This window comes from Humulus lupulus, chromosome 7 (assembly GCF_963169125.1).
Source record: "Humulus lupulus chromosome 7, drHumLupu1.1, whole genome shotgun sequence".
NCBI lineage: Eukaryota > Viridiplantae > Streptophyta > Magnoliopsida > Rosales > Cannabaceae > Humulus > Humulus lupulus.
The window spans coordinates 169,651,068-169,723,156 of NC_084799.1; the positions used below are offsets into that span (position 1 = coordinate 169,651,068).

Genomic DNA, 72,089 nt, shown 5'->3' on the forward strand with positions numbered 1-72,089 from the left:
ATCACTTGTCCTAGCGTTAAATTTACTCTCGAGGACCGCGATCCCATAGAGCAACACTAAACACATAAAAATTGTCTAAGTACTAAGAGAAGTCGATAAAGACTTGAGCTTTCGAGACTCGAACGCGAGACCTAGGTCAACGTCTAAGGACCCTCGTGATTTACGATTACACTAAGTGAATAAAAAAATTTAAAAGAAAGCTCATTGTATCGTTTGTACAAAATAAAAGTACACAAATTAATTGTTTATGGCACGTAGGCCTAAATAAGTTACGACAAATGATCGGGGGCTTGGGCTTTAATTGCCCTCTGGTACCTCTTCCACCAGGTCAATGATTGGGTCTAACCCTGAAGCACTCCCAACCTAATGAGCCACAGCTTGGGTCGCCTCCACAACTTGTGTAACACCCTACTGCCTTAGAGTCGTCACTAAGTGAGTTTAAAATGTGCAATTAACTCGCTAAGCGAGGTTTTAGGACAAAAGTGTAATTAAACCATAATCAGAGTCATAAACTTCAAAATAAACCTTTCATTGAAAATTATAAAGCGTTTAGCATTTGGGATCCCAAAAATATTGTTTAGAAATATTTGCAATTCAAAAATATATCCAGAGTCGGCTAAAAGATAAAATTTAAGTTTAGTACAATCATCTCCCAAAAGTATCCCCGGCCGTGGCAGCCAGGCAAACCCGACATGTACGCGCCGCTCATCACGCTCACCATACTCAAGGTTGGTCGACTTTTCCCTTGCCTTTAATTGCACCATAGAGCACTCGTGAACCAAAGCCCAACAAGAAAACCCTCACAAGCAGATAATATATGCATATTAAACACTTAACATATAAAAAAGCCATCAGCAGGCTATACACATACGGCCATGCCGTCCCAGACGCTTTACCAGGCCTTGGGTTCGCGGTCCACACTGTGAGGATATCCCAGGTATCCTCTGGGGTCTTGCCCTGGCAACTCACACTCTGCGTGCTAAACGCTGCTCCAGGCCCCTTGCCGTTCTTGGCCTTCGCCGTTCTCGACCATCGCCGTTCATTCATTTATATGTACACATAATACAACTAAACAGATACTTAAACACATATATGTTCAATCAAAGGGTCATGCCCTACAACACAGTCATATAGGGCCAAGCCCTGCAACTCAATCATATAGGGACAAGCCCTACTACTCAAGCTCTATGGGAACAGTAGTTTTCTTACCTGTGTCCCGAGCTTTCCAGGCACCGATGTCCCAAGCACAGTCCCCTAGTCCGAGCCTTGCTGAAACCCTAGTCACAACGCACCAACAATATCCATCCATGAAGTTCTAAGCCATTAAATAACTTTGGGTCATAATTCTAGTCTCCGAGACCTTGGATTTTATCAATCCGGGTGTTAAAATCCATCCCGAGCCCTAACAGTTAGGTTCCTAAGTCAAATCCTACTAGAAACCTTGCATCTTGAACTAGGGCTGCGGCCCAACCCCTTAAGGGTTGCGGCTTGCCTCCAAAACAGAGGCTAAATGCCTCCTGGAAACGCACACGGGCCGCGGCATGTTTGGCCAAGCGCCGTAGCGCGCCTCATGGTCAGTGGCCTCCCCAAGCCTTACGTACACATAGGCCGCGGCATGCCCCTACTAGGGCCACGACCCTCATCTCCAAACCCAGAAAACCTCCATTTTTCCCTGTATTTCCTTCGAGCCAATCCTTCTAAAATCATCCCAACTTAATACCTAAACCCAAAATTAAGCTTGAGCCTCCCTACCACATTATCTAAGCTCCACAACAAATCCAACACAGTCTTATAAACAAAACCCACAACAAAACTTAACTCATGATTCTGGTTCACATGCAACTTACAACTCTAGCTATAATTCAACTGAAACTCAAGGGATTTCAGAGTTAGACCCCTTACCTCAGCTGATGAATTCAAGCTTTCAGTAGATCCTCAACCTCCAAAGCTCACCTCTTCCAAGCTCCAAGCCTCAAGCTCCCAAAATCCCAGCTCCAATTCCTTAGTTTTTGACTAGTTTCCTCCAAGGTGTCATTAAGCCTCCAAGTATAGAAGAGAAACCGAGTAAGGGAGAGAGAGTGGGTCAGTTTAGAGAGTTCCAAATGATTCTATGTTTTCTTTTATTTAACTTAAGTCTATAAGGTTACCTCAAGGCTGGGGGAACCAAAAACGTCCCCGAGGGAAAAATGGTAAATTTCCCCAATATCCCCCCCTAGGCATACTAACCTCAAATATATCTCCAAATATTTATTTCCATAACCCGATAACCCCATAAGATGTCTAATACCCAAAATACCCCTCGACTCGTCCCGAGTCGGATTTTCGACCCCGTTGTGACTTTCTAGCTAACCGCTCCCTAGGACTATCTTGGATCGTGCAACACAAATATATCACAATTTATTCACAATTATCACATTTATGCTCTCCGCGAGCTAAAATTACAATCATGCCCCTACTAACCAAACAGGGCCCACATACATATATAATTCACCTAAACATGCATCTCTAATCACATATTCACACAAATTCACTTATTATAACAATAATTCACTTATTGCCATCCAGGCATGATAATCAAGGCCCTAAGCCTTATTAGCAATTTGGGTCATTACAACTTGGGTCGCCTCGGTAGTTTGGGTCGCCTCCGCATCTTGGGTTTCCTGGAGGCATTCTTTGAAGAGGAGTTTTTACTTCTCGGGCTCTCCAGTGAAGTCTAAACTCATATGTTGGTTATGGAACTAGGCCATGTAAAAGGAATCCTCAGCGATGGTCTCGACCTCCTTCTTGAGTTTGTCCACTTAACGCTGAGAATATGTTTTCTTCTCCATGTCTTGGATGGCTTTTCTCTCACCAAGCTCGGCCCGGTCGGTGACCTCCCTAAGCTGCTCCTGAAGTTGGGAATTTTCAACGATCCCTCGGGTGACCTTGGCCGTTGCTTTCTTTGCCTCCTCCCGGGCTCGCTGTAGGTCCTCGGCGGTCTTTTGGGCAGCCTCCTCAAGCTCTTGAGAGCGTTTTTGTTCAGATTCCGGAGCAGCATGAATGCGAGCAAGCTCTTCCCGAGGGCCTCGAAGCTTCTCCTTAAGGGTGGATACTTTGTCTTGGGCCCGCTGAAGTTTGTAAGACTTCTCCATCATGATGTCGCCCAAGTGATGACAAGCCAAGGCGGACTGCGTAAAAAGAGGAAATTAGCTCACGCATTGTGCAAGTAAAATAAGACCCCAAGAATTGATGACTTACTCAGACAGTTGCTGTAACACCCCAAGTTGCTAATAAGGTTTAGGACCTTGATTAGCGTGCCTAGAGGGCAATAAGTGAATTAACATGATAATATATGAATTTGAATGAATATATGATTTGCACCACGTGAGTGCGGTGATATTAATGCGATGCACGTGCCGAGATGGTCCTAGAGAGCTAGTTAGCTTAAAAGTCACAACGGGATTTTATACCCGGCTCGGGAGGAGCCTAGGGGTATTTTGGGAATTTTGCAAATTTGAGAGTTAGAGGTTATTGTTGTTTGAGTAACCTAGGTAACCATTAGTAACTGCTGAGAGTAACAAGTTTAGATGAAAGAAGTGGTAGAATTGTAAGAAAGTAGGAATGACAAAAAGGGCCTTGAGGTTTAGTTAGAAGGGGAAATAGATGGAAGAGTAAAGTGGTCATTAGGCAAGGGTTAGATAAGGTTCAGCTGGGGGAAAAAGGATTCACGTTTTATACTTAGTCACAATTGGGTTTATGCTGAAATTTGAGGAAAAAGCCAGAAGAAAAGGGAAGAAGAGGAAGGCTGAAGTTGGGAGACCTAGGAGGAGAATCAAGGTGGTTTAAGGCAACTAAGTTGAACATAAGCCAAGATTATTCAGAGGTAAGGATTTGTCTCTGTTTTGATAAGTTTCAAGTCTGATTTTTTAGAGAATAAGCATGAAATTGAAAGAGAGTTGTGGCTAGTTTTGTATGGAATTCAGAGTTGGGATAATCAAAAGGAAGGTGACTTGAAGCTAGGATTGAGGAGAATTCAAGCTGGGTTCTTGACTGAGGTAAGAGTTTTATCATGTTTGAATTTCGTATCTGGTATGGTTTGAGATGTTAGAGGCATGGTTTATATTTTTCAAGCTTTGGTTTAGGTCTTAGAAGTCATGGTTTGAATTTCTAAAATCTGAAACTCAAGTGTGGATTTTGGGTGTGATTGTGTAATTAAGCTTGTTTATGATGTTTATAGGTTGTTAAAGGGTTCATTTGGGGTTTTAAATTGATTTTGGGGCTTAGGTACTTGTTTGGGTTGAATTGGAGTTGTTTTGGCTCGGGAAAAATGCAGGGGAAAACCCAGAAATCTGGGATCACGTAGGGGCACCGCGGCCCTATTCTTTGGTGCTGCAGCACAGGCTTGCATCAGGATTAGGGAAAAGCTTCTGGGCGGCGCGGCCCTTGATGGGAGTGCTGCGGCCCTAGGCTATTTTTGGCAGCCAAATATTGCATTTTTAGGGCTTTTGCCCGGGGGCTCGGGGGATGGTTCCAATACATTGTTTTACGGAATTAGAGGTCCCGAGAGTACGGGATTGGTCCCGAGAAGTGGTTTTGGGATTGGTTAGTATTAAAAGTGTTTTATATGTGTTGTGACTAGGATTTTGGAGAGGCTCGTGATAGAGGACTGTGCTTGTGACTTTGGTGCATTGTGAAGCTCGGGATACAGGCAAGAAAACTGTAACACCCGTAGAGCAGGGCATAGGCCCATAGTGTTGTTGCAGGGCGCGGCCCTAGATTGTATTATTGCTAGGATGTAGCTTTAAATGAATTATTATATGTTTGATTGTTGTTTGAGAATGCTATATGTGGTTATAGCAGAATGAACGGCAAAGGAGCCGGGAATGGCGAAGGGTCGAGAACGGCAGTGGGGCAGGGAATATCACTTAGCACATGGAGTGCTTGTGGTTAGGGTGAGACCCCAATGAATACATGGGATATCCTTTCGGTGTGGACCGAGAACCCAGGCTTTGGTAGCACTTCTGGGATGGCATGGCCGTGTATGTGTTTAAATCTCATGGATTGTCTGATTAACTATGAGTTATCTGCTATAGTGATTGTGTGATATGCATATGTTATGTGCTGTATGAGTTTTCTTGCTGGGCTTCGGCTCACGGGTGCTCTGTGTTGCAAGTAAGGGCAAAGAGAAAGTCAACCAGCCATGAGTACAGAGAGCGTGGGGGCGGCGCGTACATGTTTGGCCTGCCGGACTGCTTTGGTTGGGGGCATTTTGAGAAGTGGCTGTATTAAACTATGTTTTTGATAATTAGTCATCTGTAAATCTATTTTGAATTGTAAATATTTTGCAAACCTCATTTTGGGATCCCATATGTTAAACTCTTGAACTTTTAATGAAATAGAGTACTTTTAAAGATTGCAGCCTTGACTTTTTGTTTAATCACACTTTTGTTCTAAAAACCTCGTTTAGCGAGTTAATTGCACATTTTAAACTCACTTAGTAACGGCTCTGAGGTAGTAGGGCGTTACAGTTGCATACCGACATGAAGCCACAAGGGAGGCCTCATTGTTGTCACCCAGTTGGGCAAAGCTACAGGCAGTCAACTCACACATGGTGGAGCTAACCCTCTGGAGAAGCTCGACAGGAAGAGGAGCAACAACTTCCCCTCTTGGCGGCTTTGGTTGACGTAGGACCTCCGCGGTTTCATGAAGGAGCTTATTGCCTTCCTCCATCCTTGCCTCAAAATGCTGGAGCATCCTTTGATATTTCTCCAGCAGTGCCCCTCATATCTCTTGGGGTATACCAGAAGCTGAGCTTGAGGTGCCGACCCTGATTGTTCTGAGCTCGAGCCACTTCACCAGCATGGGGGAAAGAAGGAACCTATAAGGTCGGGGGCGGGACTGCCGTAGGAACTTTTGATAAAGGAGTAGGAACCCTTTGCCTCTTGGCTAGTGGAGAGGGTTTGGGATCCTCTCAATGGTGCGATGACTTCCCAATAGCGAAAGAGCTTGGAGGCGCTCCTAGTCTTAAGGCCGACCGAGCAATGTCAACTACCCCCATGTGATCTGCAAGAACAAAGACATGATTAGTGAAAATTCCAAAATGAAATAAAGTAGCATTGTAGGCTCCTCAAAAGCCCACCATGAGTTGTGTCTTGGTGCAGACATTGAGGGTGTCTAATCCTATCTCCCATCTCACAACCCAAGTTGGTGCCATATTGGCAAAACCAATTGGAGTTGAGAGAGGTCACTCAATCTATGGGTACAAAGCTCTGAGGAGGTAGTTGTCTCCTCGGGCGGTGAAGGTAGACATCTATCAGGTCTAGGTAGTCCTGAAACTCTTAGTCTAGCTCCGACGCGTGATCTGGCCATAGTGAAGAAGGGCAGGAGAGGCCCAAACATGCTCGAGACTTATCCTATCCCCTACATGTGAGGCATGGTATAGAGTAACAAGCGATTTACCTGGGGTAAGATGAAAAACCTCCATCCCCGCCTGAAGCTCTTCCTCAAGCTCCTGATCTTCTTGGACTACCTCTAGGGCCCGGATAGTCTCCAGCCACTCCTCTGTAAGTTGTTGGTTCAAAATCTCTCGAGCGCGCCCATCCATGTAATTGATGTGTCGGGATGCCAACTCCCGAGACTTCTTGGACTAGTGGTACCTAGTCAGCTCGAGATTGCTGATCTTTTGCCCTACGCTGAGAAGTCCCAACTCAATGAGGTTGCCCTCCGTCACCAAGAAGCTGAGATCCAAAACTTTCTCGGGGAGGGATTTCATCTCCTGTAGATGGTCCTCGAAGAGTTGGACATAGGGAGTCCAGTGGAAGGGGCCTATTTAGAAAAATGACTAAGTATAGAGCACGAAGTGATCAAGAAAACAAAGGAAAAAGAAAATGATCGGAAAGATACTTACCAACCCTAAAGAAGTCAAGGATCAGGGTCAAGTTGTTACGGATCGAAAACCCGTTCGTGAAGAAAAAGGCGTCCTGGTAATCCGGAGAATGGTACTCGTTATGATGAGGAGCCTTATAGTCGAGGGATGAGGCGGCATATTTTATCAATGCGTAGTACCCATCCCGGTTGGACTTCTTCCTTGGGGTGTTGCGGAAGCTATAGAAGTACAGGATTTCCACTGGGGAAGCTGTGGGCCATTTCCGCTTCTAGTACATGACATACATCCCCACAAGCACCCCGCAAGTGTTGGGGGAGTGTTGGAAGGGAGTTATCCTAACATACTTTAGAAAATCCACAAAGTACTGATGCAAGGGCAAGGTGGCCTTAGCCATCAGGTAGGCTTAGCTCCAGGCACCGAGGCCATTGACACTGCGGTGCGCCCTCTCGGATTCCCAAAAAAGGCGCACGAGGCACCTATCCCTGATCGCGTAGTGCCTCATAATGGCTTCTAGGGCCTCAGGGTGTTGGAGCAGGGTGTGGTACTCCTCCGCTTCAAACCCATCAGCCTCGTACATCTGAGTGGGGTGTGGAACAGGAGCTCGGTTGACTTCCTCCACGGTCAATCCCCTTAGGTTCGATAGCCCTGGCCTTTCCGCCACCAAGCCATCAACACAAACAACCAGCTCCCTAATTAGTTCTCGAGCTTCCGCCCTCAAGCCGTCCTCAAACGCGCCTTGTTCCCGGGCCATGTCAGAGATTTCTTGGTCGTAGAGATAGAAACCTTGCTCATGTAAATGTCATAGTTCTTCAGAAATTTGAGACAAAAACCAAGCAATTAGTATCTTGACCGAAGGAAAGATGGCCAAAACACGAAAGACTCTAAGACTACTGCTCAGAGAGAAGAGGAGAGTTTTTCTAAGAATTTGGGGTGTCCTCAGAGCCTAGGATCAGGCTGGAAAACACTACCAGAGATAATGAACCTATCGGAATCTGGGAATTTTTCAGATTCCAGTCGAAGGCCCAAAAATGCGAAAGTGGCGTAAGATGTATTAGGGTTATTTTGACCATTTCTAATGTCAAAATGTGCCTAAAAAGACTTATGAAAACCAAAAATAACTTCTCAAATGCCACAAAAATTACGCTCCTAAGCATGTGCCTGAACCCACAAATGAAGCCCGATGCAAATGCAAACTAAATACAGATAAGTAAGCACTTACTCTAGATAAAGCACATATAGGTGCTGAGGCGAGTCCTAACTCTGAAATATTGTCTGGTGTTTGCCCAAAAGTAAGACGATTCACGCCAGTCGTCCAAAATTGCTGAGAACTCAAAAATGGTTGGAGGTATGGGGAGAGCGAGAGAGAAGAGAGGGTTCTGGAATAACCGTCAGATTACCTACCACACTGGTACCCGAGGGTGATGCAACGATCAGGGTCCAAATGGCATGGATCGTGATCACTAGTCTTGGGAAAAGATGCCTCGGGCATAGGGTGAAAGGACACCTTGGGTACGAAGTGGACGTTTGGGACCATGGAGTTGACCCCCCATTAATTGCACGGATTAATGGGACCAGCCAAGGAGTCGACACGTGGTGTTACTTTTCAGAGTGACGTCAGGGGAAGTCCGAACATCTCCCCCCAAATTTTTCAATTCACTCATCCCAATCTAAGTCTCCACTGCCCAAGGGCGAGTGAAGACTTGGGGGGCAAATGTTGTTTGTATTTTCACCTACTGACACGTGGAAATTAAGAGTGATTAGTGACGAGGTAAGTCATGAAGTTCTCAGAGTGCAACCCCTCAAGGAAGCCCAGTTCGGACGAGTCGTGGATGTCTCTGAGGGAGACCACGCCCCGAGGCCTGTCCTGCGAGGGTACCTCTAGGTGAAGCTACCTCCTAGGCCAGTAGATAAGTTGTGGATGTCTTCATGTGAGGTCACACCCCAAGGTTCGTCCTCAGAGCAAGGGTCTCTCTAGGTGAGGCCACACCCGGAGGAACTCTCTTCATTCACTCGTCCCCCGGGTCTATGATTATGGTCCTCAGATCTGGGATAGCCACCAGATGTCAGTCACTGCAATTGTGGGCCACCAGGCGGTCGTCTGATAGCTTTTGGTGAGCCTCGATTGATGGTTTCAAGATCGTACACTCAACAATCGACATTTCCCACAACGCCTCCTGACATGGGCAAACATGCGTCGCACCCTGAAAAATTAGAGATATGTTCCACATAAAGTTTGTATGCGACTTTTGGAAATGGGCCACATGCTATCCGCTTGGGTCATAGTCTCTATTTATTACAGGCCTTTACGTATTGATTCGGCATCAACACCCCAAGGTGGGGGGATTTTTTATTAATGATAGATGATTAACATTAATGATCCCAGCCCCTATAGATAGGGATGGGGTATCTACTTGTAAGGGGTTCGATTTTTTAGAGAGAGAAACTTTGTAACTCAGTGTAATATACATGCTGCCTGAGAACCACCATTGAAGCTTGCTATAACAAGTGTCAAACTCACTAAATAATAGAGACTCGTGGACTAGGGCTCTTTTATAGCCTGTACCACATAAAATCCTGGTGTTCTTCCCTAGTATTTCCTTTAACCTTTCGGATTAAGTTCATAGTGAAAAAGACAGCCAACAATAATATTATAACCCTATTCATAACAAGGAACACTGTCCTGACCTGTTTGTCTAAACGGTGCCCGAAAAGCGGGGCATTACATACTGAACCCAACAAGTAGTGGGTATTTGTAACACATTTATGTAGTCAAATAGATGAAGTTGATGATGGTGTTCATAGTGAAGAATAGTTAGCAAGTCTTTACAGTGAAGATGATGATAAGTTTGTTTCAAATAAGGCCAGCAAAGAATACAATTCTGAAGTCTAAATGGGAAGAATTTAAGTTTAGTTTGGGTATGCAATTTGGCACCATAGGCCTATTGAGAACAACTATTAAGAAATATTACATACAAAATGATAGGGAGTTCAAGTATATTAACAATGAATCAAATAGGAGGGTTGTATGCTGAGCTGATGGTTGTCCTTGGCTTTTATATACACACATTCTGCCTAATGGGAATACTTTTAGAGTTAACACTCTGAAAGATACTCACAACTAGCCTTTGTTATTAAACAACACACATGTTGACACCACTTGATTAGCCAATCACTTCTTGGAGCAATTTAGAGAAAATCTTAATATGGATTAGCAAGGATTTAGAAAGATGACCCCAAACTCCAAGTTCTCTATGGTAAGCAAGTGGAGGTTCTATAGAGCCAAAAATAGAGCAATAACAACATTGGAAGGGTTAGTCACAGAGTAGTATGCACTCTTAGATGACTACTATAGATAACTAATTGCTACCAATCCAGGTAGTACAGTCATTTTGAAAACAAGAATTGAGAAGGAAAATAGGATTTTTGAAAAAGTATGTATGTAACACTCTGAATAGTCAGAACCATTACACCATGTGTTAAAAATAGTACTTAACTCATTAAGCGAGTCATTTGGACTTAAAAGTGTAATTAGGGCTAAACAACAGTTCAAGTATCAAAAGTTTGGTCAAAAGTTGGACTTTTCATTTAAAAGATTAAGTAATTACAAGGGATACCAACAGCTTCAAATAAATACAAGTTCATCCAAAAATAAATACAGATTTAGCCGACCAAAGCGACAAATTTTCAATTAAAGACTCTTGTCCCCCAAAATATCTCGACCATGGCGGTTGAGCAGGACGAGTATGTACACGTCGCCCCTACGACTCTCCAACTCATGGCTGGTCTAGTTTCCCTTGCCCTTACCTGCACCATGAAGCACCCATGAGCCGAGGCCCAGCAAGAAAACCCAAACAAATCATACTGATATCTAGATAAACAATAACATATATTGCATACTCTATAATCACAATTGGTTCACATAGATTTTCCAAACAACATACAACTCATGCCGAGTAGATGGACATTCCATCTTCATAATGGCCCTGCCACTATGGTGGATACCGTATCTGCGTTATGGCCCCGCCACTGTGGCATACATTACTCATGTAATGTCGTTAACAGTCTCCCGACCAAGAAATCAGTACCAACAAGCATATTAGCATAAATTAAAACACACCAAACATTCAACTATAAATGGTTTCATGACATGGTCATTCCCGTGCCCTATCATTGGGGCACATGCCCTACACTTGCTGTAAGAAACAATTTTCTTACCTCAAGTCCTGAGCAATGAAATGAGGCGACCCCAAGTATGATCCCTTTCTCCCGAGCCTTGCGGTAACCTAGTCACAACCATAAACAGTACTCCCGTTAAGAACTAAATCCAAGTACTAACTCCAGGACCAACCCCATGCTGTCGGGACCTCCAATTCCACCAAACGGGGTGGTGGAAACATCCCTCGAGCCTCCAAGCTCTTCCCAAGCCCTAAAAAAAACATAAGCTGAAATGGTTATAGAGCAGGGGCGCCCAGAATCCCCTACATAGCGCAGGGGCACCCAACAAGTCAAAGGCTCCCCCAAAACTGCCATGCATAGCGTAGGGGCGCCCAAACTCAGCGCAGGGGTGCTATGTCGTGAGCCCAGAATTCTGGGTTGCGTTCTCTGCAATTTCTCCGACCCAATTTCACCCACAATTGACCTAAGACTTCCAAAAATCATCCAACCAAGTTTCCTAACCCAATTTCAAAGTAATTTGAACCCAATATGGTAACCCAAGTGTCAAAGAACACAAAGACAACTGCAAAACGTTCAGAGACACAAAAATTCAAAAATCTTCACTTTGAGTTTTTCAAACTCAAACTCTTCCCCAATCCGAAAATTCAACATTAAACCACCATTCCCAGCTGCAACTAAAGCTTCCCAACAGTTATAAACAAAGTTCTAACACTAGAACATCTAGTCCAACAACCTAGAACCCAAGAAACTCAAAACTCAAGCCAAGCCCCAAAATTTCCTCAAGAACAATGAAGAGCACAAGAAAAGCTTGAGTGGTCTTACCTCAATGATGAATTTAAAACCCTAGGTTGAAAATGGAGTACTCAGCTGCAATTCTTCATTTCATAAGCCTTTAGTTTTCCTCTCAAATCCTCAAACTCAGATGCAAAAACTCCAAACTTGGTTGTATCTCCAAAACCTCTTCAAAAAGGTAAGCTAAAAGAGATGTGAGTGTGTGTACATGAATGACCCAGAAGCTCCCAACTTTGGTCAGCCTAACTTAGTCAAATTGGTCAAAAGACCATTTCGCCCCTTGCTCAACTCAACATCCAAACCAAACCCAAGGACATTTTAGTCATTTTGCCTAAATCACCACTAACCTCAAATTGTACCACTGATTCCCTATTAAATAATTAATCCCAACTATTCTCTCAATTATTTCCATTTTCCAATAAATCTCGGTAGTTTCCAAATTACCAAAATACCCCTAGGCTCACCCCGAGCCGGATATTTATTCCCGTTGTGACTTTTCCGCTAAATTGCTCACTAGGACTGCCTCATGCCGAATAGCTCAGATATATCCACATAATAATATGGTCTCAATTACATATCATATAAAATTACAATTATCCTCTCAACGAGCCAAAGTTACGAAAACGCTCTTTCTAACGAAGATGGGCCCACAAGCATATTTAATACACTTAAACATGTATACACAGTCATATCATAATACAACTCATATAATTCCACATAATCACATATGTATATTCATTAAAATTCACATATTAAACCATTTATGCCCTCCCAACACGCTAATCAAGGCACTAAGCCTTATTAGCAAATTTGAGACGTTACAATATATTTGCTTGAAAGCATGCAGAGATGGCTTTTTGAAGGGTTCCAGACCCTTAATTTGACTTGATGGATGCTTTTTAAAGGGCTATTGCAAAGGAATGCTACTTGCTACTATTGGTATTGATGGAACTAATAGCATGTTTCCAATAGCCTATTTGGTGTGTGAGAGAGAATACATACACTTGGACTTAGTTTTGTGAGCTACTGAAGGCATACCTAAATGTTGATGATTTTACCCACTTTACAATGATCAGTGATAAGCAAAAGGGGCTTGAGAAGGCTGTCGGGTCAGTTTGGGAAAGATGTGCAGCAAGGAATTGTGTAAGGCATCTTCATAGCAACTATAAGAAGGAGTTTTCAGGCTTGCTCATGAAGTAGTTGTTATGGGCAGTAGCAAGAGCAACCACTCCTGAAGAATTCAAAAGAAAGAAGCAAGATATTAAGAATGTCAGCCAACGTGTTCATGATTGGTTAGCTGGTAAGTTACCAAGTGTTGACGCCGTTTTTCGTCAACAGATAAAAGAAGAGAGCACGTAAACAATTAAAGACAATGGCCAAAAGAAACAAACGAATCAAACACACGGTTTTTACGTGGTTCAGCAGTTAAATCTGCCTAGTCCACGAGTCTCTGTTATTAACCTCAAGATTATCTCTGAACAATTCTTTAGCATGAATTCTACAGAGTTTTCTCTCAAGGATCAGAACTTCGGTCCTTTACAATGGTGCATGGCTTCTCTATTTATAGAGAAGGATGCAGAATACTATCCCACATATTTTGGGTAGTTACTCTTTTGTGAATAAAAATAAATGGCTTTACATGCCTTTAATCAGATAAAAAAGGAAACGTCCCTGATGACCAGGGAACGCATAACTGACTAAATAATATCCCACGATTCTTGGGGATTTACATCAATAAATGAGGATTACATCTCATGTTTACAATACTTGTAGATATTCAAGGTGGTTATAGCGTATCTCCAAGACTTTAGCATTTCAGGTTTCATGTCATTATGCGAGCCACTGACATCTCCCGAGCTAACGTTGCTTTCGAGATGGGATATCGAGCTCAAGACCCATGCTCCGAAGTTCCTGAAGATGAAGGTATTCTCGGAACTACCTTTCGAGATCGAGATCATTTCGAGATCACCGTATTCGAGATCATATATCATACTTTGCAGGCTCGACTTACAATCCTAGATCACTCTAATCCTCACGAGACCATTTGTTGCGAACTCAGCTTTCGAGGTCATATTTACTATGGCTCGAAATCTGGGTATAACATCTTGCCCCCTCAAAAGTATTTGTTCGAATCCTAAGGGAAGGAAACTTTTGAACTACTCTTTCTGGGAACCATACCGTCACACTCTTGAAAATGGACACGTGCCAGATGGGTATTGCTCACTTTAGGTACTTGAGTACCTTGGGAACACGCCCACGATCGTTCGTCTGACAACTTTTCGGCGCCATCTTGTCACCGATCCCCATCCATTCGATCTGTTGAGGATTTTAATCAACGCTCCTGATTAACTTAGTTTTTCCACCTATATATACAAGACCCCCCTCTTCGTCTTCTTCTTCACATTTGTTCATCATAAACAAGAAAAGAAAAACAACCAGAAAACCTGACTCTCTTAAGAAGCTTCTGTCCTGCGCATGTTTTCTCGACCCAAGAAACAAAGAAATCCTGGTCTGTTCGAGTCAGTGAGTTCTTTCTTGCAACCTCTTCTCCAATCGACGATTTCGCTGCAATCACCATCACTGTGTAAGTACGCCATTTTTGTTGTTCTTTTTATACTATATTTGCTGTGTATGCTAGTTTACGTTCTTAGCATGATACGATAGGAGGTTTTGAACCGATAGGTTTTTATGCTTTCTGGATTTTCACTCTGGATGTTCGTCTCTGGTTTATACCCAGTTTCGACGTTTGAATGTGGTTCCTATTTTCTGGGTTTTGAAATTCTTAGGCAGCGTTTCTTGTACATTAAGCTTTCGGATAAAAACATGGGCTTTGACAAATGCACGAAACCCGAAAACGCTTTTCCTGGCTAACCGCCACTCTCCTTTCCCTTGAATTTCGGGATTTTCAAAAAATTATCCACACTCCTTTTCTTTTTCATGGAATACACGCCCCTGACACTTCAATAAAGGGTCTTAGTATTTAGTCTCGTTCCTAAATCTCCGAGCTCATTCCATCGAGCTCGTGACTCTTGCATACATGGCCCTCACCATTTTTTCTTTCTCGTTAGATGTCACAGAATCCGAAAAGACGGTGGGGGTCATTACGAGCAATCCCTTACGAGCCCAAATCTCCGAGCCCGGAATCGGTCTTTGCCCGGAACCAACGTCGGATAAAAGAATACGAGCTCGCGCGTGAGCAGGAGGACATTCGAGCCCACTATCGTCGTCAGATAGACGAGGTCATTGAAAAGAATAGAAGAGTTCTTCGGGAAGCCATCTATCCGGAGCCCAACCCTGGACCTAGGCCAATTCCCCTCGACCCAGCGTTAAAAGTCACGGTTGCATACCACCCAGGGGAACTCCAGTTTTCCTTAATGGCGGAGCCTTCGTCTTCGCAGCCTAGGAGGGAGATGTTTGAAGCCGAATTCTACCAGAGCTCGGTTACCACCACCGACCAAATAACTGATATCTTGGCCCTCCATGGCCTTAGTTCGTTGGACACACTGAAGTGTCGAGCTCCGACAAGGCATGAACGGAGCTGTTTCACTCCTGGGGGCCGCGATTCCAGTGTGAAATACGCGGCCTGGAGCCAGGAACATATAAGGGCAGGAGCTTTGCTGCCCCTGAAGTCCTTTTTCAGAGACTTCATTAATTTCGTTGGGTTGGCTCCATTCCAACTCAACACCAACTCATACAGGGTGCTGTCTGCCCTGAGGTCCTTGTTCCACGAGCTAGGGTGGACAGGGCCTTCACCCCAAGAGATTTTATATCTCTTTTGTTTGAAGAGTAATCCCTCCCGAGCTCGGGGAGGAGATGGTTTTTACTATCTTTCAAGCTACCCCAAAGAGACAAAGATCTTTGAAGATCTTCCGAACCACCCTCCTGACTTCAAGAAGGCTTTTTTCTGGACAGACGGTCTGTCCCCGTCTCGACACCGTTCGTTCAGGCGGATTCGTAAGTGTTCTCGTTACTTTCTATTTTTAAGCTCAGAATTTTAGCCCTAAAATCCATATTTAGTTGAAGTGTACCTCGTCTTTCAGCTAACTTTCAGCGTCCCACCCCTGACGAAACAATGAAGGAGCACAGAGAGGCCCTGCTCCGACTCCCCTACGGCAGGAGGTCTCTCTCATTTCTATTACATGAGGACAAGCTACGAGCTTGTGGGTTGTTGGGACAGGGCCAGTCAACCTCTGAATGGTCCAGTAAAAAATATGAACACTGGGAGGAAGTGCCACTGCCCACAGGCATCCTTCCTCCGAGGAGAGAAAGGAAAGCATCTCTCCCAATTCGCTCGAGAAGTCCGCGGTCGGGAAATGAGGCCAATGACGAAGCCTCGAGTTCGGACTCCGGTGGAGGTAAAACCCTTCCTACTTCGCGAATGTGGTCCCCCACTTTATTAAAACACAGGCCCAATAGACTAGTCTCGTGCCCACATGATAGATACCACTTCTACATATGGAGTTGGGTAGATGACTGTGTCCATAGGTTTGATAGTGGGCTCGGGAAATATGATACCATGTACACCATGGACGAGGTGTGGAATGGGATAGCGGTGCAGTACGGGACCAATGACTATAGGGACCTCTCGAGGTTATCACCAACTTATAGGGAAGGCACTCCCCCCGCCTCTTCTGAAGACGGGGGAATTTCATGGTCCCCAAGCTCAAGCTCGGGGGAAAGTTCCAGTTAGGTTTTTTCTACCATCATTCTATACGTCTGTGATACTGAAGTAACTTGTACACCTCTTTTACTGACTCACTGTGTTGACTTGTGCAGGCAATATGGACTCCGACCTCGACGCCCTTATCGACAATGCGGGTGCCAAGAGGAGCAAACGCCCCAGGGCAGGGGGACTGAAAACCAGCCAGCCTGGGAAAGGCTCCAAGAGATCTAGGAAAACGCCTCCTCCTCCCCCGCCGGCTTCGAGCTCTGCTGCTGCGTCGACTGGCCAGACTAACGCCCCCACGACGATGCCATCCTCGCAGGTCGTCGTCTCTGCGGTGGCACCGGCCTCGCAGGTTGGTGTCCCTGCCGTGGTCGAATCTCAACCTCCTGTGGCGGGTCAAACGTCTTCTGCTCAGCTCGCCAAGAGACCTTCTGCTTCTCGAGCTCAGAAGCTAACCATCTCCACCCATATGGACTCAAATGTGGTGGATAACGCTGCCGGACCTCATGGATCTACGCTGATTTCGAACGTCATGTCCCGGATCGGCCAGAGCTACGGCAGTTTCGAGGCTCCTCAGTGGCAGTGCCTAACTGGCACCTGAGACCGCACTGTCCTGTACGAGAAGAGTATCGAGCACACTGCCGCGGTAAGTATCCTTCTATATTCCTTTTGCTTACATTCATACTGTCTCAAGGCTAATGGTGGTTTCTTCCTTTTTTCAGGCTCTTGCTTTCACTGCCCAGCTCAATTACGAGCTGAACAACGAAATCCATTCGAGCAGGACTCTCGCCCAAGAGGAGAGGGACCTCCACCTTAGAGCGAATGATGATCTGAAGGCGGCGAATACTAAGCTCGAGGCAGTGGTTAAGGAGCGTGAGGAAATGGCCAAGGAGCTCGGAAAGCTGAAAACTGAACTCGAGGAGCAAAAGAAAGATAACATCCAGCTTCGGGAGACCAATAAGAAGCTCGAGGAAGACAAGACCGCCACCTTTGACCTTATAGAGGATGTCAAAGCTCGCCTTACTGCCGAGTACAAAGAAAAGAAGGAGACGGCGGTCGACTCAGCCATGTACCGGATGTGGGCTTATAACGAAGAGCTGGACACCAGCTTTTTGGGTCCCCTCGAGGCGCCGTTCCTTGAACGATGGAATGCTCGGCTCGAGAAGGAAGAGGCTGAACGGCTTGAGAAGAAGAAGGCTGAGCAGCTCGAGAAGGAAAAGGCTGCTCTGGGTACCGTTTCGGAGGAAGCTCAGGAGGATAGTCATGCTATTCGTCCTGAGGGGTCCGGTGCCACTGATGCTGAGAAGGCCAAGGAGACTCCTCTTCACTGAATCTGACCTCGGGGAGATCAGTTATCGGGGCTGCGTCCCCTTATGTAATTATTGTAATTTATGCCCATGGGGCTGATACAATTTCTTTTAACTAATTCTTTTACATGCTTTACATTTCTTGGCTCGAAATATTTTGCACATTTTTATAATTGATGAACCGGTTATGTTTATTTGTGCATACAAACATAGTTTGGATTTAGGCTCGAAATTCGATGCATTCATGCATAGTTTATTCGAATTATCCGTTTCTGACCTCGTTACTTATCAAGGTCGGATATTACTTTAACCATGAACTCGAAAGTACTTATATGGTATGTAATATGAATGATTTGGTTAATCTTTTTTAGTTACTTTTCCTCATCCTCAGTATTTTGGCTCCGAGGTTAAGAGTTCGAAACTATATTTCTAAGATATTCCAGCCTCGATCTCGACATATTTCGTGATGGGTTTAGGCTTCCATTTATCATCGATCGATAATTTGGCTGGTTTGTTCCAAACCTGTTAAGCTTGCACATCTGGTTAACTCCAAACGTTTTAGGTTTTTGGTAGTTCGGTTAAGTCCGAACTATCTAAGCTCGCGTATTTGGTCATCTCGAAATACTTCATGTTTGATAATTCGGTTGTGTCCGAACTACCTAAGATCGTGTACTTGGTTATATCCAAATACTTCATGTTTAATAATTCGGTTGTGTCCGAACTACCTGAGCTCGCGTATTTGGTCATCTCCAAATACTTCATGTTTGATAATTCGGTTGTGTCCGAACTACCTAAGATCGCGTACTTGGTTATATCCAAATACTTTATATATTTTTTATTTTTTAAGCTGGAGGTATGTATACCAATGATGCCCCCTTAATATCCTATGAGTGTGACCATAGGTTATTAAATTAAGAGAGTTTGCAAAAATAAAAATAAATTACATGTGAAACAAAGTTGACATTTTATTTGATGAAATTCAAAAACAAACTAACATAGATAGAAAATCATGGTTACAGGCAACAATTTTCCTATACTACTGATAATAAGGTCTAAGGTGTTCGCCATTCCATGCTCGTGGTATGAGGCTCCCATCTAATCTCGCAAGTTTGTATACGCCAGGGCGGATGACTGATTCTATCTGGTATGGTCCTTCCCAGTTTGGCCCGAGTACTCCTGCTGCTGGATCTCGGGTTGCTAAGAATACGCGTCTCAATACCAGATCTCCTACTCCGAACTTTCGATCTCGAACTCTTTTATTGAAATATCTTGTGGTTCGTTGCTGGTAAGCAGCATTTCTCAGCTGAGCCTCCTCCCTTTTTTCTTCGATCAAGTCTAGGGTTTCTTCGAGCTGAGTATGATTGGAACTTTGGTCGTAAATCTGAGTTCGAATCGTTGGAATTTCGAGCTCAATGGGCAACATTGCCTCGCAGCCGTATGCTAGAGAAAATGGGGTATGTCCAGTTGATGTCCGAGCTGTAGTTCTATATTCCCAAAGTACTTGAGGTAATTCCTCAGGCCATCGTCCCTTTGCTTCTTTCAACTTTTTCTTCAAAGAACTTTTGAGAGTTTTATTAACGGCTTCGACCTGACCATTCGCCTGAGGGTGAGCCACTGACGAAAAGCTCTTTATTATACCGTTCTTGTTACAAAAGTTGGTAAATAAGTCGCAATCAAACTGGGTTCCGTTGTCAGACACAATCTTTCTTGGCACTCCATATCGGCATACGATGTTCTTTACCACGAAATCTAGGATCTTCTTCGAAGTTATGGTCGCCAATGGTTCAGCCTCCGTCCATTTTGTGAAGTAATCAACCGCGACCACAGCATACTTTACTCCTCCTTTGCCAGTTGGGAGCGAGCCTATGAGGTCGATGCCCCACACCGCAAAAGGCCATGGGGATGTCAACATGGTCAGTTCGGAAGGTGGAGCTCGGGGTATCGTGGCGAATCTCTGGCATTTGTCGCACTTTTTCACGTACTCGAAAGAGTTCGTTTTAATGGTTGGCCAGAAATATCCTTGGCGTATAACCTTCTTGGATAGGCTATGCCCCCCGGTATGGTCTCCACAGAACCCTTCATGAATTTCTTCAATAATCTTCTTTGCCTCGGGAGGAGTTACACATCTGAGCAATGGCATGGAATACCCTCTTCTGTATAGCCTTCCGTCCAGGATGGTGTAACGAGGAAGTTGATACATTAGTTTCCGAGCCTGATTTCGATCTTTTGGAAGAATTCCATTTTCGAGGTACTCAACTATCGGGCTCATCCAGGTCGGCTCTGTCTCGATCATACACACATCTTCCTCGTCAGGCTCAGTAATGCTGGGTGCTGACAGGTGTTCTACGGGTACAACATTCAGCTCCTCATTTTCGGCGGAGGTGGCGAGCCGAGCTAAGGCATCTGCATTTGAGTTTTGTTCTCGGGGAACCTGTTCGATTGCATAAAACTCAAAAAACTCTAATGCGGACTTTGCCTTCTCCAGATAAGCTGCCATTTTTGTGCCACGAGCCTGGTATTCTCCCAAGATTTGATTAACCACGAGCTGGGAGTCGCTGTAGCAATGTATAGCTTTGGCCTTGAGCTCGTTTGCTATTCGTAGTCCCGCAAGTAAAGCCTCGTACTCAGCTTCATTATTAGATGCTTTAAAGCCGAACCTTAACGCAGAGTGAAATTTTCTCCCTGCAGGGGTGATCAGAATAACTCCTGCCCCCGCTCCATTTTCATTTGATGACCCGTCGACGTAAATTTTCCACAGCTCGTGGGCCGTGGTTGTTACCTCGTCGTCGGCTATACCGGTGCACTCCACTATGAAATCCGCCAACGCTTGTGCCTTAATGGTCGTTCTCGGATGGTAGGTGATCTCGAACTGTCTGAGCTCAACAGCCCACTTTAGGAGTCGACCAGACGCCTCTGGTTTAGACAAGACCTGCCTTAATGGTTGATCTGTCAGTACATGGATAGGATGTGCCTGAAAGTAAGGGCGAAGCTTGCGAGATGAGTGGATTAGACTGAGGGCGAGCTTCTCCATCAGTGGATATCTTGATTCTGCCCCCAGTAATCTTTTACTGATATAGTAGACGGGTTTCTGTAATTTCTCTTCTTCTCGTACGAGCACCGCGCTTATCGCGTGTTCGGTAGTTGAGAGGTATAGGAACAGTACTTCCCCCGTCTCAGGCTTCGATAGGATGGGCGGTTCGGCTAAGTACTTTTTGAGCTCCTGAAAGGCTAGCTCGCACTCATCTGTCCATTCGAACTTCTTACTTCCTTTTAATAAGTTGAAGAATGGGAGACCGCGGTCCGTTGACTTCGAGATGAACCTGCTCAAAGCTGCCATCCTGCCAGTCAAGCTTTGAACATCTTTATGTTTCCGAGGCGAAGGCATATCGATCAGGGCCTTTATTTTGTCGGGATTAGCCTCGATCCCACGAGAATTGACAATGAAACCCAGAAATTTTCCTGAAGACACCCCAAAAGTGCACTTCTGAGGATTCAACTTCATGTTGTACTTTCTGAGCACGCCAAAGCACTCTTCAAGGTCTTCAACATGGTTCTTGTTAAGTTGAGACTTTACAAGCATGTCATCAACATAAACTTCCATGTTGTTCCCTATTTGCTCTGAGAACATCATGTTTACGAGCCGCTGGTGCGTGGCTCCGGCATTCTTGAGTCCGAATGGCATGACATTGTAGCAGTAGAGCCCTTTATCTGTGATGAAGCTCGTATGCTCTTGGTCGGGGGCGTGCATGGGAATCTGGTTATATCCAGAATAGGCATCCATGAACGACATCAGACCATGCCCCGCCGTGGCGTCTACGGGCTGGTCAATTCTCAGCAGGGGAAAACAGTCTTTTGGGCAGGCCTTGTTGAGGTCCGAGTAGTCAATGCACGTTCTCCACGTCCCATTGGGCTTCGGGACCAACACTGGATTGGCCACCCAGTCAGGGTAAAAAGCGTCCCTTATGAAATTATTTGCTTTCAGCCTGTCCACTTCCTCCTTTAGCGCTTTCTTTCTGTCCTCATCCAGCTGCCTTCGCTTTTGCTGCTTCGGGGGAAAGCTTTTGTCTATATTCAATGCGTGGCTCGCTACATTAGGGCTTATTCCCACCATGTCAGAGTGTGACCACGCGAAGACATCCTGGTTTTTCTTCAGAAAGAAAATTAATTGCTATTTTGATTCGTCTTGGAGGTGTTTTCCGACCTTCACCTTCTTTGAGGGATCAGCTTCCTCGAGCTGAACCTCTTCGAGCTCTTCCAAAGGTTGGAGGTCAACCTTTTCCTCAATCCTCGGATCGATCTCCTCATCAATTTCTAAAACTGTCCTATCTTTATTTTGTATGACAACGAGTGCTTGAGCGCTCGTTTGTTTCTTTCCCCTCAAGGAAATGTTGTAGCACTCCCTTCCTGCCAATTGATCTCCTTTCAATGTTCCGACCCCGCTCGGAGTTGGAAACTTAAGGGCTAGATGCCTTACAGATGAAACTGCCCCCAGCCCGACCAGGGCGGGTCTCCCGAGCAATACATTGTAGGCAGATGGTAACTCTACTACCACGAACTCCATCATCTTGGTCACCGAGACTGGATAGTCTCCCAAGGTCACAGGGAGTTCGATGGACCCCATACAGGCGGTTCCTTCTCCAGAAAAGCCGTACAAAGTGGTTGCACAAGCCTTCAGGTCGCGAAGGGAGAGTCCCATTTTCTCTAGTGTTGCTTTATAAAGAATGTTTACTGAGCTCCCATTGTCTATGAGAACTCGGCGCACTCTTTTGTTGGCAAGCTGTAGGGTGATGACAAGTGGATCATGATGAGGGAACTGGACATGGGAGGCATCTTCCTCGGTGAAGGTTATAGGCTGAGTTTCAACCCTTTGGCTTTTTGGTGCCCTTGGTTCGGGTTCATAAGGAGACCCGTCCCCTGTCTTCAGCTCATTCACATATCTCTTTTGAGCATTTCTACCCCCTCCTGCGAGATGAGGACCTCCCGAGATGGTTATTACGTCCTCTCCATCTATCGGCGGAGGCCTGTCTTCTTCCCGAGATCGGGAGTTATTATTCTGTGCTGCTGGAAGCGCGGCTACTCTCTGGCTGGCAGTAGTCTGTCCAGTACTCTGGCTTTTGACATACTGCCGGAAATAACCTCTCGAGATCAACCCTTCGATCTCGTCTTTCAGCTGTCGGCACTCATCAGTTGTGTGTCCGGTGTCCCTATGAAACCGGCAATACTTACTGGAATCCCTCTTGGACTTTTGATTCCTCATAGGGTCCGGACGCCTGAAGGGGACCTGGTTTTCATTAGCCAGGTATATATTTTCCCGAGACTCGTTGAGCTCGGTGTGTACTTTATATATGGAGTAATACCTTTCTCCTTTCTTTTTCTTTCCCCCTTCAGCCTCGGGGTTATTTCCCTCGCTCTTTTTCCTCTTAGAGGGATTCTCTGAGGTAGGCTGTGAAGTTACTGGATCAGCCGAGGTTGAGGCGGAGTTAATGTTTATCGTTGTAGTTTCGGTTTGCGAGGTTGCTTTTAGCGTTGACCTCGCCTCCTCTACATTGACAAATCTCTGCGCCCGCTTGTTAAACTCGGTTATTGACCTCACCGGTTTTCCTTGCATGTCATCCCAAAGGGCACTTCCAGGCAACACACCAGCTCGGATAGCCATCAAATGCCCACTGTCGTCCACATCTCGTGCTCGGGCGACCTCTAGATTAAATCTTGTCAGGTAGCTTTTCAGTGTTTCACCTGGCTGTTGCCGGACGTTAGTCAAAGTGGACGCCTCTGGTCTGACTCCCATCATAGCCCGGAACTGCTTCTTGAAGTCTCTAGACAATTGATCCCACGAAGTTATCGAGTGTCTCTTGTACTTCTCGAACCAACTCTTGGCAGGTCCGGCCAATGATGTCGGAAACAACATGCACCTGAGCTCGTAACCTACGTTACTGGCTCTCATAATAGTGTTGAATGTACTTAGGTGGCTACATGGGTCGGTTTTTCCTTCAAACGCTGGGACGTGAGGAATCCGGAACCCTTGAGGAAACTGAGTGTTAGAAATATTGGGAGCAAACGGCTCGAGCTCCTCATCAGAGTCCTCGTACCGACCACTCCCTCGTTCATTCTTCAAAAGCCTAAAGGCTTTTTCGAGCTGATCAATCCTTTCTTGGACTGGGTCCTTAGGTGGTGCCTGGAATTGATAGTCATTAATCGCGATCCCAGGCTCGCGTCTCCGTGAGGGATCTCTACGCCCATTCAGATGATTCCTTAGATCCGGATTTGTCTGATCTCCTTTCCCCCTGCTCTGATTCAGATGATTTCGCAGGTCAGGATGTCTCTTGTGATTTCCGGTATTTTTACGACCCCGGTCGTGTTTACTGACAGACCTAGTTTCTCCGGACTCATCACTGGTGAAACTCATTGATCGGTCATTTCGTGGTGGATCCTTTCTACGTCGCCTTGTCTCCGCAGTGCGAGATCGGGACGTCTGACTTCTCTCAGATGGCGCGCCTCTCCGCTCCTGGAACGTCTCCCTGTTTCCTTGTCTTTCCCCCGCACGCCCTTGATCCTGATCTCGAACAGGTTGAGCGTTTCTGCGGGGAGGTGAAGGATATCTTATGGGAGACGGAGGGAACCGTATTGGTGACGGTGGTTGTCGTCCTTGCCTCGGCCTAGAGGGTCCAGAATTTGCCCGAGATGGGCCAGTTTCGTTCGGTGCACTACCAGGAACCTGAGTCCGAGCCTCGGCAGGAGCTCGGTTGTTCTCAGTTCCTGCAGGCACTCCCACAGGTGGATTAGGCGGGACCCGAGCTCGGGTACTCCTCTGAGGCCTAGAAGGAGCAGATGGCTCTGCTGGTGCTGGAGGTTGTGCCGGCCTCCTTGTGGCAGCATTTTTTCGTGGACGTCCACGGGGCCTCCGGGGAGGAACGTGCACGTCCCTTGGAGGAGGGACTTGGTCTTCGCGCGGAGGTGGGGGCTGAGCCACCTGCGCCTCTGCGGCTATCCTAGTTAACTCCTCGTTATGTTTGTTGGCTTCTGCCAACAACTGTTTCAGCTGCCGATTCTCCAATTCTACAATAGGGACATAACGTTCAGGGTTATAGTACATTTCCTCATCCCTTGGTTGTGGAGGTGGTCCCCGGGAATCAGAGGACCCACTCCTTTCATCAGCGTCCGGGTTCTCCATTGGCTGTTTTCCAGGACGCCTTGGGTAATTTTCTTCAGGAGTGTTTTGATTGTTTGCAGCCATGAATCTCTCAGGGATGGATGCTTGAGGCTCTCAATGAAAGCACCAAACTGTTGACGCCGTTTTTCGTCAACAGATAAAAGAAGAGAGCACGTAAACAATTAAAGACAATGGCCAAAAGAAACAAACGAATCAAACACACAGTTTTTTACGTGGTTCAGCAGTTAAATCTGCCTAGTCCACGAGTCTCTATTATTAACCTCAAGATTATCTCTGAACAATTCTTTAGCATGAATTCTACAGAGTTTTCTCTCAAGGATCAGAACTTCGGTCCTTTACAATGGTGCATGGCTTCTCTATTTATAGAGAAGGATGCAGAATACTATCCCACATATTTTGGGTAGTTACTCTTTTGCGAATAAAAATAAATGGCTTTAAATGCCTTTAATCAGATAAAAAAGGAAACGTCCCTGATGACCAGGGAATGCATAACTGACTAAATAATATCCCACGATTCTTGGGGATTTACATCAATAAATGAGGATTACATCTCATGTTTACAATACTTGTAGATATTCAAGGTGGTTATAGCGTATCTCCAAGACTTTAGCATTTCAGGTTTCATGTCATTATGCGAGCCACTGACATCTCCCGAGCTAACGTTGCTTTCGAGATGGGATATCGAGCTCAAGACCCATGCTCCGAAGTTCCTGAAGATGAAGGTATTCTCGGAACTACCTTTCGAGATCGAGATCATTTCGAGATCACCGCATTCGAGATCATATATCATACTTTGCAGGCTCGACTTACAATCCTAGATCACTCTAATCCTCACGAGACCATTTGTTGCGAACTCAGCTTTCGAGGTCATATTTACTATGGCTCGAAATCTGGGTATAACACCAAGTCTTGGGTAAAAATCTCATTTTTCTGAAGTTATTAAGTGTGACATGTTAATGAACAATCTATGTGAAAGTTTCAATGCTGCTATCATTAATGTCAGAGATAAACCTATAATCACATTGTTGGAAAAGATTAGAGGATTTGTTGATGTGTGGGTTTTGTAACAAAAGAGAAAGTGTTGGCAAATAGAATCACCTAGTGGGAAGCAGGATATTGTTAATCATAGAGAAGCTTAAACAGGTTGCTAGGAACAATTTTGTCACTAAAGCTTATACAATTAATTTTGAACTAAGATATTGGGAGGGGGCAATGGTGAGGTTTATGTGGTAGACATCCTTAAAATGACTTGCATATGTAGGTAATTTCAGTTAACTGGGATACCATGTAGACATGCTTTGGCATGTATTGGAGCATGAAACAAGAAGTCATGGATTATTATGTCCATGATTATTACAAGAAAGGGGCATTTGAAGCAGCTTATGCTAGGGTAGTACGACCAATGTCAAGTCTAGATAATTGGCTTGAAACAGGTATGAACCTCGTTCATCCTCTAGGTGAAAATAACTTTCCTGACAGGCCTTAAAATGGAGAAGAGATGTTGATGAGCCTCCTCCAAAAGCAACCAAGACCAAGAGAACATGGCAGCAAGTTAGTTGTAGCAATTGCAAACAGGTGAGCCACTTCATGACAACTTGCAAATTTGTAGTTGTTGAACATGTTAGTTCTTCCTTAGTGGCTACATTTGTCTGGAGGATTATTAGATTCCAAATATGTTGACATTGCTATATATATTTTTTTTTTCAAAACTTAAGCTAAGAAAAATGAGGAAGGCCACCAAGTCAAAACCCATATGTAGAAACTAAGAAAGGGAGGGAAAGAAGAAAAAAACAACTGCAAATAGAAGCAACTAATGCAGGCGTTGGTCCAAGTTGCTAGAATAGGAACCCACTGTTAACTTAGAGATCATGTTTTTTTTAGCATATTGCAGCATGTGAATGCTTACTTTTTTTATGATAACTTTTGATCATAGGAGCTTCTTGTTAAGTTTGTGATCGATGCAGTTGATATATTTTGATGTGTAGGAGGTTCCCAAACCTATTATCAGTCAATGCATGTTGGAATTGCATTGCCTTATATTTTGGTGTAAGTTGCACAATGTGAAGACAATAGAGCTTTGTTGCTCAATCTGAAATTATTACTATTGGTGCTCATTTGTTTTGTGTCTATGTATATGATTAATTATCCAAAATAAAAATTACATCTTCATAAGAAGGAAGGTTATATTAATTTGTATACAATTACAATACACTGCTCATAAATCATAAATTCACAAGTTCACAACTCCGCAATCTAACCTAACATTTTCAAGACATGTTGACAAACTAAAGTCACATTATCGACTAGTACACAAAGTAAAGCTGCAGAAATCGAATTAATATCCCTCTGTAACATTTGATTCTTCCTAAGTAATTCGAGCAAGATTTCCATTCCACGTTCACACACCTCTGGGTCAATCCACTCAAAAAACTTACACCCTAAGTGAAAACAAATCAACCATCAACCTTCTTAAACAGCAGTTAAAACAAATGAAAGAGGGGATAATTATTTTTTAAAGAAAATAGGGCTTCCAATACTTACCCAATACTGACAGGTTAGGAATCGTCTTCCTAGGTTTCCCGCCGTCCATGAAGTCCTCATTACCGGTAGTTTTGATGGTTTACACCAGTATTGCAGGCCTTCAAGCGACTAATCATCCATCTTCTTCTTCCTCTCCGGCAACTGGTGCTTCCGTTCATTTTTTTTTATTCTTTTACTTACATTTTCATGTTTAATTAGTTATTATGTTAATTAGGTTAATAAAAAAACTGAGAATATATATATTTTAAAAAAAAGCTTCTTTTTTTCAAATTATAATTAGAACAGTCACGTCATTAATGATTAGACATGTAAGCACCCACATGGATGTCTATTAGTATGACATGTGGATCTCCTTGGTCCAAGTTGGCAGGTAATGTACGAAAGTGAACAACTTCTACAAAAATGTAACGGTATGGGTATGACTACCAATTTTTTTTTTTTTGATTGAGTATGTATAGGTGCAACAAACCTAAAAAATTTAGGAGTTATGTCGTCAATAACTCTATTTTTTTTACAAAATATATGCTATTATTACAATGAATACTGTAATAAAAAATATTAACATAAAAATTGTTTTACACCCCTCAATTAAGAACGTACCACACCAAGACACGAACATTTTAGCATGCACTGCAAATCTCCCCTATAATTATAACTTCCACACAAATACACAAATGTTATTGTGACCAAACAAGTATATTTGTTTTTTTATGACAAAGGTTGAAAAGTCAAAAGTGTAAGTAAAAAATAATATTAAATAACTGGAGGGGGCCGTTCAAATCGGTCCACATTATCACTCTCATCTGTAATTCTATCCAGCTGACCTAACAACAAGATCAGGTCCCACGTTCAGCCGAAACAACAAATTGTTGGGCCTTGTGGGCCCAACAACACTCGTCGATGTTATCCTTAACATACAACAAGCTTTTCCTCTTGATCATATATAAACTCGGCGACTTCAATCGGAGGCGATTCTCGGCGACTAACCCCACAAACCCGCTTCATTCAAACCAATATCTTCTTCCTTTCCCCTCCATCTCTGTCCGTACACGTTACACACATATGTGCGACTCTCTTAGTACACGACCAATGAGGTGAGAGGAATTTTCAAATCTGGGATTGGGTTTGGGTTCCATGGTGGTGGATCTGTGACCGAATTTACGATCGGAGTTGTTGAAGAGAGATTGAGAAGGAAGATAGATTTTTTGGGGCGGCTATGGGAAATGCCAACGGTCGAGAAGAAGGAATCGACGGAGAGAACGACGATCATCTTAATCAACATCCATCGGTGGGGAGATCCAACGGCGAATTGACGGTGCGTGACAACAACGCGCTCCGCACGGGACGTGTGGCTTCCTCTGAGTTCATGGCCAACACCACTCCTCCTGGGAGTCCCAGGCGTTCCGCCTCCCCGATCTTATTCGCCTCTCAGGTTTTAAAAGCTCTCCTTTTTATTTTTGGTCTCTCTTGTCCTTTCTTTTTTGTTATTAGAATGACACCTTTTGACTTTGCTGTTTCACGAACTTGATTCGATAATTTTAATTGTCTGTAAAATTTGGGATATTTTACTTGTATGTATATTTATACATACATAGCTATGCGTACGTACATTTGTATATGCATGTATATAGCTAAATTCATTTGCTACATCAAAATTGACAATAACGTTTTTCTTATTATTTTTCCTTGGTTTTTTTGTGTATCGAAATTGATGCAATTTTGATAAAATTTATTTCTTGAAATGAGTTAGCGATGTGAAAGGCTGGATCTTTAAAATTGAGTAATCTACAAGCTATATGTGTAGCGATGACTGGGTTGATGATTTCTGGGTTATATCTTCTTTTTAATGAAGATAAATGGCTTTCTTTGCGATTATATTAATTTTTGATTGAGGAATTAAGAAAAATGTAGCTGAAATTTAATTTTTCCATAGGTTCTTAGGTAGGGTTTATGATGTGTTGCAGTCGAACCGGTGGCAAGATGAAAATAGGAGGAAGTACTACAAGTCTCACTGTAATTTAGAACCCAAACTTAAAAAATTTCAGGTATAATAAGTCCTGTTTTATGGCAGTGCAAGAATATGCGAGTGAACATGCACATAAGCACATGGCACGTGTGAAAAAAGTAAGGGGAACTTAGATTGAATGGATTATGTTGCCTTAAAAAAAAAATTGAGTGGATGAGGAAATTAAATAACAATCCAGAAGTAAAACGTAATTGAACAAAGTTAAAAATTTATTTGGTGAAAATTATTCTTACTCAACATAATGATCTCGAAGGAAGTTAATTTTACTTGAACATTTATGGCATGGAAGCCGTATTATATATCATGTCCCTGCTTACTGCATATTTGTAAAGTGAAAATTAAAAATTATAAAGTATGCATTTTGGGTGGGGTTAATAAAGATTTGTTATACAATATTACTATTGAGCTTTGTAAATGGTAACTGTTTATCATTTTTTAAATAATTACACCCAATGTTAGTTCAATAAAGTTAGTGTAAAGCACACCCTATTAGATTCCATGATCTCTAAATAAGAAAAGATATCTAAAATATTGGTAGGCTGCATTATTTTATCTATTTTCATGCTTTCTAATTTTACTTCACTTTGATGTGGAAAATTTTGAAAGTAAAGGGTATTATATTAGGCAAGAGCATGGGGTGAGTGTTTGAGTAAGGGGTCTCTGGGGTTGGATTCCCCACTGGGACTAACGGCTAAGTTTTTCTTTCTCTTTGTGAAAAAAGAAAAGAAAAAAGAATCTATTTGTGAGTTTGCAAGGAAGTATGTTATGTTTTTCCATTTCCAAGTTCCATGTAACTAAGTTATGTTTGTTGTTCTGTGATCATTCCAATAGTCTTTTGCTAATATTATTTAATAACTGGAAACATAGTTGCAAGATTTGTTGTTTTCTAGTAAATGAGGCTGTATTTTGCCAAATGGAATGTCTAATGGGAAACGCAGTTGCTGGCCTTCTCATATGTATTTCTTCCCATTTAATAGAGCAGGATTTCTATTTCACTGCTTTGCTTGCACAAAGAGTCTGGATGAGATCGCTTCAGGATCTATAAATTCTCTTTTGTGTTTCTTTTATTTTCTTGTCAATTTTTTTAGTACATTTTTAGGATGGAAAAGAAAGAAATTAACATTAAAGCTGGCCTGGTAGGCTAGTACTGGCTTATATTACTTAATTAAACTGAGCAGATATTGTCATCAAGTAGTATAGCCCGTCTAACTTTTCATAACTGCGAAACCTTTGTGCTGCGTGATGGAAAAAATAACTTAAAAGGAAAAAAAACCTGCAGTCTCATATTCTACCTCCTGTGTATTCAAGTTATGGTCATGTAGAGTCATTTTGTATCATGTAAATTTTTTTTCTTTGGTTTAATGTTAGTTTATCTTTAGATGGTTTGACAACATGAGTATCTGATTAGACTTATAATATTAGTTAGACATGTCAGTTACCACGGTAGATTTGACATAATTTGTTTTTCACTCATAAGCTATATTCAGCTGAGTTTGATCTCCATTTGCCTTTAATGTTATCAGAAATCTGTTTGGGGTGCCCACTTATGTGGGGCACTAGTGTTGTCGTATATGGATTATCTGTATGAAGTTTAGTAACTGGATGTTCTTCTATTTACCTTATACTATTTGGTAGAGCATGTTTATTTTATCAGTTCATTGCCTTTCCTGCATGCTTAGTATTTGTGGGGTTTTGATACTAGGATCTCTCTCATTCTATAAGATTCATAGTTGCATTACGTTTAGCTTCCTTATGAGTAGACAAGAAATGGAGATTTACTGAACCGGTCTTGTTACTAAATTTCGATTGTTTATACTAAACCTGAGCAGCTGTTTATTTATCTGATATACTATATTCTGCTTTTAGTTTTTAATATAGCTTGATAAAAGTTAAACATTTGTCGCGGATGCATAACCTGACCTGCCTTGTGTATACAAGTGAGGACAACTAACGATGAGCTATGAAAGTTTACAGATTAAAATTGAATGTTATTTTTTTTATTTATGTTAGTTTATTTTTTCATGGTTTCTTAGCTATGGGCTTATTGCCATTTCATGTTTGAATTGACTATTGAAGAGTGTAAAATAGGTCTTAAACTGAAGTGTCGTTTACAATTTTTGAATGAGTGTGTCACTCGTAGTGTTATTTTTAAGCCCTTTCTTGTTTAACTTGAAAACCTTTCTTCTTGGTAACAAACTAAAGTAAAGAGAATTGAAATATCATTGTAACTAACTAATTTTCTTTTTCTGCAGCTGTAGAACACTTAATATTCTTAGTATTATATGAGTGAGCTGCATATAATTGTAGGATATATAAAAACATTTTATATATCTATAGTACTTTCCAGCTTATATACATATATGCTTTTGTCTCTAGGAAAAAGATAAAATAAAGTTAAAGTTGTAAGTCTTAGATTTATATCCTAAATCTACATTGCGGTCATTGTTTTAAAGCCATGCCATGCGAACTGTCTGTAATGCTCATGTGATTTATGAGATGAGTCAGTTATGCTTAACCAAAAAATTGAAGATCTGTTATGAAGTTGAGATTTTCCTTTTTGGGCATTTGCAGGTTCCTGTAGCTCCTCTGCAACGAGGTGATGGCACTTCCGTTTTCCCTCAAAGCTGGAACAATGAAACTCTTGAAGATGATAATCCTCCTGAGAAAGTAATTCCTGCCATGATTACATGGACCTATGGTGGTAACAGTGTGGCTGTTGAAGGATCTTGGGACAACTGGACGTCTAGGTAAGCTGTTGAAATCTTAGTGTGCTTGAATATAAACTTTACAAGGTGAAAAAGATGAATTGCGTTCTGTGGCCAGGAATCTCATCATATATGTGCATGACTTTATGCCATATGCATATCATATTTTTTTGTGGTTTCAGGAGAACATTGCAGAGATCTGGCAAGGATTTCGCTATTCTTTTGGTGCTGCCAACTGGTACCTATCATTACAAGCTCATTGTTGATGGTGAATGGAGATACATCCCAGAACTTCCTTCCATAGCAGAGGAATCCGGCGTCGTCTGTAATCTTCTTGATGTTAATGTATGTGTCTATATCATAACCTTGGTTATACATTTTATATTCTCTTTTGATTTATTTATTACTCTGCTGACTAAAATGTTATATAGAAAAGAGTGTTATTGTGTAAGTATAACCCGTGGCAGATTGATAATCTTCTTGTTATGAATTCTTATAACCCAAACCCCATCGGACCTGCGTCTTATATGTGTATACTCATATAATCTGATCCCCAAGACTTATTGATGGTTCCTTTGTTAGATGAGTTCTGGCTCATGTAACCCAACCACCAATACTCCATTAGGTGTGTCCTCTTGAACTTTAAATACAAAGAGTACAAGTGCCTTACTTACCCACCTACATGGCTATATTTTTTTTGTGGTGGTTATGTTTATTCTTAATCATACAAGTGTAACACACTCTGGTGCATTTGGGCCAAATGAAAGAAAATAAATTTTGGTTGTTTACACCAAATTTATTTATTATGCAACTTTTAATTGGGGGAAGAGGGCGGGGAGCTGAAATATATGTATGTTTGTATGGATTACCTGTACTTTAAATTATGTCAATGCAAATTGAATTTTGGTCAACTTTTCCTTGCTTTGTATAGGATTATGTACCAGAAAATCTTGAGAGTGTTGCTGAGTTTGAGGCACCCCCATCTCCAGAATCTAGCTATGGTCAGGTATATCCAGCTGAGGAAGAATTTGCAAAGGACCCAGTGATTGTTCCATCTCACCTTCATCTAACTGTACTCGGTATGGAAAACACTAATGAAGCTTCTTCTTCCTCCTCTCCTCCTCCTAAGCCTCAGCATGTTGTTCTTAACCACGTCTTTATAGAGAAAGGATGGCCTTCCCAGACTGTGGTTGCCCTGGGACTAACTCATAGGTTTCAGTCCAAATATGTCACTGTTGTCCTCTATAAGCCCCTCCAAAAGTAAGTTATCCAGTTTTTTGAAGCTTACCTCTGTAAAGAAATCTGTTAGAAATGCATTTCCACATAAATCTTGTGAAGTTAATAGTTCGCTTTTTAGAACAAACAACGTTCATGTCATGTTTGTACTGCAGTGCTCGATAGTTTTTTTTTACGTTTTTCGTCTAATTGGATTTTTTTGTCCGTTCTGCAAATTTTAATAGTGTTTATGGGTCTTAGCTTGCATGCACTTTTGCTTATTTATTTATTTTATGGGGAGACGACAAGACTATGAGGAAAGTAATTGCGTCATAGTTTCAAATATGCACTACTTGAATCGATACCTGATTACACAGATTGGATAGTACAATCCCGTAACTGTCCAAAAGCTCAGCTTGACGATCGTCCCTTCTCCCACCACTTTGCATACACGAATATACCACTTTGCATATTCTCTCCCAAATTACTTTCCTCCCTCTTCACGAGGAAATAACGGGAGTGTCGTCTATGCTAGAATGTAAGTAAAAACAATTCATTGATTTATTTATTTATTTTTGCTTTTTGATGCCACACCTAAGTATTTTTTAGTCAGCTTAGTATCAGTAGGTGAGTATGTGTTGTAGAAGAAAAGGGTTCCAATCTTGACATGAGTTTTGTTTTGTTATTTTTTTTAAATATGTTTTTTTAATTCATAGTAATTGCTTGCGAGAGGAAATACTCATCTATGCTAAATGATGATATGTGTCTAACACATAGGACTCTTCAGAGAAAAATCTTTAGCCTGACAGATCTAATATTGCTAACCATAACTGTAGTTAATATTACAGTGTTCAAAGCATTGTTTGGGTTAAAAACTTTTATCTAAAGCATTCTTTCATTATCTTTAAAGCTATATACACACTAAAATGACTTGCCACAGGTGTTCAAAAAGTGTGAGCACATATCATTTCTCAAATTATAGGTTGGCCTCGCAATAAATCATCTGAAGTTTTTTTTTTAATTATTTTTTTTCTTTGGAGGGCATTCTGTTTATTTGATTGGTCATTTAAAACAAACCATAATACCGAACCAGAATTCATACAGCATAGCATATCGAAGCAAAGATATGCATGTTGAAAAGTACATAGTACGCACCATACCATAACCATTAAAGACAGTATTGTTATCTTATAGATGACAGTCTGTTCACTTATTTAGAGGAACAAACACTCACGTACACGATCTCTACGGCGGCGTTTCTTGCTACCAGTCTTGTCATCTGACGAATCCGACCTTGATTTTCTTCTCTCTTCGATCCTCTTCTGCCTTTTTCTGCAAATAATATCAATAATTAGCCAATTGTTAGTTTTTATTTTTTAGTCTCTATTAATCTAGGTGCATTTTCCTTAATTAAAAAATATAGCAATCTAAGAAAGGCACATAAAATATAGCTAGTATGATAAATAATGAACAATCTTTTTGTGTTCATAAGACCACAAAAAAGTGTACGAAATAAGATGGGGATATCATATGGTTATGCTGACTCAATTATTGGGAATACATATCTTGAGTTTTGATAAGCCATCAAACGGTCTCAAGTGGTTTATAAATCAAGCAGGCCTGTCATAGAAAAACAAGCGTCCAAGAAATGAACAAGCAAATGGGAAGAAAAGAAACAGGAAACAACAAAAGGCCTTGTATGTTAAGAGGTAGGTATTAGACTACATGTAATGGGAAAAATTAATTGTAAGGAAAGCATTATAGAAAACTGAGCCTAAATTCTCAATTCCCAAGCAATAAGAATAAGAATAAGAGACTTCTAGTACAATGGGCCAAATCTGAAGATTTGGTACATATTCTCTACTCCACTTTGCAAAGCTAATTAACCAAGTTTGTGAACGAAGTATACAAAAATTCCCCTTAGCTATAATTTAAATGTGGGTGCACAGGTAACATGGCTACACTATTATTCTCCAAACTTACCAGATAACATTCTAGTGACTGAAATTCTTTTTAAAATACATATTCTCTTGTAACAGTTTTAGCAGAACTAGTAACTACATGAAAAGTAAATTGTAACATTCGATGAAGTACAAAAATATCATAAACCGCAATAGTGTCTATCGTGTTACTCCGTATACGAACAATCATATCATAATTATAAATATATCAAGTCATCCTCACTTTTAAGGATTTTTTTTTTTTGAAAGATTAAAGAAGCTAATGTGTTTTTTCTTTTTCCCGTATATTGAAAATAATTTCTACAGAATATTTCTAAACAAGTTCTTAGATGGCTGTAGCTGTAAAGCAAAAAAAGACAGCCACAACGGATGAATCCCAGATGAAATCTACTAGAAAATATAGAATTCTACGTCCCGCTCTAAAGTTATTCCAAAATTTTCAACGAATGATAAAACCATTTATAAAATTTGTAATAAAGCTATCTTACATTATTAAGCAAACTAGAAGATGCCAATTCTAAACACTTTAACAGCATCTGATGTTACAAAAAGAAAATACTAACAAAACATTTTTTTTATCAAATGAGGAATATTCTGGATTACGAAGTAAGTAAATAAATAACGTTCTTTTTTCAATCTCATTGAGAATTTAGTGGGTTTGGCCGAATTATCATGACTACCAATGCTTTCAAACCTATCTTTAGTTAGAATTAAAACTGATTTAAATCTCAATTAATACGAAAACGTCAGTTATGATATCTCCTAAGGTATACCTTCTAACGAACCATTGGGGACAACTAGGCTAATAATACTCAAATCTGCACTATGGTAAAACGAAGGGGCAAACGAAAAAGAATGTGGACTACGGAGTCGATAGAATTTCACTTCATAATCGTTTCAACTTCCAAAAGATAAAATTAGAAAGAAAATAATATGTATTACCGGTTTGAAGCTCTTCCAAAGTATCACCAGAAGTTCCACTCCTCTTTTTCCAATTTTGCTTAGTACGTGACACTTTCATTGTAACACATGGTTCTTTTAATTTATTTCATTTCTTGTTCCTTCGTTTTGGAGTAAAAGGGGTAGTTTCTTTTTAAAAATTAGTATCTCTTGACATTTCATTTCAAACGAGAAAAAATAAATTTGAGTATTAAAAAACAAGCACAAAGATGCAATTATATAGCAAAGATAAGATCACGTGTGTTCTATGGAATTTCTAAGGTGCCATTAATTCACACAAGAAAACAATGGCAAATAATTCACAATCATCATAACCAGGTTGCGATGGGTGAAAAAGGACTAGACATATATGTCAAAATATCAGAGATACAAAGTTCAAAGAATATTGACAATGAAAGTCAACCCATAAGCAAAATCATCAGATTCACCCCAATTGTTCTAGGTTTCACAATAATACCAAAGGTAGAGGAAGAAAGGAATACAAAATTTAAAAATAACTACCAAACAAACTAGTGAATAGACACCAAACAGGCAAAAACTAAAGAAAACAGTACCATAAAATAATGCAAACAAGAGATAATAATCAACCAGCCAAAGCTAGTACCCCAAATGATGTCTCAACGGCAAATAGAAACCTCATCAAACCTATCTGCCCTGTTCCCTTCTTTTTTTTAAGTTTATACTAATAAATTTTGAGTTTTTTTTTTAGTTAATGGGGTCCTCACTTGGCCATCATGACTTTGACAAACTCCTCATAGTTGATCTGACCATCACCATCAACATCAGCCTCACGGATCATCTCATCAACTTCCTCGTCTGTCAGCTTCTCACCAAGATTTGTCATGACATGGCGGAGCTCAGCCGCAGAGATGAAGCCGTTCTGGTCCTTGTCAAACACACGGAAAGCTTCCTTGAGCTCCTCCTCAGAGTCGGTGTCCTTCATCTTCCTTGCCATCAGGTTAAGGAACTCAGGGAAATCAATGGTACCGTTCCCATCAGCATCGACCTCGTTGATCATATCCTGAAGCTCAGCCTCAGTTGGGTTCTGTCCAAGAGATCGCATGACGGTTCCAAGCTCCTTGGTGGTGATGCAGCCTATAGAAACATATTCAGTAGGATGATTAAATTAGGCTATGGAAGATATCACTAATAGGTCTACAAATAAAACATATATATTTATCAAAGCCTGCATTCATAACATATCACTTGAACAGAACATTGTATGAATTAAGACTAAATCGAGAGAAATATGCGATTCCCGTCACGGAAACAAAATCAAACATCAAAGCACAAATCATGGTAGAAAGTACAATCTTTAATAATATGAAAAGGACCAGTAAAGTAAATCTTGATTTCGTGTCCAATACACGAACAAATCATTCAAAGGTAAATCAAATAAAATACCCACAAATGCTAATCAAATCAAAAGACGTAAACAAAAAGCAAAAGGAAATGGAAAATTACTATCTCAACATGGAAACAATGTGACCTTGTACAAGAAAATGCATGAATACAACAGTGTATAAAGTTCATCTTAATAGATCTTAAAAGTAGCATAATCGCATCAATATGATGGTGTTTCAACCTATTTTGACGTAGTAGTACAAAATAGCAATTATAACACAATCACCAAAAGAGGCACTGCTCACAAATAATTACCAAATAAACCAATTACCATAACACATTAAAGTCAAAAAGATGAATCGTAGATCGAAATTTAAGAAATGAAAGAGACCAACCCAAGTCAATGGTCGAGAAACAAGTTTCAAATCCATGAAAAAATTGCAAAACACATCAACCACGATCTGGGTTTTAAATGATCAAGACAGATCAAAACGTAACCAGCCCTAAAACACATAGCAGACCAAAAATAATAAAACTTAGAAAACGGGATCTCGACCAGGCTCAGAACCCAAAATAAATTTTAAATTTTTGTAAAAAAAAATCCAGTCAACAGAAGAAAAGATACATGAACTTGGTCCTAATACAACAAAATCACAAAATTAATGAAATAAAACCATGTAATAACAACAATAAAAGCACCACGAAAACAAGTAGATCTGAGTATAGGGAGAGAAAATTAAAATTATAAAGGACAAAAGAGAAAGGGATCTGAGAAAGGAGACCATCGCCGTCCTTGTCGAATAGGCTGAAAGCCTCCTTGAACTCGGAGATCTGGTCATCGGTGAGCTGATCGGCCATTGGAGAAAAGAAAAGTGGGGGAAAATAAGGGAGAGATAGTGTGTTAGGGAGAGAGAGGTAATAATATGAGTTAAATGTGGAAAATTAAGAAAGATGTTGATGCTATTTATATATCTATGATAAAGGATCCTTACGGTCCACAGGGCATCCCATTCTCTCTCATCCGCACGTATTCCTTTTCTTCTTCTCTAAATCTCTCCTCTTTTACCATTTTGCCCTTTTCTGGTGTTTAATGTTTATTATTTGAAGATAATTAGGGATGTAAAACCGAGCAGATCTATTGGGTCAATACGAATATGATAAGTTTATTAAACGAAGATAAGCTACAATAAAATATGGGAAATTCCGAAAAATACATTAACATTAAAAAAAAAATAAGCTAGCCTACACAAATATGGTATTTTTATGAAAAACACACCTGGGCAAAAGTATCAATACGGAGTAACCGTAAAATATAATTTTTTTTGTTAAAAGTTTACAGATTCGTGCAGAAAAATATTTTTGTAAACAATATTTATAGAATAATTAATTGCTAATTTTTCTTATTTTTGTAACAAAGGTTTACAAAATTAATTTTATAACTAAAAAAATTTACATTTGTGACTAATATTATAAAAATAAATTGTGAATTTAGTTAACATATTTGTAATAAAATTATATAAAACTAAGTTTGTAACTAAAATATACAATTTTATTATTGTAACTAATATATACAAAAATGTTAAATTGCATTAAACAAGTATCATATATTTAAAAAAAAAGTGTAACTACTAATAAAAAAAATTATATTTTTTTAATATATAATAACTTATGTAAGAATAAATATTTATTTAATATTAATAATTATATTTATTTTAAATATTTATAAGTAAAATAAATAAATTTATAATTATTATTATTAGCATTCAAAAAGTATAAATTAACTCAAATTAGTGATGAGAAAAAGACAAAAAAAAAACCTAAGTGTAAAAATTGGAAAGAGAAGAGTGAGATATCATCATATATATATATATATATATATTCATTTTGCAGTGAGCAAACAAAACTTATTTAGTTATAGGTATTATATAAATATATTTTACAGTTTAAAAGTGTGGCAGTGAGCAAACAAAACTTATTTAGTTATAGGTATTATATAAATATATTTTGCAGTTTAAAAGTGGCAGTGAGCAAACAAAACTTATTTAGTTATAAGTATTATATAAATATATATAGACATCTATTAGTTTGAGGATTGTTCTTAATTGCAAACAAATTTTGAGGGGAAGAGATGTGTTATACGGCAAGTAAGAACAAGTTTTATCGTAAATGTGTAATTATTTTAATTTACAGTAAAGTGATATTTGTGGTGAAACTATCTAATTTAAAATATGTTTGCGGCAAAAGTACTAAATTTAATAAATATTTGTAGTGAAAGTACCAAAGTTATAAATAAATTTAATACTATGTAGGCAGACTTAACGACGAAACAGACGGTTGTACTAAACTGCATCAACATAGACGAAAGGTACTTTCGCCGCCAAAAAAATAACGTTATCTCAAGTTATTATAGTATATGTTTAAAAGATAACCATTATGTATCTTAAATTGTTTAAATGGTAACATAAATGGTTAAAGAATAAATGAGAATTTTTCTACACAAATTTTGCAATGCCCACCTTTTAAAGGATTCACCTCGCAATTTTGTAATGTGTATTTCGAGAATGTTTATATCTTTAAATATGATAAATGTAAGTTTAATGGAAATTATTGTTCTCTGTTAAATTTTTATTATTTTCTAATGTTAGTTTTAAAATCATCTAAATAAGATAAATAAATTCTTTTTTAAAAAAAAAAAGTAATGAAGTCATCTAATTATGGTAAATAAATTGAAAAAAAAAAGTCATAAATGAGCCATAATAATTTCTCATCACATATTTTAAAATTTCATATTAAAGTTTTTAAATTACTCTATCTATTATGTTTTCAAAACTATAACTGAAAAATATTTATATACTTAAATTTATTATTTTCTTTCTTTTATTAATTATTTATTTTGTCATTTAACGTATTTTGTTTATACAAGCATTGAAATAAGATATAAATATACATATTTTCTTTTTTTTCGTTTATTTTTTTAATGAGAAATTATTTATTTTTATTTATCTAGCCATTAATTTAATAATATATATGTTATCCAAAAAATCAGAAGCGAATGACGTGGCAAGCATTAATTACATATGGCCGACACATGGAAGAATGCGTGTTCGACTATCGACCAGGAAAGCACCCTGTATCAGGCGATCAGTTTTTCATACGACCAGGCTGGTCGTATGCACTTTATACGTGGAAAAGATCTTGGGCAGTTATGGTAGAATCCGAGATTCTCTCCCATGATTTCCTGAGTATCCGATTAGTTAGGAAATAATATCTGTAACAAATCAATGTAACCTTTCCCTGAGCTTATAAATAGAAGAAGAGGACTCAGGGAAGGGGATCGGGCTCTATTTTCTCTTTTCAGACTTCTAAATCGTTTGTGACTAGAAACTATATTGTATTTGTTCTTCAGAGGCTAGTAAAACTCATTGAAACCGAGTTCTTTGATCACTCCTTTGAATCTCAATCTAATAACAATTCAAGTGGACGTAGGTCATTACCAGATCCTGGTGCCGAACCACTATAAACTCTTGTGTTCTTATTCTTTTCGTCATTACGTTCTTTTCAACGCATTCATACACGTCAAGCAAATTGTGACTCCGTGTCAGTTGCCCAAATCTAGGGTCAACATTCTGGTGCTTTCATTGAGAGCTTGATTTATCATTGTTGAGAAAACCAATGGCGAAAACTACAAGGAAAGCTGGACAGGTCGCCGCCGCTGCACCATCAAACCCACCTCCTCCTCCTCTCACAAGCGTGGCTGAGGATGAGCCACATTTGGATTTTGAGGAGGAAGAAATGGATGACGCAACGCTGAAGAGTACCCTGGGGGCGTTGCAGGAAGAGCTGGCTAATCTGAGGGCCAGTCAAGAGATTGCCTCCGAAATTATGACGCGGCAGCAGCAGGAGATTGAACGGCAGCGCGCGGAATTAAGTGAAAGGCAGGCGGAGATGGATCGTCGCCAAAGCAAGGCCATGGCAGCCCTACAGGCAGGCTTGCAACTGGCTAGAAATCAGGCCGCACCTGTCTCGCAGCCTGACCAGCCTGCAAATGGGCCACCTCAAAGGGGTCCTAATCCTAGCCCACCAATCCAGCCATTGAGCCCGCAAAGGCCCGAGCAGCCTCAAGCGCCCCATGACGATGTCCCGCTGGACCCTGAGGCACAGCCACCATCCCAGGCTGGTCGTGGCAATCCCCCTTAGCAGAGGCAGAATAGGACCAAGCATCAGCCTCGCAGTCCTAGACGCCATAGGGGTGATGAGCCAAACCTACCGAACAGAGGTTAGAATCCTCCTGGTAACAGGAGGAACTCAGAGTTAGGCTTTGCGGTCCGGGGTCCCCCACGACATGATAATGCACGGGGACACAACGACCAGCGCAGACCACCCTCTAATGCTCGGGACGTGTCAGCCAGGGATGGAAATCAAGGAAACAGTCGATCCCACCACAGCCAATCGAGGTTCAGAGATGGCCATGGGTATAATGAGGCCGACTCAGGCATGGGTATAATGGAGCCAGGTGCCTCAAGATGACCAGCCCAAGATGCTGGGGGGCAGCCCAGGCAAAATAATATCTTCAACCGGCTCGGGGGTAGCGAGCAGCGGAGAAGAGACGAGGATTTGAGAGACGTACTCAACGATCGCTGCGAGCGGCATGGCGAGAACATCCCCCCAGCAACGGAGGCTACAATGATTCCTGCCGCTGTACAGGCCCAGATAGATGCCCCAACCAGGCAGTGCAACAGCTGGTCGGGGGAAGGACCTCTTATATCGACCACGATAGGAGGAAAGGCACTCCTTTCGTACAGAGGATAGCTAATGCAGAAACTCCAAGAAAATTCAAAATGCCTACACTTCCAAACTTTGACGGGTACGGAGACCCAGTATCTCATGTCAATAAGTTTGAAATACAAATGGACATTCAGAAAGTGTCCGAAGACGCTCGGTGTAGGATCTTCCCTGCAACACTTTCTGAGGGCGCGTAGGAGTGGTTTTTTAAGTTCCCTCCTGCAAGCATAGTTTCCTGGGAAAAGTTTGTAAGGGAGTTTTACGGACAGTTTTATGCAGGTCGTGTGCATCCGACCGAAGCAAACCAGCTGGTGGAAATTCGCTAGCAGGATGGAGACTCAGTGAAGGACTACATCCAGCGCTTTATGCGAGCAGCAGCTAGAGCAAAAACAGTGGGGGATGAAGGAAAAATGATGGCCATAACCGCAGGGGTTAGGCGTCGCTCCCCCCTCTGGAAAAGCCTCTGAAAGGAAGGAGTTAGAACTACCCAGGAATTCTTGGACCGGGCTGATCGTTACATCAAGCTTGAATATGCCATTGCCGACGATGGAAAGTGATAAGAAAGCAGCTGAGCCCGCCAAAGCCACCAATGGGTCCAAACCTAACGGCAAAGGCAACGGGAACGACAGCGGCAATGGCAAGAATGGTGGAAAACGGCCGTATAACGAGCCTTCCACCTCCGACAATAAACGAGTGAAGGGTAACCGTTATGAACCTCGGTTCACTAACTACATTGCCCTCGTTGAGTCTCGGGGAGAGGTTTATCAGGCCACAAGTTCTAGTGTTCCATATAAGAAACCTGACCCCATTCGAAAGGATATTTCGAAGAGAGACACTACCAAGTTCTGTCGTTACCATAACGACTACGGACATGACACCAACGAATGCAACCAGCTGAAGGACGAAATCGAGTTCCTTATTAGACAAGGACACTTGGAGAAGATACGTACGGGCCTCGGGAAATTCCCAACGAGAAGCTTCGGGTAGCAACGAGCAGGCGCCCATGCGCCAACGCTCGCCGCCCTTACAGCCTTCCCCCGTGACTGGCACATTATTGACCATTTGTAAAGGCCCGCACCTCGCGGGAAATAGCAGGAAGGCCAGGGAACGATATGCTCGGACCCTGCGCCACGACCAGGACATCGAGATGATGACTGTGGAGGACCGCGCGCCAAAAAAGGCTCGATCAGAAGAAGGCGAAATAACCTTCTCTGATGGCGATGCCCAACACGTCCGATTCCCACATACCGATCCGCTGGTCGTGGATATCCAGATGGCTAACATGATGGTAAAGAGAGTGCTGGTCGATACAGGAAGTTCGGTGAATATCCTGTATAAGTCTTCGCTGGAACGCATGAAGTTGTCCGTTAAGGACCTGGAGCCCTGCAACCAAACGATATACGGCTTCTCTGGAGAAGGACTCGCCCCCGCCGGATTGATCAGACTACCGGTGATGACAGGTACAGCGCCTGCTACCAGGACATTACTCGCCACTTTTGTAGTAGTCGATTGTCCTTCGGCGTACAATGCCGTCATTGGAAGGCCTATACTAGTTGATCTACGGGTCGTCATCTCTATGTGGCACTTAGCCATGAAGTTCCCAACGGACGCAGGGGTAGGACGCGTGTTGGGGAACCAGAGGGAAGCCAGGGAGTGCTACAACGCCTCAATCACAAAGGAAAAAAGGGGAAAGCCAAAGAGCCCTACCTCAGATAGGTTGCAGATGGCAGTTGATACACGAGCCCAATCTGGTGATGGAGTCACCAAATAGGGTGTTGCCCAAAGTGGGGATAGAGACTTAGATCCTCGCTTTGGGGATTTTGAAGAGAACATTGGACCCGTCGAGGACCTGGAAGAGGTCCAACTCGATGAAAAAGACCCGACCAGAGTTGTGAAAGTCGGGAAAAACCTAGAACCCACCACGAAGCACGCACTGGTGGAATTTTTGCGGAAGAACCAGGAGGTTTTTGCCTGGTCGCACAAAGACATAGCTGGGATAGATCTTGCAGTTATCAACCATGTCCTAAATATAGACAAGACTTTTCCACCCGTGCAACAAAAGAGAAGGCTGCTCGATAAGGATAGATCGAGAGCCTTAAAGGAAGAAGTTGAAAGATTAAAGGAGAATGGGTTCATCAGGGTGGCATTTTATCCATCATGGGTCTCCAATCCAGTGCTGGTTCCCAAACCTAATGGCAAATGGCGAACCTGCATGGATTTTACAGACCTCAATAAAGCCTGCCCAAAAGACTGCTTCCCACTCCCAAGAATCGACCAGCTGGTCGATGCTACTGCAGGACAAGAGATCCTCTCGTTCATGGATGCATATTCGGGCTACAACCAGATCAGCATGCATCCCCCTGACGAGGATCACACCAGCTTTCGGACCGACACGGGCTTATATTGCCCTTCGGACTGAAAAACGCAGGTGTGACTTACCAGCGGCTAGTCAACCACATGTTTAAAGAACTGATCGGAGTAAACATGGAGGTATACGTAGACGACATGCTAGTAAAGTCTAAGAAGGAAGAAGGACATATAAAGGATTTACAAGAGTGCTTTGATGTATTGAACAAGTACTAGATGAAGTTAAATCCCCTCAAATGTTCCTTCGGAGTTGGATCAGGGAAGTTTTTGGGGTTCATTGTAAATTCAAGAGGAATTGAGGCCAACCCCGACAAAATAAAAGCCCTGATCGACATGAAATCGCCAGAAAGGGTCAAAGATGTACAAAGTCTGACCGGGAGAATCGCAGCCCTAAGTAGATTTATTTCGAAATCAACAGACAAGTGCGTCCCTTTCTTCAATCTACTTAGGGGAAATAAGAAGTTTGAATGGACAAGAGACTGCGAGCAGGCATTCCAGGACTTGAGAGCCCATATGGCACAGCCTCCCATCTTATCAAAACCAATCGAAGGAGAAACTTTGTTTATTTACCTGGCGATTACTGAAGTTGCTGCTAGCGCGGTACTAGTGCGGGAGGAAGAAGGCATACAAAAAGCGGTCTACTATGTAAGCAAGAGGCTGATCGGGGCAGAACTGAGATATCCGCCCATTGAAAGGTTAGCATATTGCTTAATCCTGGCCTCTAGGAAGTTGCGCCCTTACTTCCAAGCCCATCCTATCACAGTTTTAACTGACCAGCCCCTACGACAAGTCCTCCAAAAACCAGAGGCGGCTGGGCGATTATTAAAATGGGCAGTCGAACTAGAGCAGTTCAATATAACTTATTCACCGCGAGCAGCAGTAAAGGGACAAGTATTGGCTGATCTTATTACAGAGTTCACAGAACTCCCAGACAGCGAGCAGTGTGGATCGCCTAGTGCGCCTGAGCCTCAAGAGAAAGCTCCTTCATGGAAGTTATTCACGAATGGGTCGTCCAACGAATCCCACGCAGGAGTGGGGGTGATATTGATAACGCTGGAGGGGCATCGATTTCATTGCGCTATTAGGTTCGACTTCGCCGCGTCAAATAATGAAGCCGAATATGAAGCACTCCTCGCTGGATTGAGAATGGCGAAAGACATGAGCATAAAGACGCTTGATATTTACAGTGACTCACAGCTGGTTGTGAACCAAGTTCTAGGAGAATATCAAGCGCGAGGCTTAAAAATGGTGGCCTACTTGAATAAAACAAAAGACCTGCTAGCCCAGTTCACAGAGTACACCCTCCAGCAAATTCCACGAGATCAAAATTCAAACGCAGACGCCTTAGCCAAACTCGCAAGCGCGAAAGATGCAGACACTTTGAACATCGTACCAGTAGAAAGATTGAGTGAGCCAAGCATACAGGCGGTTGAGGCCAGTATGGAAATTCGAATGAAGGATACGTGGATGGCACCTTACTTGGAGTATCTGAAAAACGGTGCACTACCAACAGATAAAAACAAAGCCAGAACTCTACAGAGGCAAGCTGCTAGATACATACTGGTCGATGGTGTTATGTACCGAAGAGGATATTCAATGCCACTACTCAGATGCGTTACACCAGAAAAAGCTAAGGAACTCATGAAAGAGGTGCATGAAGGTTTCTGCGGGGATCACGCTGGGGGGCAGAGTTTGGCAAAAAAGATTCTGAGGCAAGGCTACTTTTGGCCAACCATGAATGAGGATTCGATGGAGTTTGTACGAAGATGCGATAAATGTCAGAGGTTCTCCAAAATTCCACGAGCAGCTCCAAACGAGTTGAAACAAATGCAGAGTCTGTGGCCTTTTGCTGTTTGGGGCATAGATTTAATTGGATCTCTGCCAACGGGAAAAGGCGAAGTAAAATACGCAGTCGTGACAGTTGATTACTTCACCAAATGGGCCGAAGATGAACCACTCGCTACCATAACGACCAAGAAAGTTCTTGACTTTGTCATCAAGAACATTGTGTTGTCGATATGGTTTGCCCAGAAAGATAGTTTCAGACAACGGAACCCAATTTGACAGCAATTTATTTACGGACTTCTGCAAAAGACACGAAATTATTAAAAGCTTCTCTTCAGTTGCGCATCCCCAAGCAAACGGGCAGGTCGAGGCCGTGAATAAAACTCTTAAGGATACACTAAAGAAGAGGCTCGAAGATGCCAAAGGAGCATGGCCGGAACAGCTGCCTGAAGTCCTCTGGTCGTATAGAACATCTCAACGAACAGCAACGGGTCATACCCCATTTTCCCTAGCATACGGATATGAGGCTATGTTACCTGTCGAGTTAGATCCCCCCTCACATCGACGTATAGCATACGACCAGGACCAGAATAACCAACTAATGATGGAGTCCCTAGACTCAATTGACGAGATACGGGAGAAGGCCCAACTCCGAGTTGCTGCATACCAGCAAAAAGTCGCCCGGTACTTTAACTCCAAAGTTAAGGAAAGAAAATTCAACGTCGGTGATTTGGTGCTACGACGAGTTTTCTTAAATACCCGCAACCCCACTGCTGGAGTACTCGGACCAAACTGGGAAGGACCATACTAAATCGAAGAAGTCCTTCTTCCGGGCACCTACAAACTTGCACGCCTAAACGGAGATCTCGTTCCACGTTTTTGGAATGGAGAACACCTGTGCAAGTATTATCAGTGAACAGTCCTTTTTAAAGAACTGGCTTGTATAAAATTTTTCTTTTTACAAGTTTAGCAAAGAGGGTTAGCCATGTTGTATGGCTAATCGCTCGTATATGTAAGATTCTATTTTAGAATCACTCGTAAAGACATGTTTAGTCCATTTTTAATACGAGAATATAAGGGACTGTGCACAGCCAGTCATTCTTGCCAACTTTTGTGAATTTATTTTTACAAGTATTTGTTCATTACGTGTGTTGTTTTGCTATATTACAAGTATTGAATTTTGTATCGAGCAGAAATGTTCACACAGGTCGTGGTCAAGGCAAGTGACCAAGGACCTAAAGCTCCTCGATCACTTGGGGGGCATACAAGGCACATCGATAGCAAAGCATACCGTGAGGTATGTAAACACATGAACAAAATAAGTGAAAGCATGCTACAGTACTTAGAGTATTTTTCAAAATTTATGATTTTGTTAAATCAAACCAAAGTACTATGCTAAGTTCGGTCATGCGAACATGTATTATAATAGAAATATTATAATATCATTAAGCCAACCGTTTACGCCGCGAGCATTAGTGCTCGGATGTAAATATGAAATTAAAAGGAAAATCCTTACATCGTGAGCAGTACTGCTCGGATGTAATTGTTCAAACATAAGTAAAATTAGCTGTCCATGCAGCAATAAAAGGAAATTGTCTTTACAGAAAGGCCTGTGGGCTGCAAAAATTGTGAAAGATAAAAATATAAGTTATTTCGGAGCAGGAGCATTCTTGTCAGCTGGAGGATCATCTTTGGCACAAGCAGTAGGGGTCTGGGCTTTGGCCCTCTTTTCCGCCTCAAATCGAGCAGTGTATTCCGCCATTAGCGACTGTTGCAAGTTCTCAGCTAAGTAGTCGATGTTGGCCCCCTGGTTATGTTTCCAGAAATCATAAAAGCTTAGGAAGGTGGTTTCCTTATACTTCTCCAGATTTCTGGCACCGTCCTCCTCGAGCTTTTGAATGCGCTCCTCAAGTTCCTTGACCCGCTTCCCGAGCCTCGTTACCTCATCCCTGCTGGCGGTCAGATCAAGATTCAACTGCTTACACTCTCGGGTATTGAGGACAACACTCTCCCTCCATTTTTTCCGCTCCTCGTTGGCTTTTTCTCGGGCATCTTCACTCTCCTGAAGCTCTCGAGTAAGAGTGGATTGGTCCTCGCATAACTGCTCGTTTAGCTTAGACAACTCCTTGTTCTCCACAAGCAGCTTGCTGTTTTCCTCGAGCAGCTTGGCTTTCTCATCTTCCAGCACTTGCTTAGCCTGGGCAAGCCTGGAGTCAAAGTTCTTCTCTCGAGAGACCATTGCCCCAGCTCGGCGCCAGCTAGCAGTCAAGGATAAAAACCCCTGAAGGTAAAATGGGTTAAGTAAGGAAGTTTAGCGTAAAGGACAAAGCAATAGGAGACAACTTACACTGGCTATCTCGTTCAACCCTCTGTTGATGATGTCGTGGATATCCATTGTCGCAGTGTCATTGATGGCGACCTGGGAGCGCTTATGCTTGGAGAGCTGATATATCCTCCCCCCGGCCATGCCAACTACATGGCTGGGCAGGGAGCCTTCGGACAAGTGATCCATGGCCTCTTTGTCTACGGCCTTCGAGGAGGACCGAGGATCAGCAGGAGAAGGAGTTTGCTGCTTGGGAGCAGGCGGATGTGTTAAGTTCTCTTTGGAGGGAGCGTTTGTGGAAGCATTTTCTGTTCGGGCTTTCTTCGCTGGGGTCTTGCTACTTTCCCCTCGGACCCTTTTACCATCCTTCGGGACAGAAGCTTCGGCAACAGCTTGATAGTGTGCAAAGAAGTCCCCTGAATTCATGCCTGCGCAAAGGATAACGTTTAAACAATAAGCTTAAAGGATCGCAAAGAAACAGAAGTTAGAGTGTAAGAGTTGCAAAAGTAAGGTACCCGAGCTATGCCTACTGGTCGTAACATTATCTACAGAACTACCTAGTTCCTGGAAGAAATCTGAATTTAAAGAAGGAGCGTTCCTAAAGTTGCCGTCCCCGTCAAATAGATGGACGGGAATGGGCAAGTTATTTAAAAACGAGAATTGTGTACCGTGTACATCCGACGAGTCGTCAGACTGTTCGGCAGGCTCAGTAGCCTTTTGTTTCCCCTTGCCCTTGGGGACCGACGGTTCTGCTGCTCGATGGGTAGCAGCAGGCTCCATGATAGTAACCCCAGTTGGCCTCCTCCTAGGAGGTGACTGAGGCTGCTGTTCGGGACCCTGCTCGCATCCCCCAACATGAACACCACCCGCCGCAGGTTCACTGGTTGTAGGTGGAGAGCCCTTAAGGCCAGCCAACCTAAGGTTAGCCTCAGTGATCAAACTTTTTACACTCTTAGCAGCATTGGACATACTCGCTAAGAGTGCTGCCCTCGACTCCATTCCTGGAGTGGGGGTCGGGCGCAACCATGGACCTGGAATACAGTGGAACAATAGAATGTTACGACAAGAAAAAGTTAAAGGGTAGGAACTTCTGGTTTAAGGCTCATTATTTTCCTTACCTCCTCGGGTGAACGCCAAGTTGTTCGCAGCAATATCAGGTGTGAGGAAGTACTCCAAGTGATACTTCCCAGCATTAGAGATATGGGTGGTCTCGGACAGGAAGGTGCGTCCAGTCTCTTGATGGCAAAAATGAAAAAACCCTGTACCGTCTTGGTTAGGGTTGGATTTGAGGTCAAATAAATAATTGACCTCGTGAGGGGAGGGGGCTGGCCATTTCTGGATTTTGTAAAGGATGTAAAGCACAGTCAGCATCCTGTATCCGTTTGGGGTAATCTGGAAAGGGGCCACCCCGAAGTAATTAACCACCCCTTGAAAAAATGAATGCAAAGGTAGGGTGACACCCGCCTCAAGGTGGTATCTCGACCAGGCGCTATAAGCCCCACCCGGAAGGTTGGCTCGCTGGTCGACAGTAGGTCTGACTAGGGTCACCCTCGTCAGATTATACTTGGTTAAATAATTGGAGACCATTCAAATGGTCACCGTGCTCGGAGCTACCACGTGCCACTCGACAGCCGTCTGGTTGGCATGGCGAGGTCAGGCACGTGCCTGAACTTCGGTCTCAGGAGGAAATTCTCCTCGACCACTGGTTGAGGGGGCGTCAGCAGGAGGCTGACTTTGAGGAGGGTCGCGTCTTTTTCTGGCCTTGGTTTTTGTTCTGGCCATTCTTTGGGTAGGAGCTGGTTGAGGATTTGGTTTAGGGCGTGAAAACGGGATTTCTGGAATCAATGTGGATGGATTCTCTTCGCCTTCGAGCAGCTGGGCTAGGAGTTCATCTTCGATAGGTCTCTCTCCCCCCCAAGGGTCTTGCATATGAACTGCAAACAGACAATGGAGGAGATCAGACATAATCCGCAAAGTGGTGTGGGGAAACTGGGATAGCGTTGCTCGGGCCTAAGTAGCCAGCAGCATCCTAATCCTACGCCGACTTCAACGTGGATAAATCAAATCAGAAAAGGAAAGAAAAACATTTTCTAAAAAGAACCTTTTTCAACTCCTAAAGGGCGGCAAAATTTCTCAGTTTTTCTTTCGTCTAGCCTAAAGGGTGAAACTTTCAACAGCCTAACAACCCAAATCAGAAACTCTACCTATCAAAGTCATAAACAGACCCATACCAGGTATAAAGACGCACTTCTACCGAATATCAAGTGGTTCCTATCAAAAACCCTAAAAACCCTATTCAAGAACGCAGCACATCAGAGTAGAAAAATAGCATGCATGGCATAACACAGATAAAAAAAGAACAGAGTTCTTACCTGGGCGAGAAGATGATTCGGAGGAAGGTAAAAACTTGAATCGGAAGACCTGCAACACAACGTCGGACTGGTTTTCGGAGCTCTGAACACTGGTGCAGGTTCTTGAAGACTTTAGCAAAGTTGATGAATAAAAAAATTTCTTGAAGAAGAAGGAAGATCTACTTATAAAAAGCAAAGGGACAACCAAAAGGCGGTAATCATCGTTTCTCATTTTCAAGACGTGGGGAAGTGGACAAGCCGTCAAAATTACCTTTTTGGAAACTGAAAAGGCTTGATTAGACATAATTATGTCACTGTTTACAAGAACACACGGGGGTTCTGACAGACATCATGGGGATATGAACAGTTATTCCCTTAAGTTTCTTCGTTACTGGTCGCAACAAACAAACTTGGGGGGCAAATGTTATCCAAAAAATCAGAAGCGAATGACGTGGCAAGCATTAATTACACATGGCTGACACCTGGAAGAATGCGTGTTCGACTATCGACCAGGAAAGCACCCTGTATCAGGCGATCAGTTTTTCATACGACCAGCCTGGTCGTATGCACTTTATACGTGGAAAAGATCTTGGGCAGTTATGGTAGAATCTGAGATTCTCTCCCATGATTTCCTGAGTATCCGATTATTTAGGAAATAATATCTGTAACAAATCAATGTAACCCTTCCCTGAGCTTATAAATAGAAGAAGAGGACTCAGGGAAGCGGCTCTATTTTCTCCTTTCAGACTTCTAAATCGTTTGTGACTAGAAACTATATTGTATTTGTTCTTCAGAGGCTAGTGAAACTCATTGAACCCGAGTTCTTTGATCACTCCTTTGAATCTCAATCTAATAACAATTCAAGTGGACGTAGGTCATTACCAGATCCTGGGGCCGAACCACTATAAACTCTTATGTTCTTATTCTTTTCGTCATTACGTTCTTTTCAACGCATTCATACACGTTAAGCAAATTGTGACTCCGTGTCAGTTGCCCAAATCTAGGGTCAACAATATATTTATATAAATTTTTTGTTGGCTTAAATTTTTTTTTAAATTAAAGAATTAAAATTTAGTCAAATAAACTTTTTAAATTCATAGTTTTAATTTTAGTAGTGGGGATCACCAACTTAAACAAGGTTCATGACCTTTGTCCAAAAGCTTATTTCCCTTATTCTGTAAGCACTAAGGGAACTCATTAGAAGATTTATAAAATAAATGTTACAACTCTATACAAAAAAAATACATGTAAATAAAAAAGAAAAGATGATATAGTGAAGAAAAGATATAACTCAAAACAATCATAATATAAGTAAGTACAGAAACTAGAAAATGAAATAAGAGCAAGGAAGAAATAAAGAACACTCTTACCTCACATAACCTTAAGTGTAGAGTATTGAGGATCACCAACTTGAACAATGTTCAAGACCTTTATCCAAAAACTTATTTCCCATATTCTCTAAGCACTAAGGAAACTCACAAATAGATATAGCTCTTCGGAATTATTAAGCCTTTGGTGAATTTCTAGCAAAATGCTCTAGTGGATAGAAATGGTGTGTCTTGCAAGTGAGTACTAGATTTCTATTTATAGAGTTTTGAGACACATTTTGACTTTCAAACTCACCAACCCATTGGGCTTTACCAATGTTAAGTTGAGTGTTTATGGAATTAAAGGGAATATATGGGAGTTACTAGAAGTGTTTGTAACGCCCTGGATAACCAAGACCGTTACACTGTGTGTGTTGAAATAGTGCGAGACTTACTAATCAAGTCATTTAAATAAAAATGTGAATCTAATGACACAAACAGATTAGGTTTGAAAGTCTTTGGTTATAAACGAATAATTTTCATTAAAGTAAATGTTTGGTACATGGGATCCCAAATTAGGGTTTAAACAACATAATTACAGAATTTTCAAATCTTATAAATAATCAAGCCACTCTAATGGAAAAATACACGTTTTGGGTTTCCGCCCCTGTACAATTCCTCGATCGTGGCGGTCGAGCAGCTGACAATGTACACCTCACCCCTATAGCTCTCCAACCCATGGTCAACTCATCTTACCATTGCCTTTACCTGCACCACTTAGCACCTATGAGCCAATGCCCAACAAGAAAACTATAACATCGTAGCACAATAAATATCTATAATCAAATAAATCACAGAGCATAACCAAATGATTCACAAGGCGTTAATCAATTATCCAGCAAGCTATAGCATTCACTTAATCAAGAACACCAGTTGACAACTAATGACCCAGCATCCAGATATTCAGCATATCATATACATCAAACTAACAATAGTACACATGTCATGCAATAACTAGGGTCGACGCCCGTAGGCCGCACCCTCTATTTAATCCACTGTCTTTGGCTCGCTTAGGCCAAGCCCAGTGTTCACTCCACTGACTCCGGCCCGCTTAAACCGAACTCGGTGATTATTAAGCTGTCCTTAGCTACCAGTGGCTGAGCCGCGCCCTGTGTGCAAGTATTGATTTCGACACTCTTAGGTCGTTTGTCACATGTCCCCATGGCATAATACCACCTCATGACATTCATAAAATTATAGGGACTCTTAGTCCCAACATATTCACATGGTTTATCACAATCATATAACAGTGCATACAAATATAGGGAACACATAGTCCCATCCTATCCACATAAACGGGTGCAGTTTTCTTACCTTTAATCCCAAGTGCTTTGATTAAGAAAGACGACCCCCGAGCACGATCCTGCCCCGAGCCCAAGCGTACACCTAGTCACAACCATGATAAAGGATTTCCATCAATAACTGTATAAAGGTGTCCAGATAATGTTCTAACCTCCGGGACATCGAATTCCACCAAACACAGTAGTGGGATCGATCCCAAGCACCCTAGGTTAGGTTCCTGCTATTAAAAACTCCAAAAGGCCAAAAACGCCCTTAAGAGCCGCGGTCCAAGCTTCCTATGTCGCGTCTTGCCCCTGACTAGAGGCTCAGTGTAGCGTCCCAAATTTGCTAATAAGGCTCAGAGCCTTGGTTAGCATGCCTGGAAGGCAGTAATTGAATTATTTTGTTAATATGTGAAATTGATAAATATGTGATTAGAAATGCATGTTTAGGGGAATTGAATATGCATGTGGGCCCCATTTGGTTTCTAGGGGCATATTTGTAATTTTAGCCCGCTGAGGGCATAAATGTTATATTTATGTGTATTGTGATTGATACCATGTGTGAGTGGTGATATAATTGTGGTGCACGATCCAAGGCGGTCCTAGAGAGCTGTTTAGCTTAAAAGTCACAATAGGGTCAAATACCCGGCTTGGGAGGAGCTTAGGGGTATTTTGGGAATATTACAAGTGTGTGGGAATTATTGAGTAGCGGTTAGTAATTCAGGAATGGTTTAGATGTGTCGGGATTAAACGGGGATCTTTAGGCATACTCGAGGACTTGGCGGGATGTGTTAAAAGACTAAATTACCCTCGGTGTTATATGAGGATTTAGGTTAGCTTAAGGGGTAATTGAGTCATTTTGGGAAAATGGATATACTCAGTTAAGGGCTGGGGAAACACTAGAAGCTAGGAGTGCACACGGGACCCGCAAAACCCGAAAACCCGCAAAACTCGAACCTCGAAAACCCAGTTTTTTGAAAAACCCATCAATTTCGGGCTTAACTCGACCTAAACTCGAAACATATCGGGTCGGGTTCGGGTTTAACAATTTTCCACAGTCAAGTTCAGGTTTAACCCGAAACCCGAACTAAATTTAGAGAAAAAAAACCTCAAATATGCTCTGAATAAGTCTCTCTCTCATCTCTCAGACTCACGGTGCCTTCTTCTCTTTCAAACTTTTAGTTCAGTTCAACCAACTGCCCAGCCCCTTAGCCTTACTCACGCACGACGTCGACCGGACCGAGAGCCTCCCTCAGCATAGCCAAGCCCCCACCCGCACGGCCAGCCACCACCAGACTAGACTAGATCGCCTCCCTCCCTCTCCCTCACTCACGCGACATGCCTCGCCGTCGCCAGGCCAAGCCAGCCACCACCTCCACCACAGATCGCTTCCCTCCGCGACTCCGCCTCCCTTGGTAAGTTATGTTCTTCTTTCTTGTATCTGTTAAGTTAAGTTTAAGATTATATATATATTAATAGATATGTATATTAATAGATATATATATTATATATACACATTAATAGATATATATATATTCAGATCATATCATATATAACAGAAACATAATTTATTTAAAAATGATATTTTTGAAAAAAAAAATAGTATTTTTGAAAAAAAATGGCATTTTTGCAAATTTGGGCTTTTCGGCCCAAAACACAAATGGCCCAGCCAACCCGAAATGAAACCCGAACCCGAACCTGAGTGAAACCCGAAACCCGAAAAAACCCAAAAATTTCAGATCGGTTTCGGTACCATTTTTCTCAACCCGAAACCCGTAAAACCCGAACTTGATGAACCCAAAACCCAAAAATCTGACCCGTGTGCACCCCTACTAGAAGCACTTAGCCAAAAAAAAAAACAGAAGAAAGAAAAAAGGAACCAATTCTCTCTCTCTCTCTCTCCCATTCGGTTCTCTCTTTCCCTCTCCTTGATAGTTGAGAGCTTGAAGAATCTTGAGGATTTTAGATTAAGGAATTGAAGAATTTTACTTGCTTTGGCTAGAGGAATCAGTTCAAGGGTGTGTTTAACACAGAGGTAAGGTTTCATCCCTGTTTTTCTTTAAGTTTCCAAGCATGTTTTTGAGAGTTTGAGAATGAAAGTTGAAAGCTGGATTTGTGGCTTGTTATTGTGAGAATTCAGCTTGGGAATCAAAGGGGTTTAGCTTGGAGTTGGATTTTGTAACGCCCTACCACCTTAGAGTCATTACTAAGTGAGTTTAAAATGTGCATTCAACTTGCTAACCAAGCATTTATCTCAAAAGTGTAACTAAACTGTATTAAAATCACATACTTTGAAAATGTAATCATTCATTGAGAATTGTAAGTGTTTTACATTAGGGATCCCAAAAATACCGTTTATAAATATTTACAACTCAAAATATGTTTTTGGTCGACTAAACGACAAAATAGAATCCAATACAAAAAATCTTCCAAAAATACCCCTGGCCGTGGCAGCCAGGCAGACCAGACATGTACGCGTCGCTTCACGCTCTCCGTACTCATGGTTGGCTTACCTTCCCTTTGCCCTTACCTGCACCACAGAGCACCCGTGAGCCGAATCCCAACAAGAAAACCCCACACAAATAGAGAACATATGCATATCAATCACTCAGCATACAAACAGGCCATCAATAGGCTATACACATACGACCATGCTGTCCCAGGCACTTTACCAGGCCCTAGGTTCGCGGTCCACACCGTAAGAATATCCCATGTATCCTTTAGGGTCTTGCCCTGGCAACTCACACTCCGCGTGCTAAACGCTGCTCCTGACCCCTTGCCGCACTCGGCCTTGCACTCCACATGCTTAACGTCGTTCTTGGCCTCTTGTTATTCCCAGCCTTGCCGACCTCGGCCTGAACCGTTCCCGGCCCTTGTCGAACATCTACACATATACATACATAACACAATGAAGCAAATACCAAGCATGAATAAACTCAATCAAAGGGCTACGCCCTGTAACAAAATCATTTAGGGCCTTACCCTGCATACCAGCTCTACGGGAACAATAGTTTTCTTACCTGTGTCCCGAGCTTCTTGAGCATCGAAATCACGAGCACGGTCCTCTAACCTAAGCCTCGCTGAAAACCTAGTTACAACACACACATAGCACCCTCATTACTAACCGATTTATAATCATCTTCTGGAACAAATCCCGTGCTCTCGGGACCTCCCGTTTCCCCCCACAAGGTAGCAGAAGCATCCCCCGAGCCCCCTGAGCAAAAGCCTAAAAACAGAAAATTTCCCCTGCCCAGAAATGGCCTAGCGCCGCGGCACTAACCCATAGGGGCCGCGATGCCCAGAATGATGCCCTTCCCCTGATGCATCCTAGCACCGCGGCATGGAAGAACAGAGCCGCAACACCCATACGCAAACCCAGAAATCTGGGTTTTTCCCAACATTTTCCCCGAGCCAAAACACTCCCAAATCAATACCAAAGCATACCTAAGTCTCAAATTCAATCCAAAACCCCATATAGACCATCTAACAACTCATAAATATCAACAACAAGCCTAGACACACATTCAAACCCATGATTCACAAATTGGTTTAAAACTTTATAAAACTTAAACCAGAACTTACAAAACTTAAACCACCCTTCAGAAATCTTAAACCACACCAGCAATCAACTTCAAGGATGCGCAAAATTCTTACCTTAAACAGGGATACGACCTTGAGCCACCACCAAATCCACTTCCAAGCTTGACTCCCTTTGATTCTCAAGCTAAATTTCACAATTACTAAGCCAAAACCCAACTTTCAGTATTCAACCCAAACTCTAAAAACAAACTTGCAAGAAACTAAGATTCAGAGATGATGCTTTACCTCTGGACCAATCTTGGCCTAAGCTTGACTCTAGCTGCCCCAAACTCAGCCTTGAACTCCTTCCTTGATCTCAAGAAACTAGCCCTTCCTCCCCTTCCCTTTTGCTTCTTGGTTCTCTCTATACTTCCAGCAGAAAGTTCCTGAATAGCCTAAGTGTAAGTAACGTGACTAACTCCTCTCATCCAAGTTAGTCCCCTCCTAAGGACAAATGGCTCAATTGCCCTCCTTTCTAACTTGGTTTCTAGCTAATCCTCAAGGGCATTCTAGACTTTTCCTTAATCTCTTGCAATAATACCACTTTTCCACTTTATATAACTATCCTCAAGAGTTACCTATGGTTACCCAAGTTACCAACGTGCTACTAACCATTCCTCAATAACTCCCACACTTAAGTTATAATATTCCCAAAATACCCCTAGGCTCCTCTCGAGCCGGGTATTTAACCCCGTTGTGACTTTTAGCGAAACAGCTCCCTAGGACCGTCTCGGAACGTGCATCATAAATACATCACCATTATATCACATATATCACATTTATGCCCTCAACGGGCTAAAATTACAAATATGCCCCTAACAGCCCAAACGGGGTCCACATGCATATTTAATCGCCTAAACATGCACTCTAATCACATATTCATTAAATTCACATATATTAATACAATATAACAATTATTGCCCTCCAGGCCCGCTAATCAAGGCTCTAAGCCTTGTTAGCAAATTTGGGTCGCTACAGATTTGGAGGAAGCTCAAGGTCGAATTCTTGTATAAGGTAAGAACTTCATGCATTTATGAGGTTTATATTCTGAAATGGTTTAATTTTTCTGGTTTGGGGTTTAAGTTTGATAAATTTTTAAACCACAAGGTGATTTATGGGTTTGATAGGGTATTTGAGCTTGTTGTTGTTGTTTCTGAGTTGCCATACAGTATATTTGGGGTTTTAAGTTGATTTGGGACTTGGGAGTACCTTGGGGTTGATTTGGAAGAGTTTTGGCTCGGGAAAATGTTGGCGAAAAACCCAGTTTTCTGGGTCGCGTATGAGCACCGCGGCCCTGTTCTTCCACGCCGCGGCGGTAGGTTGAATTAGAAGGATGGCATCATTCTGAGCACCGCGACCCCTATAGGGTTGTGCTGCAGCGCTAGGCCAAATTCTAGGAAGGGGAAAATGTGTTTTTAGGGTTTTGGCTCAGGGGGCTTGGGGGACGCTTCCGCTACCTTGTGTGGGGAAACTGGAGGTCCCGAGAGCACGGGATTGGTTCTAGGAGAAGATTATGAATTGGTTAGTAATGAGAGGGTTATGTATATGTTTGTAATGACCCACTAATCTAGACTATTTGGACCATTAACGAAACTATACATAAAACTTACATTTTTACGAAAATACCATAATTTATTGAATAACTTGCAAAATAAGAGTTATTTACAAAGTAAATACAAAAACGGATATGGGATCCCATTGTCTTTAAAACAAAAACATAATTTAAAATAATAAAACATTACATAATTAGTGCGGAAAATACATATAAAAAGACATAAAACCGAAACTACATCCTCGAATCGATTAACGCTCGGCCCCTTGACTCCATTCATCATCGATACACATCCTCCAAGCGTCACGAATCTTACCGCCTCTAAAGCTTATTTTCCTGCACATAAAACAGAAAGGAATGAGCCTAATGCCCAGCAAGGAAAATCTAACACAAAATCATATACATAATTTCATAAGAAAACATAAAGACTTAACATAATACATATAACATACACTTATTATAATGGCCATTATTACTTGGGGTCCCATAGACTAAACAAGCATATGCCCATGGGATTAGTGGGGTCCTACTAGCTAAGTAGGTCATATGCCCATAACCCATTTGGGGTCTTGTTAGTCATATGGGTCATATGCCCAAGCCTACAAACATACACATATACATATCATAACACTTTTAATAACATAAAACATATAGATAACATAAGCACATAACATGTTGATTCTAGTCTATTTTCCTTACCAAAGTTACTGGGATTATGGACTGAGTTGGGACTTTTGGAACACTCCTAAAACCATAAGAAAGAGTGAGTCTAAAGAAAGGAGATGAAATGAAAGAGATGGAAAGACTAAACCATAAAAAAACATACTTACCGACTTATATGCTTAAGAGCTTGGATTCCCTAACCAAAATAAGAATAAGGTTAGGGGACTGAGTAGAAGGTTTTGAGAAAGGAAATAACATAAAATACAGAAAGGAACTAGAGTTTTGGGTTTACCTCAAAGATTGCAAGATCAATCTAACCTCCACCGAAATACTATAGAACTCACTTCCCAAAGTGTTTGATAAGCTTATGATGTTTAAGCTTATAGTTTTTTTCCCCAAACCAAGTGTTTACACTCTCACACTCACTTAACACTAGCAGCTTCTGAACTTAGAGCAAATGGTGAATAATGGCTGGGTACTAGGTCCTATTTATAGAGTTTGGAGATGAAAAGATCTTGATTTTACTTGAATAAAAATAATGGCTTTTTAGGTGAAAATCATTTGAATAATCGTTCAGCAGAGGCTGAAGACTCGTTCAAAAGATGCTGGACTTATGAAGAAGTTTGAATGGCTGAAAGGAAAAGAATTCAAAAACAATTGAACATATGCTGAAGGAGGCGATATATCGCCCCCTGTAGGCGATATATCGCCTGGGCCAGTATGCCCGAGGCGACCGTGCATCGATTCGTGTTTTCCGTATCTACGTGCTGCGATATATCTCCCCCTATAGCTGCGATATATCGGCACACGCTGAATATTTAAACACGAAATTACACATTTTTAGCTAAGTTTGAATGGAGTAAACAGCCTTGACTAAGCCCTCAACGTACTCAAAGCTGCTGACTGACCCTATAACATTCAAACTTTACCCTTATTTAATTTAATCCTCAAAAATACTTAATCCTTAATTACCATTCAAAACATGTGCTTAAAATCCTATTGGTTGATGTCTAAACCTTATAATATAATAATATAATCCTTAATATCAGTCACATTAATCAAACCTTAGGTTATACTTAATATTCTTAAACTATAGGTTAAACTTAGAAAATCTATAAGTATTACTATGAGTGTCCAAATAATTCCCGGTCTGAACCAAAAATCCATAGTAACAAAGATAACACTAAACATACTATAATACTACTAAACAAATAGCTAAGTAAAGTTCTTGGACTCTACAATGTTGTGTCTAGGTTTTCAGCAAGGCTCGGGTTAGGGGACCGTGCTCGAGATTTCGGTGCTCAAGAAGCTCGGGACACAAGTAAGAAAACTGTTGTACCCGTAGAGCAGGGCGAGGCCCCATAGCTGTGTTGCAGGGCACGACCCTATACGATTATGTGTAGGGCATAGCCCATTGATTATGTTAATACATGTTTAAGTGTTTGATTAATTATATGTGAATGATCGGCAAGAGCCGAGAACGGTGAAGGCCGAGAATGGCAAGGGACGGGAACGGAAAAGGCCGAGAATGGCAAGGGGGTCGGGAGTAGCGTTTAGCACGTGGAGTGTGAGTTGCTAGGGTAAGACCCTCAAGGATACCTGGGATATCCTTACTGTTGGAAATGTGCCCTGAAAGCATATGTAGTAGACATTGTTTTTATGAAATAAATAAATAAATTGAATTTGTTATGCATATATTTTATGGACTGTATTATTCTATGATAATATTATGTAAATATCAGGAAAATTCCTAAGTTCATATATGTGATCTCAAACACGTATTGGTACGGGAGGATTGTGTTTGAGATAAATGAACTTGAATAGTTCGCAGTAAAATAAAGTTATGGAACCTTTAGATTAATTACTGCAAGTACGGTCCACTAGTATTATGAATACATGTGATCTAGATCCGGATCACTAGTGTGGTAGGACACTTTAGTGGATGTGCTTTATATATTAGAGAATATATAGAACTGGACCATATATGTTTACTAATACTTAGTTAAATACCGTTTCGAAGTATTAATTAAATATATCAACTGATGATCATATACAAATAGATCTTAATCCTGAAGTTACTATGAACTCCTGTTTATGTTATATGAGTTCTTTGATTCACTTGTTAGGGTCTGTCAGAATGATCAGGCTAAAAACTTTTGTTTTGGGAACTCATTAATATAGATGGCTGGGGACATAGTATACAGATATGGAATCTATACCTTCTCGCAAGAGATTGAATGATGGTTCTCTTAAGGGTTGACTTTTGGGACTGAAAGGTTATTGAGCTCAAATTCATAATTTAGTTATGAATTAACCTTCACTAGTAATGTCAATGGTACTTAAGGAAACAAGATATAATTAAAAGGGTCAAAGAGTAATTTTATTCCCGATTAATTATGAACAATTATCAGAGGGTTAATTTTTATGTAATGATTATATCAATGGACGTTTTATTTTATAAAGTGCTCAGTAAATGAAATGTCTATATTTAAGAAGAAATTTGTTCTTCAGGCCAAATATGCAATTATATGATAATAGTGATTAATTAATTAATTACAAATTAGTTGTAGTTAACAAAATTAATTAATATTTAATTATTGTATAATTTTTGAAATTATATTAAATAATTAAATTAATTTTCAAAATTTAATTAAATAATTAATTAATTATAATTTTCGAAATTATAATAAATTAAATATTTATTTTCGAAAATTTTGGATTTAATTAATTGGTAGAATTAATTAAATATCTTTATTTGAGTGGAAGATAATGATCTGATAAGTTCAAATTGGATTTGAATTTAAAAGATTAATATTTATTCAAATAATTAATTATATTTGATAATTAATTAAAAAGATAATTAATTTGAATTAGTTATCAGGTTGTTAGATCTTATCTGACAAAGTAATTTGAATAAATAATTAAATAAAACTTGAAAAACCAATATCCTTAGAAATTAGGAAGCTACACGTTCACACACAGTCCATAGACTGTGTGTGGTGTGTAGGGCATGCTTTTTTCAGGGATGGGATTTTCAATTTTATTTAATTAATTAATTAATGGATAATTCAAAAATTGGTTTTTGGATTTTTTCATTAATAGAATAATTAATTAATTAAAAAGTAAATTGTAAAATGGTTACAGATTTATTTTTTAAATTTTGAATATTTTCTGTTAAGTATGACTGATCAGAAAATTATTCAGATAAGAGAAGTGAAGAGAGTGAGACTACTCTGAATATTCGCTCTGTGAAAAATAGAACGATGGTTTTCTCTCCCTGAAAATAAAGAACCAATTCTCAGGCCTATTCTCTTGATCTCATGAGTTGAGTACATCAAGTAGAATCACAAATAAACTATCCTTCATTCTCTAAGTGCCCACACATTTCTTGAGGTGTAGAGAACGCTTTGGAAGATCTTGGTGTGAGTACGTAGGAGCAGCTTGGATAGGAAGATCGTTCTAAATACGAAAAGATAGCAAGGACACTTGATAGGCTTCAAGAAGTATGAATTCTATCCTTACCTTGTCTATGATTAATGTATGTATATTAATGGATCCGCATATTTAAAGGTAGTTTAAATATGTTACAAAATTTTTGTTGTACACTGGGCCAACCATACCACCATTCCGCTGCGTATTAGGAAACTCGTTCCTAACACTTACGGTGTAGACCGCGAACCCAGGGCCTGGTAAAGCGCCTGGGACAGCACGGCCGTATACGTTTAGCCTGTTGACGGATTTGTTTTATGCTGAGTGATTGATATGCATAAGTTATCTATTTGTGTGGAGTTTTCTTGCTGGGCTTCAGCTCACGGGTGCTCTGTGGTGCATGTAAGGGCAAGGGGAAGGCCGACCAACCATGAGTATGGAGAGCATGAGGTGACGCGTACATGTTTGGTCTGCCTGGCTGTCACGGCCAGGGGTATTTTTGGGAGATTCTTTGTACTGAACCCTATTTTGTTGTGTAGTCGACTTTAAACATACTTTGAGTTGTAAATATTTCTAAACAGAATTTTGGGATCCCGAATGTAAAACACTTTTAATTTCTAATGAATGAGTATATTTTCTAATTATGTGATTTTTAATACAGATTAGTTACACTTTGGACCTAACTCTTGATTAGCAAGTTAAACACACATTTTAAACTCACTTGGTAATGACTCTAAGGTAGTAGGGTGTTACAACTTGGTATCAGAGCGAGCCAAGGTTTATGGTTCCTGGAGATGACCGAACATGTATGCTCATTGTCAATGACAAGCTCAACTTAGGGTTGGTTGGTAATAATTGATTTACATGCTTGAATATGTGCTTACATGCCCTGTTTGCCTGCTTATATCATATAGAGCATGATGAATGAGTTAACATATGCATGATGCTAGGGCATGGCCTGTTGAGTGTTATATGCTATCTGTGTATTGTGTGGATTATTTTTATGGTTGGCTGATGTGAATTGGGAGGTGGTTTTGGATGTTGTTATCTTGCCTGATGAGTGGCGTCATTGATTGCAGTCATATTGTTGTGATGCCTCGACAATCATCTAGACTCCGCGGTAGTAGGGTTGAGGATGACAACCAGAGTCAGGACCCTCCACCTACCCCACAGAATTAGCAACAGATGTTTGCCAAAATGGAAGTAAGATTGCAGTGAACAGAGGAAGAACTTCGACAGTTGAGGCAGCATGCCCCTCCATAGGTCACTGGGTTGCCAGTTCAGTAGGTTGTGGCGCTAGTGCCGATTCAGCCTGTTGTGGAGAACAGGTGGGAACCTTTATATGAGAGGTTCAAGAAGCAGCATCCTCCCACCTTTGAGGGTGGACCTGACCCACTGCGGGCAGAGCAGTGGATGAATATGATTTCCTCTATTCTGGACTTTATGAGGGTTGAAGGGAACAAGAGGGTAGCTTGTGCCAGCTACATGTTCAAAGAAGATGCCCACATATGGTGGGATGTAGTAGTTCAGAGGAGGAATGTGGCAGTTATGACTTGGGAAGAATTCAGGAACATCTTCAATGAGAAGTATTACAGTGTTGCAGTCCGAGCTGCGAAGGTTGACGAGTTCATCAACCTAACTCAGAACCGGTTGACCGTTATTGAGTATGCTCTGAAATCTGACCGGTTGGCAAAGTTCACACTGGATTTGGTACCGACTGATGCGGCAAGGAGAGACAGATTTGTACAGGGGTTAAATGTTATGATCGCCCATGATGTAAAGATCACCTTGGATCCAGAGACTATTACCTATGCTCAGGTTGTGGGGGCCGAGGATCAGATTTGGAGAGAGAGCGCTGTTAGGCGCGATGCCAGGATGACGGTGCCTCTTTTTATTGCATCCATTTGGGGTAGTGGCTCCAGTGAGCAGAAGAGAAAGGCCCCAGATTCTTTTGTTCCTCCTAGCTCGGATAGGAGGGCACGAGGTGCTTTTAGTGGCCGTCAAGGCAGAGGTGACAACTGGAGGAGTTTTCCAGTGTGTCCTTGGTGTAGACGACGACACTAGGGTGAGTGCAGGATTAGGGCCTGCTTTATCTGTGGGAGTGCCAATCATCTGAAGAAGGACTGCCCATAAGCCAAGAAGGAGGAGCCGAAGTAGGGAGACAGCCTCGCTCCTGCCAGAGTATTCACTTTGACTCAGACTGAGGCGGAGGCTAGCCCCTCAGTTGTGACAGGTCAAATTTCTAGTGCTGATTCATCTTTTACTGCGTTGATTGATTTGGGAGCTACCCATTCATTTGTGTCTACTAGAGTGATAGATCAGCTGTGTAGACCTACTGATTTGTATGCTAGGGGTTTTCAGACTTTGTTGCCAATTGGGGAATTGGTAGTCTCTAGGAGATGGATTAGAGCTTTGCCAGTAGAGGTAGATGGTAGGGAGTTGTCTATTAATTTGATTGAGCTTGCGATGGACAAATTTGATATGATCCTGGGGATGGACTGATTATCGAAGTATGGGGCGACAATTGACTGTAAGCGCATGATGGTGACTTTCGAACTAAAAGGGGAGGTACCCTTTGTATTTGTGGGGACAGTCAGTGGACCGAGAGTACCTATGATTTCAACACTAAAGGCTAGAGACCTGATGCAGGAGGATTGCATAGGATTCCTAGCGAACATTGTGGATACCTCTAGGGTGGTGTCGGTTGGACCGAGTGAGACCAGATTGGTATGTGAGTTTCCAGACTTATTTCCAGCAGACCTGCTAGGGTTGCCGCCGCAGCGAGAGATTGAGTTTGTTATAGAATTGGTGCCAAGGGCGGAGCCAGTATCTAGGACACCTTACAGAGGCTCCAGCGGAGTTGAAGGAGTTGAAGATTCAGTTGCAAGAACTACTGGATTTGGGGTTTATCAGACCGAGTTTCTCGCCATAGGGTGCTCCAGTGTTGTTTGTCAAGAAGAAGGACAGATCTCTTAGGATGTGTATTGACTACATGGAGCTGAACAAGTTGACCATTAAGAATAAGTACCCACTGCATAGGATTGATGATTTATTTGACCAGCTACAGGGAAGTACAATGTTTTTCAAGATTGATCTCTGGTCAGGTTACCATTAGTTAAGGATCAAAGAAGAGGACATACCAAAGACTGCTTTCCGCGTGAGGTATGGACACTATGAATTCCTGGTTATGTCCTTTGGATTAACCAATGCCCCAACAACTTTTATGGATATGATGAACATGGTTTTCAAGGACTACTTCGACAAGTTCGTGATTGTGTTTATCAATGACATTCTAGTATATTCTCAGTCAGAGTCAGAGCATGAGCAGCATCTGCGTTTGGTATTGCAGCGATTGAGAGAGCATAGGTTATATGCCAAGTTTAGCACATGCGAGTTCTGGTTACCGCAAGTTACGTTTCAAGGCCATATTGTCAGTAAAGAGGGGATTCTGGTTGACCCAGGTAAGATTGAGGCAGTGAGAGATGAGCCTAGATCGAGCAACGTTTCAGAAGTTAGAAGTTTTCTGGGATTGGCAGGATATTATCGGCGGTTTGTTGTGGGGTTCTCCAGGATAGCTACACCATTGACAGAATTGACAAAGAAGAAGACAAAGTATGTTTGGACAGACAGATGTGAGAACAGTTTCAAGGAGTTGAAGCGGCGACTGATCACCGCGCTAGTGTTGAGTTTGTCGACAGATAATGAGAAGTTTGTGGTTTACTGTGATGCTTTAGGGTTTAGGGTGTGTGCTGATGCAAGCTGGAAAGGTGATAGCCTATGCATCGAGATGGTTAAAGGAGTATGAGCAGAGATATCTCACGCATGATTTGGAGTTGGCAGCAGTGGTATTTGCACTTAAGATTTGGAGACATTATTTATATGGTGAGAAGTGCGAGATATACACCGACCATAAGAGTTTGAAGTACTTCTTTACTCAGAAGGATCTGAATATGCGCCAGAGAAGGTGGCTGGAGTTTGTTAAGGATTATGATTGTGACATCCTATACCATCCTGGGAAGGCTATTGTAGTGGCTGATGCATTGAGTCGGAAAGGCCCAGGATAGTTGTTCAGTTCGAGACAGATATCCAATAAGCTAGCTGAGGAGATGACTAGAGCGGGTATAGAGTTGGTGGTTGGTCGGTTAGCCAACATCACTCTTCAGTCTACACTCCTTGAAAAGATTAAGGAGGCGCAGGGGAAGGATTCCCAGTTGAGAGGTCATAGGGAGAACGTCTTAGTTGGGGCAGCTAAGGAATTTTCTATCTCGGAGATGGGATTACTGAAGTACAAGGGTCAGATCTGTGTTCTGAGGGATTCTGATATCCGGTGGGAGATCTTGGATGAATCACATACCACTCCCTATTCCTTACATCCAGGTACGACGAAGATGTACCAAGATCTGAGAGCTTTATATTGGTGATCGGTCATGAAGAGGGATGTGGTGGATTATGTGGCCAAGTGCTTAACTTGTCAGCGGGTCAAGGCTGAACATCAGAGGCCAGCAGGATTGCTGCAGCCTCTAGGGGTTCCAGAGTGGAAGTGGGAAGGTATTACCATGGACTTCGTGGTTGGGTTGCCGAAGACCGTGGGAAAGCATGCCTCGATATGGGTGATTGTGGATAGGTATACCAAGTTCTCCCACTTTTTACCTGTTAAGACGACTTATACTGTGAAGCAGTATGCTAAATTATATGTGAAGGAAATTGTTCGACTTCATGGGGCTCCAAGGTCGATAGTATCCGACAGGGACCCCACCTTCACCTCTAAGTTTTGGGAAAGTCTGCAGAAGGCTATGGGCACACAGTTACGATTTAGTACCGCTTATCATCCTCAGACAGATGGACAGTCTGAGAGGACAATTTAGATATTGGAAGATATGTTACAAGCCTGTGTGCTAGACTTTGGGGGATCTTGGAGTAGGTATCTTCCTTTGATTGAGTTATCGTACAATAACAGTTATCAGGCGACTATCGGAGTGGCTCCGTATGAGATGCTTTATGGGAGGAAGTGCAGGTCACCTACCCATTGGGATGAGACGGGTGAGAGGAGTTATTTGGGTCCTGAAATGGTTCAGAGGACCAATGAGGCGATTGAGAAGATTAGAGCTCGAATGCTCGCCTCCCAGAGTCCCCAGAAGAGTTACTCGGACCTGAAACGCAGGAGCATAGAATTTCAGGTCGGTGACCATGTGTTCCTTAGGGTTTCACCTTTGAGAGGAGTGAAACGGTTTGGTGTTTGGGGCAAGCTGAGCTTTAGGTTTGTTGGCCCCTTCGAGATTCTGGAGTAAGTTAGAGAGGTAGCTTACAGACTGGCAATGCCTCCATCCTTATCAGGGGTTCATAATGTTTTTCACGTATCCATGCTCTGGAAGTATGTATCAGATTCAACGCATGTCTTGAGTTATGGGAACTTTGAGCTGGATCAAGATTTGTAATATGAGGAGATGCCAGTTCAGATTCTTGACCAGAAGGACAAAGTCTCTTGGGGCAAGACCATCGCCTTGGTGAAAGTGCTATGGAGGAATAGCAAGGTAGAGGAGGTGACGTGGGAACTTGAATCAGATATGCGGGAGCTGTATCCCGAGTTGTTCAGGTAATTTCGAGGATGAAATTTTCTGTAAGGAGGGGATAGTTGTAGCGTCCCAAATTTGCTAATAAGGCTCAGAGCCTTGGTTAGCGTACCTGGAAGGCAGTAATTGAATTATTTTGTTAATATGTGAATTTGATAAATATGTGATTAGAAATGCATGTTTAGGGGAATTGAATATGCATGTGGGCCCCATTTGGTTGCTAGGGGCATATTTGTAATTTTTTCCCGCTGAGGGCATAAATGTTATATTTATGTGTATTGTGATTGATACCACGTGTGAGTGGTGATATAATTGTGGTTCACGATCCGAGACGGTCTTAGAGAGCTGTTTAGCTTGAAAGTCACAACGGGGTCAAATACTCGGCTCGGGAGGAGCTTAGGGGTATTTTGGGAATATTACAAGTGTGCGGGAATTATTGAGTAGCGGTTAGTAATTCAGTAATGGTTTAGACATGTCGGGATTAAACGGGGATCTTTAGGCATACTCGAGGACTTGGCAGGATGTGTTAAAAGACTAAATTGCCCTCAGTGTTATATGAGGATTTAGGTTAGCTTAAGGGATAATTGAGTCATTTTGGGCAAATGGATATACTCAATTAAGGGCTGGGGAAACACTAGAAGCACTTAGCCAAAAAAAAAAAAAAACAAAAAAAAAAAAAAAGGAACCAATTCTCTCTCTCTCTCTCTCTCACACATTCGGTTCTCTCTTTCCCTCTCCTTGATAGCTGAGAGCTTGAAGAATCTTGAGGATTTTAGACTAAGTTATTGAAGAATTTTACTTGCTGTGACTAGAGGAATCAGTTCAAGGGTGTGTTTAACATAGAGGTAAGGTTTCATCCCTGTTTTTCTTTAAGTTTCCAAGCATGTTTTTTGAGAGTTTGAGAATGAAAGTTGAAAGATAGATTTATGGCTTGTTATTGTGAGAATTCAACTTGGGAATCAAAGGGGTTTAGTTTGGAGTTGGATTTGGAGGAAGCTCAAGGTTGAATTCTTGTATAAGGTAAGAACTTCAAGCATTTATGAGGTTTATATTCTGAAATGGTTTAAGTTATGTGGTTTGTGGTTTAAGTTTGATAAAGTTTTAAACCACAAGGTAATTTATGGGTTTGATAGGGTATTTGAGCTTGTTGTTGTTGTTTCTGAGTTGTCATACAGTCTATTTGGGGTTTTAAGTTGATTTGGGACTTGGGAGTACCTTGGGGTTGATTTGGAAGAGTTTTGGCTCGGGAAAATGTTGGGGAAAAACCCAGTTTTCTGGGTTCGCATATGAGCGCCGCGACCTTGTTCTTCCGTGCCGCGGCGCTAGGTTGAATCAGAAGGAGGGCATAATTTTGGGCGCCACGACCCCTATAGGGTTGTGCCGCGGTGCTAGGCCAAATTCTGGGAAGGGGAGAATGTGTTTTTAGGGTTTTGGCTCAGGGGACTCGAGGGACGCTTCCGCTACCTTGTGTGGGGAAACGGGAGGTCCTGAGAGCACGGGATTGGTTCTAAGAGAAGATTATGAATTGGTTAGTAATGAGAGTGTTATGTATATGTTGTGTCTAGGTTTTCAGCGAGGCTTGGGTTATGGGACTGTGCTCGAGATTTCGGTGCTCAAGAAGCTCGGGACACAGGTAAGAAAACCGTTGTACCCGTAGAGCAGGGCGAGGCCCCATAGCTGTGTTGCAGGGAATGACCTTATACGATTATGTGCAGGGCATAGCCCATTGATTATGTTAATACATGTTTAAGTGTTTGATTAATTATATGTGAATGATCGGCAAGAGCCGAGAACGGTGAAGGCCGAGAACGGCAATGGCCGGGAACGGAGAAGGCCGAGAATGGAAAGGGGGCCGGGAGTAGCGTTTAGCACGCGGAGTGCGAGTTGTTGGGGTAAGACCCTGAAGGATACCTGGGATATCCTTACGGTGTAGACCGCGAATCCAGGGCCTGGTAAAGCGCCTGGGACGGCACAGTTGTATTTGTTTAGCCTGTTGGCATATTTGTTTTATGCTGAGTGATTGATTTGCACATGTTATCTATTTGTGTTGAGTTTTCTTGCTGGGCTTCGGCTCACGGGTGCTCTGTGGTGCAGGTAAGGGCAAGGGGAAGGCCGACCAACCATGAGTATGGAGAGCGTGAGGTGACACGTACATGTTTGGTCTACGTGGTTGTCACGACCAGGGGTATTTTTGGGAGATGCTTTGTATTGAACCCTATTTTTTAGTGTAGTCGACTTTAAATATACTTTGAGTTGTAAATATTTCTAAACAGTATTTCGGGATCCCGAATGTAAAACACTTTTAATTTCCAATGAATGAGTATATTTTCAAATTATGTGATTTTTAATACAGATTAGTTACACTTTTGACCTAACTCTTGATTAGCAAGTTAAACACACATTTTAAACTCACTTGGTAATGGGTTTAAGGTAGTAGGGCGTTACACTCAGCCTTGCCCAAAAACAGACACGGGCCGCGGCTCAACATTCCCAATGCTGCGGCCTGCCCTTCTTCCTCAGCTCCCACTTGCTTCGAAGGGCCTCGGCACACCAAGAATTGAGCCGTGGCCCGACCCCTTCGAACCTAGAAAATCCACCATTTTTAACACTCAAACCTCACTCAACCCATCCAAATTCATCCTAATGATACAATCCAATTATCACAAACATTCTAACATGTTTTCAGCAACATAACCCAGCAAAAACCTAGTCTAGAAACTAATCAAAATAATATTTTAATCTTTGAAACCCACAAGCTTAAGAACACTAAAACCAGTCAAGAGAACTCATAATTCAGATGCTAAACCATAGATTAGATCTTACCTTCACTGAAGAACCAATCCACCAAGCAATTGCTGAGCTAATTCCTTAAATCCTTAGTCTCAATTTAATCTTCAAAATTAAGAACCTAAAGCACTTAGAGCCCAGCTCAAAATTATAGGATTTAATTAGCTAACCCATAAATCAACACTTACCTAAATTCCTGGTTGAGCCTTCAAATTGCCACAGAAATTCTCCCCACAACTCCAGCTCAAATCCCTGAGGTCCTAGCCCAAATTCCCTTGGTTCCATGGCAAGCTTGAAGGAACTCCTTGAGAGAAGGAGAGAGAAAGAGGGAGTCAGTTCTGGCATTCTTCCAAAAATTTCTTTTCCTTTGTCTTATCTAACTTAAGCCTCTTAAGTTAATCCCAAGGCTTAGGGTACCGAAAACGTTCCCGAGGGCAAAATGGTAAAATTCCCCGGTATTCCCACCTAGGCTTCCTAACCTCAAATATATCTCCAATTATTTATTTTCATAACTCAATAACC

The 72,089-nt window shown here is 41.8% G+C and overlaps 2 protein-coding genes and 1 long non-coding RNA gene across 3 annotated transcripts; 1 reads left to right on the top strand and 2 right to left on the bottom strand.

The window, feature by feature from the left end:
* Positions 1-27,146: 27,146 nt before the first annotated feature.
* LOC133790001 (uncharacterized) lies at positions 27,147-27,705 on the bottom strand. Its single transcript, XR_009873840.1, has 2 exons — positions 27,519-27,705; positions 27,147-27,415 (listed from the first exon to the last, which is right to left on the bottom strand). It is a non-coding gene; the product is annotated as an uncharacterized LOC133790001 (long non-coding RNA).
* Positions 27,706-28,336: 631 nt separating this feature from the next.
* LOC133788802 (SNF1-related protein kinase regulatory subunit beta-1) lies at positions 28,337-33,785 on the top strand. Its single transcript, XM_062226401.1, has 4 exons — positions 28,337-28,950; positions 32,116-32,291; positions 32,432-32,594; positions 33,181-33,785. Exons 1-4 carry the CDS (start codon positions 28,735-28,737, stop codon positions 33,511-33,513), a joined length of 888 nt encoding a protein of 295 aa, XP_062082385.1. The 5' UTR covers positions 28,337-28,734; the 3' UTR covers positions 33,514-33,785.
* Positions 33,786-36,783: 2,998 nt separating this feature from the next.
* Positions 36,784-38,684, bottom strand: LOC133788803 (calmodulin-7). The gene is made up of 2 exons (XM_062226402.1): positions 38,512-38,684; positions 36,784-37,480 (listed from the first exon to the last, which is right to left on the bottom strand). Exons 1-2 carry the CDS (start codon positions 38,585-38,587, stop codon positions 37,107-37,109), a joined length of 450 nt encoding a protein of 149 aa, XP_062082386.1. The 5' UTR covers positions 38,588-38,684; the 3' UTR covers positions 36,784-37,106.
* Positions 38,685-72,089: the final 33,405 nt, after the last annotated feature.

Bases quoted from the DNA above. Each gene is read 5' to 3' on its own strand.
- LOC133788802 (XM_062226401.1), top strand. From the start codon at position 28,735: ATGGGAAATGCCAACGGTCGAGAAGAAGGAATCGACGGAGAGAACGAC. The intron at 32,292-32,431 runs GTAAGCTGTTGA...TTGTGGTTTCAG, and splicing joins TGGGACAACTGGACGTCTAG to GAGAACATTGCAGAGATCTG. The intron at 32,595-33,180 runs GTATGTGTCTAT...TGCTTTGTATAG, and splicing joins GTAATCTTCTTGATGTTAAT to GATTATGTACCAGAAAATCT.
- LOC133788803 (XM_062226402.1), bottom strand. From the start codon at position 38,587: ATGGCCGATCAGCTCACCGATGACCAGATCTCCGAGTTCAAGGAGGCT. The intron at 37,481-38,511 runs GTCTCCTTTCTC...ATGTTTCTATAG, and splicing joins ATTCGACAAGGACGGCGATG to GCTGCATCACCACCAAGGAG.